A 53,341-nucleotide genomic window follows, 5' to 3' on the forward strand; every position below is an offset into this window, starting at 1 on the left:
TTGGTATCGACCTAGTAGCCCTATTGCTAGTTCAATGTCAAGTCTAGTACATACATATGCATACATTCGACTGCCTATTGCAGATGCATGTCAAATACTTTTCATCTGATTTTGTTCTAGTGCATTTTTTGGGACACTAATCTTTACTGAATTTATCCCCCTTAATAATAAGTGCTACTGAAGGTATACGATCCTTTATTTTGAGTTTATCCAAAACTTTTTAATGTAAGCCTTCTGAGATAGTCTTGATATTATTTGTTTTCTTTCTCTATGAATCTCTATTAACTCACTTTAACAATTGGCTTAGAGTGATTGGACACATCGTTATAAGTTGTTCAAGTTGCCAAGAAATAGTTCCTTTAGTATGGAAATAGGGCTCTGTTCCGGTCAAGCAAACTGAGGCTAGAAAACCGCAGTACGCTAACGAAGCCAATGACATAAGAGGTTTCACCCAAATATTTCATTTTAAAGTTTTGTGAAAGGAATTGTTTAGTCTCATGTATCAAACCTAAACTATTGCTTTTAAGCAAAATACCATCTACATATAGGACAAAAGAAATTAACTTTACTCCCACTAGACTTAGGGTATATACATTGATTAACAAGGTTCTTAATAAAACTTTGTGAGTTAATAACCTTGTGAAATTTTATATACCATTGATGGGAGTCCTGCTTTAGCCCCATAAATAGTTTTTATTAGTTTGCAAACCTTCCGACTGTTATCACAAAAACCTTTATGTTGTTTCATGTTATATTCCTCTTCAAGATCCCCATTTAGGAAAGTTTTCACATCCATTTAATATAGCTCTAGATCAAAATGAGCTACTAATGGCATGATCATCCTAAATGAATCTTTCTTAAATACTAGAAAAAATGTTTCATGATAATTAATACATTCATATTGAGTAAAAGTATTAGCTACAAGTCTAACTTTATATCGTTCAACATTACAAGAAGCATCCCTTTTATTAGTTTTGTAGACCCATTTACAGCATACGGCTACAACTCCTTTTGGTATGCCAACAATATCCTAAACTTCATTTTTAGCCATGTATTTCATTTCATCCTCTTTGACATTGAACTAGAATGTGGAATTATCTCCATTTATGGGTTGTGAAAGTAAGCTTGGATCATCCTTAAGTCCGACATCAAAATTTTACTCTTGAAGGTATACAACATATCACTAAGAATTGTTGGTCTCCTTACTCTAGAGGATCTTCTTAATCCTACTTCCTCTACATTGTACAAAGTCTGAATAGATTCATCCTGAACCTGTTATTCATAAGTTGGTTGTTCTAAAACTAATTGTCGATTAAGGTACCAAATTGATTTTTCCTAACTATAATCAAATGTCTTTCATCTGAAGGCCATTCAGTGAACTCTCGTTGTAACGCTTCGATAAATTAATTAACCACCATATATAGTATGCCTCACTATCTTACTTACTAAGACATAAGACCAATGGATCTTAGAACCCTCATCAAAGAGCTGAAAGCCTACAACAGAAGACTATAATACTTATAAGATAACCAATTTTACAATTCTATTAATGAGTAACAACCAAAGTATACCAAAAGCATCATAATATGACATGTCATAACTTAAGCAAAATTGAAAATAAAATATGACTCCTAAAGTTTGTGTGTAATCACAACCAAACATGCAACCAAAATATAAAATGCGGAAATGTAAAGAACACAGAAATTTTGGTTACGAACTGAAAACTCTTTGTATCAAAGAGAAAAACCATTCTATGGCAGCAAAACCCAGGAAATCTGCTAACAGAAGAAATAGTTAGTTACAAAGCAATCGTACTCACATAACCCAATGCAGTAGTCGTACCTTTAACTCGAACACATACCTATACGTTAACGCCTCTCAACCAGACCTCCTGTCTAAAGAGTCCTTCAGTGGATTCCTTTAACTTAGAGCTCCTCTCTAAGTTAGACTTTAAATGACTGATAACAACACAGCAAACATAAAACTCTAAGAGAGTTAGCACATATAACAATATCTGCCTAAGCACACTCTCTTAGCACAATTTGAATTCTACTATGAAATTCTTCAAATTACAACGCCTATGAGCCTCTTTAAATAGGCTTCAGAAATCCTAATTCTACTCAAACTCGGATTTGCATAGGCGGCGTCCAGAATTGGCTTCTAGGCTTCCAGACCTGCAACTGAAACTTCATAAAACTCTGAAGCGTCTGGACCTGGAAACCCTAGTGTTCGGACAATTGCATAAAGTAGTTCCATCGACCATAGTCACCGCATAATCGTTCAAACTCTTTGCTGATGGGAACTTACTGACTTAAGTGTCTGTTGGGCCCGTCCGGACGGCTTTTGGACCTTGAGCTACTGATTCACCGTCTGCAGTAGCGTTCGGACCTTCATAGGACTCTGGGTCTCTGAGCTGAGCGTCCGGACTCTGGCAGTTGGGCGTCAGGACAGTCTCTAGGGAAAAATGCCTTTCTAAGCTGTAAAATCTCCAAAATCTTTCCTTCAACAGGAGCTTGCCTTCTTAGTGATATTTTGTGCAGATACTTGTTCTGATCAGTCCTTTCCATAATGGAAAGTATATTCTGCAAATAATCTTTTGTAAGCTCTCTTATGGAAATCCCTGTTATGGAAGTCCTTGATATGGAAGCATTTTTGTCAACAGAATAAGAATCAATTAGGAACAATTAATTATGCAGAATATTTTCCACATCACAGATCTTGATTAATATTCTGCAATATTTTCACCACTCAGCTCTTTCCTTTTCTTGAAGAATATTCTGCAATATTTTTTCTTTCTTGGCTTTTTCGTTTTCTTGAGAAATACTCTGCAATATTCTTTCTTACTTAGCTCTTTCCTTTTTTGAATAAACTAAATAAGTTTTGACACCAAATTTGCCAATATTACAAACCCAACAAGAATCATCAAGTGTCTCGGTCTAGGACCGATCATTGAGTACAATTGTTAAATTTTACAAAACCAATCTTGGTAAATCATCGTTATAAATCATCAAAATAAATACGAAGTCTAAACTAGCTACGCCCCTCTCATGGCGGGGTGCAATTGGCAAGGACAAGGGTAGGCAACCTGTTGATAGTGTAGACAACTGTGAAAGTGGCTTCACCTCAAAAAGGAGTAAGAACCGAAGAGGAAAGGAGGAGGGCACGAACAGTGTCTAGAATGTGCCGAAGTTTATGTTCAGCTTTCCCGTTTTGCTGGCTTGGACATGATAAGTGAAGAATAGTGTCATAATGATTAAAGTTTCCTAAAATGGATGTTGACTATATTTTAAAGTATTATCAAAACGAAATGCTTCGATGCGTTTTGAAAACTGGGTCTCAATCATTTTGGCAAAATTTTGATAAATATCTAATAATTGAGAATGTGATTTCATTAAAAACATCCAGGAGTAACAAGAATAATCATCAACAAAAATCACAAAATAACGTGAGACACTTATACTGGAAATAAGGGAAGGCCCCCAAACATAAGAAAGAATTAAATCAAATGAAGCAAATGCAATAGACTCAATGTTATTAAAAAGAAAAGGCGATTGTTTTCCAATTTGATAAGAAATACAATCAAATGAACTGGTGGACATTGAACTTAACAAAACCTTAAACGCTAATACTTATACCCAAGACATAGATACATGACAAAGATGCGAATGCCAATGTGCAATAGATGATGGTAATGAAGAGGCAGTAGAAGAAACTCCATAGGTGGAAAGGTGTAAGGATGAAAGCTCAAGCATTCGCCCAACTCTACGCCCAGTCCTAAGGGTCTAACTCATCCGAGGATCCTACACATACACACTAGTGAAAAAAATCTTGAACAAAAAGTGAATGTGTATTGACAGTGCTTATGGTTTTAATAGTCATAGCAGAACCATCAGCTGTGTGAATTAATGAGGAATGTGGTGTAGGTGCAAATGTGGTAAATGAGGAGGCATATGGCACCATGTGATTGCAACATGCAGAATCGAAAAGCTAAGAAGAAGATTTACCTGACATGGCTGAGAGGACAAATTAAGGAAGATGCATTGCCGAAACTTGATAGGACCTGATTGACGATTGCCTTTAAGTCAGCTGTAGATAGGGTGAAAGTAGACCTTGGAGACTCGCCAGAGGTAGCAGTCAGAGATAGAGCACTCTCAATATTGGAATCCATTGCAGTGGGCACATTGTATTTTGTCTTGCGCCAACATTTGTCAATAGTGTGCCCCTCGACGTTTGCATTAGTGACATTAATTGTTGTTGCGAGTCTTAGAAGTAGGTTGAGGAGGACTTGACTTATCAAAGAGCTCTGGCTGAGAAGAAGAAGAACCAGCGGATGGGGTAGCCAATACCATATGAATGTGCTGAGAATGTCTCTTTGCAATTTAATCTCCTCTCAGACAAGTTCGAAGACGGCCTTGTCTAAGGTGGGAAGAGGAGAGCTAATAAGCGCCGAATGTTGCACATTCAAGTTCCTTAACTTGCATATGTTAATTCCTTAGCATTGTTATTTGTTTGATTTTGTGTTGTTTTATAGTTTTCAAGTTTTAAATAAACATGCAATTAATTCCATTAATTTTGGGCTTAAAGCACACTTTGAGAAGACCTAGAAGATATGATTAAACTTAACCAATCATAATAGAAGACCTATATGATGTAGTTAAGTTTAATCAAATCAAGGAAATGATTAAATCAGAAATTCTACAATAAGAGTCAAAATCGGATTGGATTCAAATTTATATTTTGCATACGTATCAGTATTTCGATCATAATTTTCTGTTCAAGAGTCGTATTGCAATGAAATTAGTGGTGTTGGAAAGCTAATAAAAACTGCAACAAATATGTCAGAAATAGGTTTTTCCTAATTTTGACGTTTTCTATGCCAAAATCGCCCCCACAATAAAAGACTGCAAATCCTGACTAATTTTGAATCATTTTCCTACTTGGATTGAGTTTTCAATCTTCTACTTGGATTAAGAGGCTAAGTTCCAATTTTTCTTGGATTCCTAGGGCTTCTAAGCCTCTCATAGTCTCTATAAATAAATCCCTAAGTTTCAAGAGAATGTGTGCTTAGCTTTAGACAGAAAATTCTTCTTGGAGGCTTGACAAGTTGAAGAGGCCAGAGAAGAACATGGCAGAAGGCCATCTCAGCATCACGATGAGCAGTTAAATTCGTAATAGGGTCTTGATGTAACCATTTTACAAGTAACAATGGTTCCATTGTATTTTAATTTGAAATTTTCTATATGCATGATGGTTGTATGACTGTGAGAATTGATCTTAATGTTTATATTCAATCATTATGAATTTCTTATCTTGTCTTAGAAAGTATTTTATATTGATTGAACTCAATTCTTTATATTTTCTGTGATTATGTAAATGATTGTTATACAACGGTTTTAATTGATATATGATCAAGACGGTTAGCTAGGTCATGCCTAAGGAAGACAGATTGTACTACACCCTAGTTTAGTGTAATTTAGGTAGACAATTCGTACCAACCAAAGATGGGTTATACTATTCCATTGTTGTGTATATCCTATTAAAGACGTAGCTAATCCATACCTAGGGAAGACGAGTTGTACCGCATCTTAGAAGTTAAGTGGACGGTTCGTGCCGACCGAAGATGGATTACACTTATTCTTTAGAGGTAATTTCTTGACTACTTGAGTGAGACGAACCATATATCATGCATAATATGAATTTTCCTTGTTAATTTATGATTGATCATTGTTATGCGGAGAGTGGTGAAATCAACCCCCTATTCTTTCTCCCATCACTACTCTCTTTACATTTATGTCTTTTACTTTTATGTATCTATTTTTAGGGGTGGGCGTCAGTTCGGTAGATGGTTAAGTTGGTAAAGTCGGTTCGGTTAAGTCAACTTTGTCGGTAGAGTCGGTAGGCGGTCGATGTCGATTCAATTGCAGTTTGGAAAGCGGTCGGTAAGCAGTAGTCTGATAATTTTCCCACAAAACGTTCGGTAGAAGGTTAAGTCAGTTCGGTTAAGTAGGTAAAGTCAGAAAAGTAAGTTCGATTAAGTCAACTTTGTCAGTAGAGTCGGTAGGCAGTCGATGTCGGTTCGATTGCGGTTGGGTAAGCGGTTGGTAGGCAGTAGTCTGATAATTTGCCCACCCCTATTTATTTTTAGAAAACAAAAATAAAATCAAACCTCTTTTAAATTAAGTTATATTTAATCTCGAAAAGCTTGACAGCAACACCTACTCAGTCCTTGAGGTTCGACACTCTCAATATGGCCCTATCTTATAAAGATTCGTACTATTGCAAGTGGTAATTTTATTATTGATATTTTTGTACGCAAAACGACCACATCAAGAACGATGCAAAAGTTGCCCATGAACAAACTCGAAATCATCAAGCAAGGCCATCAGAAATTGATAAAAGCAATGGTGATTTCTGCATTCAGCATACATCTGAGCATCGTTAGGATCCTTCCAAGCGGGACCAGAAAGAGCAATGTGGCCCCATAAGAATTGTATGTGAGCAAAGAAATCATTGATAGTTTGTCCTGGTTCTTGCTTCAGATGATAGAGATCAAACATAAGCTGTTACTCTCGAGAGCCATCAATAGAGGCATAGAGGGAAGCAAAAATATCCCAAGCACCCTTAGCTTCATCAAAACTGCCAAATAGTGCCGAAACAGATGGAATGGTGGTGTTACAAAACCATGTAAGAATTTGATGATGATTGCTGTCCAAATCAATGAGGCGAGTGCAGAAGGCTTCATTAGTTTCAGTAGCGCCTTGAATGGGCCTTTTGAGATCCCCAATCATATAAAGCCAGAGCTTGTAGCTTTTGAGAAAACTACGCATGGATTGGGCCCAAACAATGTAGTTTGTGCCATCCAATATAGCCTGAACATGATTAAGAATATCGTTTTGTTCCATCTAGAGATGTCAAATGCAAAAATAGACCAAAAATATGAAATTAGGACGAAAAAATGAGTAGGAAACACTTGGTCAACTCTGTCAGCGGTCAAAGTCAACTCTGGTATGGAATCAAAAGTCAAACGTTAACTGTGAATGCTGACGTGGCGCAAGGGTTGACGTGGAACTAGGGCTGATGTGGCAATATGGTTGGATGACACGTGTCAAAGCGTGGAATAGACTGTCGGCGTGTGGATGACACACGCTACATGGGTGGAGGCGTGTGGGGCAGCGAAGCAAAACGTTCCACTAGGGCGCGGAGGCGCATCCAAGCTCCGATGGCAGTGTTCTCGCAGAATTTGGAATCTCCAACGTTGGATCTGTCAATTGGTGCTAGTACGTAACAAGGTGATTGGACCACCGTAGTGGCGCAGACTGATTCTTTGGGCAGCGCGTGAGAGAGTGTGGTAACTTTGATGGACTTGGTCTCGGCTGCTCTCGACAAATCGGCTTCCAAGGATTCGATTAGTGCAGTCACTGGCTCGAAAGGAGGATTGGAAGAAGGGGACCAGAAGAAGGAAGAGCAACAGGAGACTGATGATGTAGTAATAGAGAGGATCTAGTACTTAAAAGTTCAGCTTCAATGTCATCAAAAGTGAAAGAATTGTTATGGGTAGCAAATGTATAGGAAGTGACAAACGAATTAAAGACCGTGTTGAGTCCATTGATGAGGTAGTACTAGAGAGGATCTTTTCTGAAAGAGTAGCATTAAGCTAGCTAACTCAATTCTGGATTAAGTTTGGTGGCGACCTTTCCTTTAGCATCAAATATACTCTAACACCACAATGCTCAAAAATCATGACTTCTCAATAAATGAAATTGAGAGAGGCATATTAAATAGTTGGTTTCCTCAAGTTTGATTCAGCCATTGAAGGAAAAATTGGGTGAGTTTGGGATTTTCCTATATCTCTCATACCATGAAAGATTTGATAAAAAAGTGTTTTTGGTTTTGGTTACCAAAACAAAGCATGTATCTTGTTGTATATAAACGTGTACAGGTAAAAGAGTTGGAGTTATACATGAGCAAATGGTAATAAAGGGGTGATGAAGAAAATACAACAGAAATATAGGGGCTATGAGAAAAATAAATGGGAAAGCAGTTTGAGTGAACTTTAGCTGCGGTCCAATATACTACAAGGTAGTTACACAAGTTAGCACTTCCCTAAACTTTTCTAATCTTCTAAAAAGAAGAAGGGAGAATGATAGCTATAGTCTGAGATGACATCAGCAATCTTTCTGTAGGTTGTTGACGTTGACCATCCTTATCTACTTATCTACGATAAAAATTGCAATCCCTTTAGTAATTCAGCAACAGTAACGGATAGTTTCGATTCTCGAAGATATTTTATTTGCAATTGAAGTGGTAACTTTAGAGGGCAAGTACTGTAGTTTACCCTATCTAAAATAAGACCAAAACGTGATTGGTGTGATTGCAGATTCTTGTCGGAGGAGAGGTAATCACCAGAGAGGTGGCAAAATAAGGTGGTGGGTGATATTGGTTGCACGGTTGTGATTTGACAGCAGCAGACCGACACAGTTATTGGTAAAAAAACAAATAAGTAAAGTTGTTACCACATTGTTGCGAGGTTTGGTGGTCTGTGCTTTCTCCTTATGGTTTTGTTGCGAGGCTGTGGTCTGTGCTTTTTCCTCACGGTTTTGTTGCGAGTCTATTATTCACATGCTCGATTGGCTGTCAAAACTGTGTTACTGCAAGCAGCAGTCTGACTTGCCTGTTTCTTTTTGTTTTCTTAGATTTTATCCGCTAAAGTTATAATTAAGTTTTGGAAAAATGATTACGGGGTTTATGCGGGTTACAGCATTCACCTCAGGTTAGCAAGACGCTAGGTGCACCGAGCGTGTATTTTTAAGTCCATACTTTTTAACGCGACAGTAAAAATAATCGGATGAATCATCTAAAATTGGATGTTACTTTCGAGAGTTTGTTTTCTTTTTTTTTCTCTTCTCATGCTGTCACTCTCTTCTCTCTAGCTATCATGAGCGATGAGCTTGACAGCCACAAGCAGTGTAAGTGCTTAACGACTGTCCTAGAAATAGGATGATATCGCAGTGAAATCTTATTTTTACAAGCTTTTATTTATTTAAATATTGATTTTCCCTATCTGTCACACGTCGTCTCGACTCTCACTTGTACAATAATAAAGGCCTAATAAATAGCATTACTTAACAAGGGAACTCATACAGGCTAGAGCAATGAGGAAAAACAGAATCTAGCAATTCTGGTGAGTAGCAGCTGATCAAAACAATAGCAGCAGATTGGAGTAAGTATTAAAAGCTGTCTCAGAGAGATAATTGAATGAGCAAACCCTTAGAATTTAGTGGTATTTGAGCCAAGTCATTGCTCATGTTATTTGATGGGTCCAAGCATATGAACTGGTATAAGCAGTACAACCACATGTAGAATTTAGGACCCCAAAGGATATCAAGATGCTTCCACTAAAACAGGCAAGCCTACAAATCCCAAACATGTTTCTTTAGGGGGAGAGGAAGAATAAAATATGTACCAAGAAAGCAAAAGACACCAATCCTCCTGTCACCCTATATCATGCATCAACAACTTTAGCAAAAAAAAGCTCCCCTAGCCCTGGAGGTATTGACCCACCAACGAGGACTTTATTGGCCAGTATTGAGATTTCAATCATCTGCGCAAAACAAAACAAAAAAGAAAAGAAAGGAAATTTGAACTTATAGAAGTGACAATGAAGAAATCAAATATTTTTACAAGAAGCAAAATTTAAAGGAAAACGAGAATTAATAGTGAAATGAAATAACCAGCAGGGACTCTAGAATTGGAAGCAAGATCAAGCCAGGAGTCTGTGTTCTTTGGTGGCCATTCTCCAAAAAATTGGTGCAGTGGCTTGTGGATTTCAGCTTTTTTCTCACTTTTAATTTCTCCTGGCGACTTGAAATCAGAACCCAGAACAAAGCAACGTTGTTCTTGTTGCTCTGTACTATCAGTAAGGCTTTGAAACTGTGTGCGGGAGTAACCTTTATGGGAACCCATTGTTAATCTCTGATATGAATCAGGCAGGCTCCTGGCAGTCCCTGAAGCTTCTGGGAGAAAAATTCTCTCATCCATTCCCTCCCTGGTTGCATGAAAATAACTATTTGCATGAAAGGTCACAAACCATTAAAGCAAAAACGGGTGAAATACAAACCTGTAATCTTTATCAGCCAGAGGATAAGATCCAGAGTCCAAAAACAGTTGATGGGTGGTGTTATTTTGAGGTAAAAAACCAGAAACAGGAGGTCTAGAAGAGGAGGGTGAGTAAAGGAAGGGATAAAGAGTGGTCTCATGGTAAGGATGACGATGGGGATGGGGATGGGTCTCAGACATCACAGAAGAAGAAAGTGGAGAGACAGAGAAAGAAGAGGTTGTGGAAAGGTTTGTGTTGATTGAAGAGATGGGTGGTGAAAGGTTTGTGGTAATTGTTGCTGCAGATGATGTAACTTCCACAGGCTTTCTTGAACGGTTTCTGCCTCTGTGCATGTGTCTCTCACAGTACTTGGAATCTGGGTATGCTTCCTTTGAGCACCTCCACTTCTTCCCGTCTGTTCTTCTACACCTCCCTGGCTCAGGGTCTACCTTTCTGCCAAATCCCATCTCAAAACATGCCCAGCCTACTGCAGCAAAATGTTTATTTGTTTGTCCCCCATAAAAAGAAATTAGTTTTATTAACATATTTAAAAAATTATTATCAGTAAGTATCCGACTATATATGAGATGTACTTTTCATTCTTACCGGGATGGTGAGGGAAGAGCCTCGAAGAAATTGAAGACTCCAAGCTTCTTTTGACACTGTAGAGGAGATCGGGTGGGATAGGTATACCTGAGATTATATATTTGAAGATAAGAGCTTGGTGTTCAAGCTCTTGCCACTGAGTTGGTGTGAAAGGATACCTATTTCTTGCACTTGCACTCATCATTTTTGAAATAGAACAAGAACAGGAATGAAGAAGAAGTTGGAAGATGTTTCAGAGACACGGAGAGAGAGGCTGTGTTGATAGTTTTGAAGGGTATTTTGGCAGAGTCATTGGTCGCAGAATCTTCTGTACATGGATGAAACTAATGGCTATGATGATACTGCTGCCACCTCTCTCTCCTGAGTCAGTCTGTTCTTATTATTACTGCACCTCTGTTGCTTCTGCCTTTGTTGCTGCTGTTGTCTCTGACATCTTTACAGAATACCATAAACAACTGTACAAAGAAACAAGAAAATTTAATTCAAATCTGGTTTTCTTCATGCACCTCTACTTTGGCTGTCTCTAAAGAAATGTGTTTGGTGCACAAAATAATTATATAACTTGTACACAACATGACACAATGAATGAAACTCGTGTAGTGAGTTTCACTCACATAGGTCCCACCTCGTGCGTCTTGTATTGTGTATAAGTAGTACAATTCTAATGTGTAACAAATCATAGTCCTAGGAAAGGGTGCCATGTGATTAGATTCACGTGGGTCCGGGACAACAATTATATGCTTGAATTACTAGTAATTTAAGTTCATTTATCTTAATTTAATTGGACAATTTAAAATTTATTTAAATAGATAAACTCCATACCAAACTTTCAAAATATCAGTTTAAATTATTATAAATCCAGACAAATAACTGTTGTGATTCTCATCAATTGTAGCGGATATAGTAATGTCTTCTGTGGTGTCATTCTACTTTGTGGGTGGATATTGAGGCCAGATATAGCAGATATAGACAATTAGACACGTCTCTTTGCACAATTTTTGTGCTAATAGAACTAGTGGATATTGAGGCCAGATATTAGCTTTCACCCCCCTTTGTAGTTCTGATGTGTGCTTTTATCTTTTACTTTTCTCCACAGAACCCCCACACAGGCACACACCATGACACCATCTCTGTAAAAAGGTGGTGATAGAGGATTCCAAGTTTCTTTAATCAAGAATAATACCAGACAAATATTGAGAGGAGGGTGAGACTATAAACCTAAAAGCCAAGTCAATCTTGAAATGAGTATTTTAATGAGTCTTTTGTGATATGACACATGGTATCTTTCATGTGTTTGTATATATGGAAAAGTATATATATGAAAAATGATTATTACACTCACATTGCACAATTCCAGCACTCACACTAGACACAAGGAAGTGGGACTCACACACTGGGTCCCACTTCCTTGTGTCTGGTGTGAGTGCTGAAGTTGTAGAGTTTGAGTGTAACAATCACTCATCTATATATATATATATATGTGTGTGTGTGTGTGTGTGTAACCTTCAAATTAACAATTTATGGTCAATGTCCTCTTAAATTATTAATTGAGTCAATGTCCATACAAATTATGAAAAATTATCAATATTCCCTAATAAAAAAATTACCCTTCATAAAAATAAAAAATATCCTAAAAATTCTATAAAAAAATTGAAAAACTTTTTTTTTTTGAAAACATTTTTGGAGATGGTCGAGCCAAATGGAGCTGGGGTGGCACTCGGCCACCCCTTTTGGCCAAATGACAGTGTCACTGATAATAGGGGGTATACATGCGGGATGATATTAACCGCCCATAACCACTATCCACACTTATCTGCTATCCACTATCCGCACATATGGATGCTGATGGCAAAACCCCATATCCACATGTGTGGATGTAGATAGCTGTTTTATATATAATGTATATTTTTTTAACTTATTTTTATATATATTATAGTTAATCTATTAAATACAACACAACGACATCAACATTCATTTATGAATGTGTTATATGTAGACATTTTATGTTTTTTATATTATGAATTATATATATTTTTTATGTTGGATTTGTAATTTATATATATTTTTTTTTCTAATATTTGTTGGCTTGATTGTTATGCTCATTGAATCATGGATAAAATAATAATAATAATAATAATAATAATAATAATAATAATAATAATAATAAGGGTTTTTCTTGTGAGTATTGATTACTATGAATATTTTGAGGTCATATCCACCATCCCCTTTTTTCTCGGTTCTACATATTGTCGATGTTGCATTATATTTTCAAAATAAGCCCAAAAGACTAAAATCTGTCAAAAATATTTTTAAAAGCATTTAAAATATGCTCATTACCTATTTGCGGATAGCAGATAATAATCGCTCTTAATAACTGCAATAACCGCACAAATGCGAATAGTAAAAAAAATTACGCGGATATCTAAAAGTGATGGAATAAGATCCTCTCCATTTCAAATTAAATGGATACTATATATTTTATAGTCAAAATTTAAAGTTGATGCATCTAATAGTGTACATGATTTCACATTATTTAAATTTTTAAAAGACATGCCAATATTGATTTTATATACACCGTTAAATGCACCAACTTTAAATCATGACCTTTTCATTTAAAATGAATAGTATCCATTTTGATACTGTGTAATACTATTGAGAGTGAGTGACATGACTAGGGTTGGTAAAACGGGTTATCATGTCAAGTTCGGGTCAACCCGTTTAGGCCAATCTGAACCCGACACGATTAGTTAATCAGGTTGAAACCCAAAAACCCGAACACGACACGGTTGACCCGTTGGGTTGCCCAACACGACACAATTAAGTTAACGGGTCATATCAGCCCGACCTGAGCCAACCCGATCTAACTGTTTTTTGGTGCTAAGGAAAATTCAAAACATTTTTGATTAAGATACATATAAAACAGTTTAGAAAAAAAAAATGAGAAAAAATAAATAGAAAAAGAAAGAAAGAAAGAAAAAGAAGAAAAATTGTATTTTTAAGTCTAGATCTAGATTTAAGGTTACCTTTGTAGCAAAATATACACAAAAGAGAGAGAATAGCTGAGGGATCATGGATATACTGAGAGAATGACAACTCTGAGTCTCTGACGAATGGAGACGGATGGAAGGACTATGTAGACTATGGAGTTGACAGACGGACGGACGGTGTGGAGACGACGGGCGAGTCAGCGACGGAGGTGCTAGAATGAATCACTAAATTTGTGAATGGGAAAGTTTGAAATTGAGAAGAGAAACTGGAAACGGCGCTTGGTTGGAGATGGAGACGATGGTTGGAGTAGACTGAGTAGTGGAGTGAAATGAATCTAGGGTTTTCTAACTTACTAACTAGTAACTTCAGTTTTTTTTTTTTTTTTTAATAAATAAACTGGTTAACGTCTGACCCGAAAACCAAACGGGTTGACCTGTCAACCTATTTATAAACGTGTTGCTAAATAGGTCAATTCGCCAACTCGTTTACCCTAAACCTTAATCCTATAACTTCATGTCGTGTTCATGTCGAATTCGCGGATCGTGTAAAAAATTGCCAACCCTAGACATGACCATCCATTAGTCTGTCTACGTTCGTGTCCTCATCAAAAAGAGCTTGGAATCCTTTGGTGGTATATTTTTGTCCAAACCGAAGCCATTTTTGGGTTGGTCTTCGACTTTGTTGCTCGCTTTGGAAACGACGTCCTTGGTGCCACGAAAATGAACAACTGCTGAGAAAACAACACGACCATTGCTATCTTTGAATGTTTGTCGGAACCCTCCATTCAGGCCTGCTTTGAACTATGAACTGGAGGTGGTGTTAAAGCGTGGTTTCATGACAAACGAAAATAAGCAATGATGAAGAAGAGGAAGACATAATAATCTATTCGATTTGCTTCTAATTTTATTTTTGATTTTTACTTTTAGTTTTTCCTTTTTCTTTTTTTTTTCCCAAATTTATAAGGGTATTTTATTTTATTAAAGAAAACTAAAGTCATTTTTGTATTTTTGCTAACCTTGGAAGATATTAACATTTTTTTTTTTTTTTTATAATTTGGAGGGGACATTAACTTAATCAATAGTTTGAAGAGAAACATTGATAATGACGTTATAGTTTGATGGGTATATCTACTTTTTCCTTGTATATATATATATTTTAAATTATGTTTACTTCTTGAATTGATATTCGATTCGCAGTTAATTATTCCATTAAATTTTAAAAAGTGACAATCAACCTTCTTAAATTACTGAACACTTTCAGTTTATTCCCTCCATTGGCATTTTTTTTTTTTTTTAATTTAGACAAAATGTGTAACGTGACCCACTAATGACTAAGATTTTCTATTATAGTCTTATCAGATGTATGAAAATATAATTGTGTCCCTTATATTAAAAGAATTAAAGAAAAAGCCTCCATCGTGGGTCTCTTTTTTTTTTTTTTTTCTTTTTTTTTTCTTTTTTTTTCTTTTTTTTTTTCTGTTTTTTCTTTTTCTTTTTCTTTTTCTTTTGAACTTTTTATCTAATGTACAAGTACAATAAACAATTTTGGTCACGCGTGGATCATGTAACGCATTTCCGTCCAAGTTAACAAAAAACGCTAATAGAGGAGAAAACTGAAAGTATTGAATAGTTTGGGGGTCGATTATCACTTTTAAAGTTTGGTATGATGATTGCAAATTGGGTGTTAGTTAGAGTAAGTTTAGTTTTTTCTAATTTTGTCTACCTAACCCTAACATTCCAGAGACTTCACCACTTAGTCCATAGTCACTCCAGCCTCACTTGTCAGACAAAAAAAAAACTTGGATTCTCTCATATCTCATCATCAGAGTGTTTTTTTGTCCAAGTTAATAGAAAATGCTAACAGAGGACAAAACTAAAAGTATTGAATAATTTGGGGGTCGATTATCACTTTTTAAAGTTTGGTATGGTGATTACAAATTGGGTATTAGTTAAAAGGAGTAAGTGTAGTTTTTTCTGATTTTGTGTAGCTACCTAACCCTAACATTATAGAGACCTCATCCCTTAGTCCATAGTCACTCCTCACTCACCAGACAACAAGAAAACATTGGATTTCTCTCATCTCTCATTGTCACAGCATTTTCTATCCAAGTTAACAGAAAACACTAATAGAGGATGAACTTGAAAGTATTGTATATTTTGGGGGTCTTCACTTTTTAATGGTTGGTGTTGTGATTAATTGCAAATCAGGTGTTAGTTCGAAGGGGGTAAGTATATAGTTTTTCTTAATTTCTTTTATACCTAACCCTAACATGGCGATGACTTCACCCCTTAGTCCACTGTCACTCCTCACTCGTCGGACAAAAAAAAAAAATTGGATTACTCTCATATCTCATCGTCACAGCCTTTCCACAACGGCGTTGCCCTTCTTTCATCGTTTCCCATTGTGAGTTTTCTCTCAATTTCTCACCGTTTCTCGCCGTCATGGATTATTTTCTCTCACTTTCTAGCTGAGGGTTTTGATTATTTGTCATCATGTTATTCTCCTCCCCCTCCCTTAAGGGCCTTTTATAGTTTCTAAGTATTAATGCATGTATCTATTCAAGAGTCCTTGATTTGTATTAAATGTTTTTGTATTGGAAAATGTAAACTTACTTTAATTACCTATGCTTGGAGGGTTGTTACAGGTTAGTCTATTTAAAGCGCATGTCATGAATGGAAAAGTATAAATTAGAATCAGCTATTGGCTTTTGAGAAGAAATAGTTCTAACTGTTAACTTTTATCCTTCGGTGGATTTCAAGAAGTTGTGAGTTTCTTATTTTGTATCTTTTTGGTGGGTTCCTTAGAGTGGTGAGCATTTCTAAGTTTTATGTCCCTTGTTGGACTCCTTTGGGTGATGATATTCTATATCCCAATGGTATTCTTCATTGGGATGGTGAGCTTATTTATCCCTTCTGAGTGTGTGCTTGTATTACCTCCTTATTCACTCAAAAAAAAAAAAAAAAAATCCCATATCAATTTATTCATAGCTTTGGTTGTCATGGTGAATCATCGTCATCGTGGGCCAAATGTTGAATCAGCTTCATCTCATAAAAGAAACCTTTGTGATGTCGAAGTAGCTGAATTAAGAAAATAAGTACACAAAATACAGTAGTGTCTTGAACTCTATTAACCTTTTGAACGTGATGGTTCTCATCATGGTTCGGAGGATAAATCTTCTCTTGATGACAGTGTAAAGACTAATCCTTTTTATCATGCTCGAAGTCAAACAACTACTTAAGGGGTTTTTCCTTGTCATTATGCTCGACGAGACTATGGGTTCCAACAATAAATTAGATGTGAAAGTTGATATTCCTGAGTTTGAAGGAAGAATGCAACCGAATGAATTTGTTGTGTTGTTAATACATTTGTGAGGTTTGTATCTTACATTGGTAAAGTATAAAGAAAGTGAGTAGTAAATATACCTAAGTGGACCCAAGCCTATTAACTTAGCCTTTTGGACTAGAAGTGGTGTCCTAATATGTATATGAACTTATTATTGTTTGACTATTTAGATATTTATCTCCCTAATAATTGGAATCACAGCCATGTTAGTCTTCCATTGTTGCTAATATGAGTGTCTTGGTTTGACTCTAGTAAAAGAATTTGGCTCCAGTCTTGGAGTACGCATGATGCTCTTATGTAAAAGAACTAACATACGAGGGGGAGTTTGGTCAATGTCGAAAAGACTCAAAAGTGATGGGGAGATTTGATGTAAGTGTACTTGTGAGGTTTGTATCCGACATTGATAGAGTATAAAGAAAGTTAATTTCTAATATACCTAAGTAGACCCAATCCCATTAGCTTAGGCTTTCGGGCTAGAAGTGATGTCCTACTATGTACATTAACTTACTCTTGTTTGACTCTCTAGATATTTCTCTCCCTAACATCTTATTTGGCTATACTTTTCCTAAGTTTGAACGATCTTACAAGTTCCTAAATTTTCATGATGTCAAGGTCTTTGCTTTCTTCAATAGCAGTGACCTTAGATCTAAACCTTCCGGGTAAAGACCTCATAACGTTCATAACAATCCTATTTTCATGAATTTTTTCGCTGAGGTTGAAACTGGAGTTCACAATATCATTCAATTTAGCAAATAGCTCATCAAAAGTTCAATCGTTTTTCATTATAATCTCCTCAAACCTAGAGTTCAACATTTGAAGTTTTGAATTTTTAACAATTCTAGTACCTTCATGAGTTATCTCTAGAATGTCTCAGGCATCCTTAGTAGTTTGACACATAGATATTCTCTTGAACTCTTCTTGTGAAATAACTATAAAGATAACATGTAACCCATTACTATTCCAATTTCAGGCATTCAATTCATTCTTAGACCTCGTGTCAATATTAGTAGTGGGTTTTGTCTAATCCTTTTCAACAGACAGCCAAATACATTCATCCAAGGAGTTGAGGAATAATCTCATGCCTACCTTTCAGTAGGCATAGTTGTTGCCATAAAAAATAAGGGGGACAAATAAATATTGAGATTGAGCAAGAGCCATGACAATTGTGGTCAAGGATCACACTCAGAAAATTAATCCAAATAAGTAAATTAACGCTCTGATACCAATTGAAAAATACAGTTTTAGACTCCAAGTTGTAAATGATTAGATTAAAAAATTATCAACTTTAAAGCCAAACACCATTGATATCAATCACAAAATCAAAGCAAACATAAAAGTAATCAACCCATAGATTTTGGGAATGAAGTTAAAACATTCTGAAGAACTCTTCAAAAGTTAAAACACTTTGGGGGGCCCGCCAACCCCAAAAGCATCAGTTATAGAATATTTATGTTAGAACTAGTCAACTTACAAAACATTTTATAAACCTTGACTTAGTTTGCTACCCTAGAAAACAACATGTTTGTCTCCCATTGCAGTGCCTCAAGAACCTCTGGCCTTCTTCTATAAGGATCACCTTCTCAAAAAAACCTTGTTTGCTACAACCCAAAACTCTAGTTGTTGAAGGTTTTTCTATTGTTTGATTGATAAAAAAAATTTTAAAAAAAAAACGAAGAAGAAGAAGAAAGAAAGAGGAATTAAACTTTTTGAGGTCAAAGGTGTTTAAAAATGAAAATCATGGCTTATAAAGGCTTATAGAGATGGAAGAAAATCAAACAGGCTTATAAAGCTTTTAAGCTTAGTTAGCTAGGTTTAAAACTGTTTGTCATAGTCTCATTCGAATGAGATCTATGGTTTCATAACTTTCTCGAGAGACGATTGAACAGGCTTCAAACGATAGTTCAAGCAAGGCATTATGAGATCCTTTTGTTTGAACAAACTTCGATGGAGACTATGATCGAGGCTTATTGGAAGTGCCTTTAAAACTACATTTGAACCAAATGCAACCGTGGCTACAATTGACGTATTATGGAACTTTGTAAAATTTGATGCACATTCTCTTCTCGTTCGAACTAGAATCATTTCCTTCGGACATGATCTTCAATCTCTTAATTCCAGCACTGAATTTCCACTGACTCAACCCTAAACTTAAGCCTTACAACACAACTTATTTTGACACTGAATTTGTCAACTCTAAAACTTAAGACTTAGAGGGGTGAGCGTTTCTAAGTCCTATATCCCTTGTTGAACTCCTTTTTGTGGTGATATTTTATATCTCATCGATGTTGTCCACTTGGGAGGTAAGCTTGTTTGTCCCTTGTAAGTGTGTACTTGTGGTACCTCCTTGTTCGCTCAAAAGAAATTTAGTATCAGTGCTGGAGGTGTAATATGACACTTTGATGGCACACTTGACACTTAACTCGAAGCTTTAGAGCGAGGAGCAATCTAAATCATAAGATGCTTGAAGTAGGATTTAACTGAGCATTAGTAATCTTAATTGTATGATTTAATCAAAGTGAGAGTAATCGTTACTAGCTATAGTAAATGTGATCCAATTGTCATAATTAAATAATCGCTAATAACAGGAATGATCAAATGTTCAAGATTAAATGACCGTTAGTAATAAGCACAAATGAATGGTCAAAATTAAATAACAGTTATATTTTTGTTAATTTCAAAATTAAATGGGTTGATGAACAAACAAGAAGTTGTACGTTGGAGGTGACTGTCTAAAAATCTTATTCGATTCTTCTGCTATCTCTCTCTCTTTCTCTCTAGCTAGTTTACTATTTTCTATATACTAATATTCTTTGCAAAATACAACAATCTAAATCAGAAACATAATTGTTGTTAATATATATATAATTAGTTTGCATTCTATATGTTTGTGTACTCTCTATCTTAACTTGAGGACAAATGGTATCTGTCAGATGGCACATGGTAATTGCTTTGGAGCATTGACAAGACAGCTTTGTTAACATGAATAAAAGAGAAATTTGTTTCATCAAGTTATAATGATCTTAATTATTTACCTCATGAAATTTTACCCTTGAGAGAAAAGGAAAGGGACATTTGCCGGAAGTGCTTTTTGGCCGGAGTTCACTGAGGATGTCAGAACAGTTGCAAGTGAGAGACTGTTGGGTAAAGGTAGGTTTGGATTTGTTTGATAGCAATTGAAAGAACTTTTCTTCCTTTAAAGTTGGCAGGAGGTGTCAGGGAAGTGCATTCTGAGGTGAGGGTTGTTTCCCACTCTGCAACTCTGCCCCATTAACACATGCCCAGATGCCCTGCTTTTTCTTTGTTGTGCCTCAGTTATCTTTCTCAATTACAGAAATTAACCCAGAATCTCCTGAATTATCTTTCCTTTAAGCACAAACGCTTCTTTCCATATTAGTCATACTAGTATTTCCTTGTGAACAATTTCTTGGCAGAGTGGGTGCAGCAACTGTCGACTGAGAAGGCTGAGATGGTATCGACTGGAGCAGTGGGTCAGTCAGTGACATACTTATGTGTAGGAGCTGCCATTTGTGATCCAGTATCAAATTTGGAACAATTATTATTTAACTTATTTAATTAAATAGATCAAATCTCTCGACTTTAACTTTTTAATTTTGTATTGAATTCATGTTTGATTTACGGGTCATGAAAAAAATTTAATGTTATTAAGTTGCGTGTCAAGTTTAAGTCGTGTCGAAACATACATATAAGACTATATAGGTCAACGCTAACCCTACTTATTTAATTAAATGGGTTAGATTCTTTAACCCTAACTCTAACTCTTTAATTTTGTGTTAATTTCGTGCCAGCTTCATAAGTCGTGTCAATAAGTGTTAAATGTGCTTTTAATCCTTTGAGAACTTACACACTACTTTCTTAATTATTTATTTATTGTGTATTTAGGATTAACTTTTAAACGTTGTATCTTCATAGATTGACATCTGTCGCTTCTTGTTAATTAGCATGTTGCAGTTTTCTAGGTGCTCTGTTTTTTACAGAAAAATGCCAAATAATTTATTACTGTTTTATTGACTTGTAAATAGTTACATGAGATCTAGAAAGTGCCTTATTTTCGATGATAAGAAAAAAGAAAAAAAAAAAAAAAAAAAAAAAAAAAAAAAAAAAGAAGAAGAAGAAGTTAATAACAAGTTTTTGTATTTAACTTCATTTATCATCCACGTGTCACATTAGTACTAATCATATTGTGATATGTGTTACTTACAATAATAAATAAATATATATATATATATATTAAAGAAAAAAAATGCAAGCCACCCCCTCTTACTGCAATCCACCCCCTCTTACTACCCTTGGGTGGCCGAACTACTTTTAATGGTTATGGGGTGGTTCGGCGACTCCCTCTGAGTAAATTTGAGGGTAATTTGACCATCCGACCAGGCCAACCAAAGGGGCATCACCTCCATTGTTTTTTCTTTTGTTTTTTGTTTTTGTTATATATATAAAATTAAAAATAATAATATAACAAAAAGACGTGGCTTTACTGTTTAAAAATATAATTGTAATATATGTCGTTTTGTTTAATACCAAGACAAGGTTCAGGAAAGCGTAGATGGGTCAATGGGCATGGATATTGGATTACCCATTAATTAAGTGACTTGCTAGAAGACTTGGCATGAGCCCAAGGGCATCTCAAGTTAACAGTTGAAAGTCTGCTTGTTGGGCTTGTACTCTCTGAAATTCTCTTCCCATTTGTCTTTTTTTTTTTTTTTTATCAGTTTGGGTATTTTACTCATGATGGTATTTCTCCAGCAATAATTAACATTCAGCCATCAGGGTGGTGTCCATTGCATTTGATCTTTTAGTATACTTATATTTCTTCATAATTGTAATTACAATCAGGGTACCCGATGATTTCTATTTAAACTAACCGCCGATTATTCGGTTATTTAAAATCGGTTATTAATCGAATAACCAGTTTTCATACATTGTTGATTTTTTTTTTTAATCCAATATTCAATGCTAAATAACAAATACTACTGGACGTGCATAATTTCATTCACCATTCATTCATCTCAATGAACTGACAATCAAGTCCAAAAAAAATCAAATAAACAAACAACATTATAAACCCAAAATCAATCTAAAACCAGTTTCTGCTTTTAGGAATTACAAAACATTACAAATCAAAAACATAAAAAACAAAAAATCAGTCTAAATGTTAAAAAACATAAAATTTTTATAAATTCAAAAGTGGATATTGATGTCAACGGATCTACGGCACACCATGAAGCTAAATCAGCACCCCCTACAAAAACAAATTATGAAATCAATTAGAAACATAGTAGTTCACTACTTCAAAAGTCGCCCAAGGGAACTGCATGTAAATTGTTCAAGCAGTACAATTAATGGGTATCGTTTTTGGTGACTGAAAACAGACCAAGAATGCCTTTTCATTCAATCTCTGTAGAACCAAAAAAGGACATTGATTGATTTAGTCACTTTCTTGCCCAAGTATGCAAGTTTTTAGTGTAATTATAGTGGAAGCTAGAAAGAGTTGCAAGCAAAGCCTAGACTCCAACAAAAATTGGTGCATTTAAGTAGCTAGAATTAATGACTGATATAACGAACCTACCATTAACACTCAAAAAATCGAGGATCCCAAGTCAACTACATCATCGTAAGGAGAAATTGACGTGAGAAAAGAATTAGGTTTTAATTTTTTTTTATTTACATTTTTTTATTTTTAATATATATATATATATAAACCGGTTACCCGGTTATTAACCAGTTTTCTAAAACCCTATAACCGGTAACCGCAACTGGGATATCCGGTTATCCGGTTACGATTATTTTCAGTTTTCCGGTTAGCGGTTATTGGCGGTTATTAGCAATTAGCGGTTAATAACCGCCCCGGTTGTACACCTCTACTTAGCAGGGCGCAACAACCAGGGCAGTTGCGGTTACTTAAAAATGATAACAATCTTTTTTTTTTTTTTTATAAATACTAATCTAAGGGTTGGTTGAAATTGACATGTTATCATTGTGGGATAATATGTGATAAAAATGTAGTTTCTAGCATTATTATTATTCTTATCATTATTATTATTATTATTATTATTATTATTATTTTCTTGCAAATGAAGATTGGCAGTCCTATTCCAACCCTTGATAGTTCTTAAACCTTTTTTGGCTACAAGATTAATTGTGTGGACCTCCCGAGGTCAAACTCGATCGGGCTGCTAATAATGGGCGATAGCATACAATATGCAAGGCACCGGTATTGCATTATAGGTCTCTAGGGACAGCACAAACCCCACCAAGAAGAGGTTAAAATCATGAGTAAATCATATGGGATTGAACTATGACATAATTCTCTTGCTATAACATATACTATATATATTTATATTGAATTCATGATCATTTGTTAAAGGAAAAATTGTAATTGTACACTTATGTATGTGACTTATATCTTAACATCTAAGTTACACTTGTATATTTTTCACTTATAAAATATGTGTTATTTTATAGCTATCTATCTAGATGTCGATGCCAAAGAGGATGATGGTTCTTTTGGAGCATTTAATTTGTATGATTTTCCAGAAATTGGATCTCGTTCAGCTTAAGGCTATGTGGCATGCGGATGGGGAAACCCAAAATAGCATGATTCAGATTAAAATATCAAGGCTAGGTCATAACTCTTTTGATGTTATTTTCATGACTACTAATATTAAGTTGAAATGTTTAAGTGATTTCGAGACTGGTCTTTTGACCCTAACATTTGGTGACTATCTATGCTATGATGCTTTAATTTCACTTAGGGCTGGCAATTTTGACACGACCCGACAATACGACACGAAATTAGCGGGTTTAGGTCTACCTTAAATGGGTTTGGGTCATAAACGGGTCGACCCATTTATTTTGGTTTGGCGGGTCATGTCACGAGTCACTCGTGAGTGACCCGCCAAACATGGTTATGTTTTTATTTATTTTTAATTTTTATTTTTAAAGGAAATGGGATTAGCCGATTAGGTAGAGAAAAGAAAACCCTTTAATAATTTAAATTCTTTTTCCTTCAACACAGCTCTTTCTTCTTCCTCCCGCTCGACGCTCTCTCTCTGCTCTCCGCTCGCTGCCGACATCGCAACCGTTCTCCCCCTCTCTGCTGCGCCACCAACGTCGCTCTACCGTTCTCTCTCTCTTCAGCCAATGTCGCATCCGGTACCGGTAATCTCCTATTTATAACCTTCCAAATCTAATCTGTTAATCTCTATTTCTCTCATTTGTTGCTATTGGTGATTTTTTTTTTTTTTGGTTCACCAATGTGTGGGAAATTTCATGTTAATATATTCTAAAATTTAATTTAGAAGTGATTTAATAGAAATGTAAAATTAAAAATAAAAATAAAAAAAGATTCAAATTTTATGCATTACTTCATCTGTTTCATTTGCAGTGTCTTTGCTAATGCTATTTTTATATTTTTCAAAAACCAGATTATACGAATAGTTGTGATTAATTTTTCAAAGAAAAGCTCACACATAATTAGTTAGTTGATATTTGATGCTTTGTTGATGAAAGTTGCAAATTTGGTGATCAGATTATGAAAGTTGCAAATTTGGTAATCAGATTATGAAAGTTGCAAATTTGGTAATCAGATTACAAGGAATTGAGAAATGAGAATTTTCAATCCGTTACAGGAAGTTGTGATGTGCATTTACAAGAAGTTGTTGGTTTTTTGTAAGGATATTTGGCATCAAGTGTAATTCATTTCTAGCTCTTTTTGTTATACTGGATTTGGCAGAGTGATGGAACTTTTATGTCGTATCTTCTGTCTATATGTGTTTATTGTTCTTATTATATATTGATGTCATAAACTAATTATGTGCTATACTTCTTCATTCTTTAAGAGTGCAAAATTTCTTTTGTAGGATTAGAAGAAATTATGTTCAGATTTAGGTATAAGAAATTAGCTGTAGAAATTATAACTTACTAACGATTATGTGTGTAGGTGATTAACGAAGATTTGGTTGTATTCCATGGCGATGTGGTTGAAATAGATACAATGGAAGATCCTTCTATTCATACGAATCCGATGACTAAAAAAAATGTCTAGAAGAAGCGTAGGAAAACCTCAACAGTTTGGACCCATTTTGATAAACTTTCTTTTACAGATCCAAATGACACGAGGATATGGGCAAAATACAAGTTTTGTGATCATAAATATATAGCTAACAGTTCACATGGAACTGGAAATCTACAGAAGCATATGAAGGTTTATGGAAGAAAAAATGATCATGATATTCAACAAATGCTCCTATCTAGAGATCAAGGAACTCTGCCAGTAAGTGCCTCAAAATTTTGTCCTGAAAAATATAGAGAATTGTTGGTTGGTACGATTATTAAGCATGACTTGCCTTTTTCATATGTTGAAATGTTGAATATGATGGTGTAAGAGAAATGCATAGATACTTGCGTAGTGATGTACCATTAATTAGTAGAAATACTGCTAAGGCTGATTTGATTAAGATGCATATGTTGAAGAAACAAAATGTTAAGTCTTTGTTAAATGATTGTTCTGGGAGGATTAGTTTGACATTTGATTTGTGGACTTCTTTGACAACCGATGGGTATATTTGCCTCACTGCACATTTTATTGATAAAAATTGGGTATTATCTAAAAGGGTGTTAAGCTTTTCATTCATGCCCCCACCACATAATGGTGCATCTTTGACTGAAAAGATATATAGTTTGCTAGAAGAGTGGGGGATTGATAAAAATGTTTTCTTTATAACATTAGATAATGCTTCTGCGAATGATTTGTATGTTGTGAATCTCAAACCAAAATTAAACATGAAGAAAGCCCTTCCTTGTGAAGATGAGTTGTTTCATATGCGTTATTGTGTCCATATTCTTAATTTGATAGTGCAAGATGGATTGAAAGAGATCCTTGATGCTATCCAAAATATTCGAGATAGTGTCAAGTATTTTAGAGGATTACAAATAAAAAAACAAAATTTCTTCAGGCTATCAATCAAATGTCATTGGACAGTAACAAGGGATTAAGACAAGATGTGCCAACTAGATAGAATTTGACATATCTTATGCTTGAGAGTGTAATTCATTATAGGCATGCTTTTGCTTATTTGGAGATGACTAATTAAAACTATACATTTTGTCCTAATGCGCTTGAGTGGGAAAAGGTGAATGATATCAATAATTTCTTGGATTGCTCTTATCGTGCTACATATGTTTTTTTTGGTACCAAATATCCCACAACCAATCTATACTTTCCCTTAGTTGCATTGATTTATGTGAACTTGAAGCAAGAACTTGTGAGCGAAGATGGGTATAGGAGATTAATGGCAAGTCAAATGATCTCTAAATTTGAGAAATATTGGTCAAAACTCAATTTAATGTTAGTCATTGCAGTTGTCTTAGATCCTCATTACAAGCTGTGCCTTGTAAAGTACTACTATACTAAGATTTATGGAACTGAATCTCAATAGTATGAGAATGTGACGAAAATGTTAACCAAACTTTTTATGGAGTATAGTGCTCCTACGACTTCAAGCTCCACAGTTGTTAGCCCCAAGAAGGCAAAGATTGGAAAAATGTGAATAATATCACAAGTCTCTTAGCTTGTTAATAACTTAGTGTATATACTCATAACCACTTACTAATTTTATGTTTATATTATCTCTTTTCATGTAGGATTTTCTAGCATTTGATGGAGTCGATGCTGATGCAAAAAAGACTCAATTAGAATTTTATTTGGATGAACCTAAGTATTTGGATAAGAATACGGCATTTGACATCCTTTTATTTTGGAAAAGAAATGAATTTCGCTATCCTGAAGTAGCTGTCATTAGGGCTGGCAATTTTTGACACGACCCGCGAACCCGACACGAAATTAAAGGGTTAAGGTTAACCTTAAAAGGGTTTGGGTCATAAAAGGGTTGACATGTTAGACCCGTTTAATAAAATGGTCATTACAAGGTCAACCTGCTTGACCCGTGGGTTAACACGTTTGACCCGTATACTTAGACATTTTTTTTCAACATTCAAAATTAAATATACGCAATCATGTAACCTCTCTCTTTCTCTCACTGTATAAAGAGTAAAAACTAAACTAAAAAAAAAATCTTACAAAAAACAAAACTACTCTTTTTCTTTTATTGAGTTAGAACTTGAACAAAAAAGGCAAAGACTAAAAAAAATTAGCGGAGTTTTTCTTTCTTTCCAGTTTTCGAACTTAGAAGTTGAACCAAAACAAGTAAACAATAAAACAACTCAATATTTTATACTTCAACTGTGAAATAATATGATTATTCAAATAATATGATTTTTTTTTAGTTTAAATTTGTGTTTTTATTTTATTTTTATAGACTTTATTAATAAACGGGTCAAACGAGTCAGGTCATGTCAACCTGTTAGGGTTTAAGAATTTGACCCGTTTATCTAAACGGGTCGTGTCAGGGTTGACCCTTAACGTGTTGGCTGGTCAAACAGGTCGGGTCAACCCGTTTTGACAGCCCTAGCTGTCATGGCTCATGATATTTTGAGTATTCATATTTCTACTGTTGCTTTAGAATCCACTTTTAGTATTGGTGGACGTGTGATTGATCAGTATAGGAGTTCACTCAAGCCTGATATTGTTGAGGCATTGGTTTGCACTACAGATTAGTTATATGGAGAGTAAGGTAATATTAGTTATTTGCATATTTAATTTCTTCATTTACTTGTATTTTTTTTATCTTACTTTAATGACATTAATTTCTTTTATCTTTTGATATTGAACAAACTTTAATGAAGGTAGATAACGAAGAAGATGATGTTTTTACATTAGATAGTATCAGTTCCTGTGACATTCCAAGTTCATCTAGAAAATGAGCATATTTGTGGGTCATTCAAGAGTGGACGATATGGGACAAAAATGGGAACCCAATTTGTATTTGTAAATTTGTAATGATGATGTAGTTTTTTTTTTTTTTTTTTTTTGTTATTTGATTAAACAATTAAGCATATTAAGTGATTTGGTGCTAACCTACTAAGAGTTTAATTTCTATAGATGAATTGCTAAAACTACTATTATTTCATTTAAATTAAAAAACAAAAAAAAAAATCACTTTTAAACTAAAAGGGTTGGTAAGAACGGGTTTCATAGGTCGTGTCAAGTGACCCGTGAAAATTACTGCGTCATGTTGTGTCTAGGGCTTCAACCCGTTAACATAAACAGTTCGTATTTGGGTCTACCTTAAACGGGTCGAGGGTCACGGGTCCCCACGGGTTGACCCGCAGACCCATTTTGCCAACCCCTAGTTTCACTCTGATTGTTATGTGATTGTGGGTTTTAATTGTTATCTTTATGTTATAAGTAAAAGTCTTCCGCTCCAAATTTTCTTTTTGGGAAGGATGAAATCCATATGATCTTATTCTTCTTAGAAGAAGATTGGGAGGTGAACCATAAAGTTAATTACCAGTTAGTTAATTTCATTGGGGCGTTACACATATTGGGAAGAAGAGTTGTCCACATAGAGTGGATGGTTTATAGAAAGATACTCATGGGTGCTAAGTCCCACATTGACTACTCACTAAGTAAAATTAGGTTTTATAAATAATTCTAGGGAAGCTCCAAATTGACTAATCATTTTGGGGTAACGGCGCAGATGTGGCTTGTGTTTTTCACTAGGTTATTAAAAATAGTATTTTTCTTATGATGACGCGATTGATTAACATGGCAATATGTAATGCAATATAGATATAAGTACGTGATAAATTATGATCATACCATCATAGCTCAACACCATATGGTCTATTCGTGTCCTTACCCATTCCCGATAGGATTTGCGCATTCTCACAAAAACCTCTGGACAACACTGGTGACCCGATGTGCACAAACTAGCAGTCATCATAAAACAGCCCGACCAGGTCTTAACCCTGGTGGCTCACGTTGCTAACAATGTCGTATGGTCTTGACCACCATGCATACATGGTTGCGTTGGTCACTCAGCTGGCATCTTGGATCCAATGGCAACAACATAAAATAAACTGGACCATAAGGCATTGCCCATAAAATAGAAGCCCATGAAACAAGGTCATGTCATACGATGCAACTTATCTAATCTTTCGTTTACATGCATGCATTATAAAATACTTACACGAAGTCATCATATCTCATAACTCAATTATCTCGTATGCACAAAAGGAGGAGTTCACATGTTCACAAAGTATCGTTCGTGTAAGTAAAAGTCATGCATGTTTTCTTTTATATCAACATAGCATGCTAAAAACAATGCCAAATAGATAACAGTATCCATGTGAGATTCACTCAATTTAGTTGTGGGAAAAGTCCTTAACACCAACCTCAAACTTCCCAAGATGTTTCTCTACAAAACCCTAGTGTTAGCAACTCTCCAGGACCAACAACACTAACCTAGGACCTAAGAACTAACAAAACAGGGTGTTGGGATTGATCTTGCTAAGGGAGGATCAAACCTATCTAGGGGATGATCAATCCTAGCCTGGTCAAGATCAATCTTAACAGCCTGGAATCGATCCTAGGTTAAGGATCATTGATCCTGGGCTGGCAGGAACGCTTCCTAAAGCATCCAAAATATTCCCAAATCCTAAAACAACTCTACCAAACCCTAGGATGAGTCCTACGGTCTCTATAAATTCTAAGGTCTCAAACCAAACAACATCTACGATCTAAAATGATCAACACAACCTCAACAACTTTATACAGTCTCTTAAACGAACCAACCAACACTACCAACGATCAAACATCTGCGAAAACACACAATAGAATACTAACCAAGGGCGAAAAGGCAATCAAACAATAGAGAACGCAACAACTGATTATCATACTAACCTTGCAGGGCTTAGAAACTCTCAAAAACACTCTCAAACTGAAGAAACAACAACTCTCTCTTCACCATGGTCCTCCGACAACCTCTTTGTACCTTGGAATTTGAGCAACAATGTTTGGTGAAGGTTAAGGACGAATATATAGATGTTACGTCCACACAGGGCTTCAAAAAACAATAAAATTGCATTTTGACGCGAAAGGATCAATCCTTAGGGTTTTTGGCCCCTAAGGATCGATCCTCTGGGGTTGAGAATCAATCATTTGTAGAGAGGATTGATCCTTTCCTGTAGAGGATTGATCCTTCAGGTTAGAAACAGACATGGAGGTCCTTTCGGGCCTAGAAACTCAACTCAACCCTTCTAAACTTGATTCCAACTAACTATAGGGTTCAAAATACTCCATCTCTTGACTAGGGTTAGGTTTGAAATATTACAGTAAATAATTTAAAGCACTTAAAGATCTTGGGGTTTGTAAACTTTTATTACTATTTTAAAATAATTGAAATGTATCTAGGCGGAGTGTTACATGCTAGTATTTTCTCCCCCTTTCTAGAATCAGGGTACTAAGTGTATAATCTCACTTAACCGTCAAATTTTGTGAAGAGTATCCCCTTACTAAACCACAGGTTTTGCTATTCTTTTGTCCCCATTTCTAGCATCAAGGTGCTAAGTGTATAATCTCATTTAACCGTTGGATTTTCTTAATCGTATCCCCCTCACTTAACCCCACTTAAATAATGGGTTAATTATTTCACATGTTCACAACATTCTCTGTTAAACCACATTTTACCTTACAAACCTCATTCCTTTTGAAAAGCATTTTCTATCAAAACTCATTTTTCAATAAACTCATGTAAATCACATGGTAATATAAATTAATATTTATAGATATATTCAAATTTTCAAAGCTCAATATCACCATTAAAATCATGCATCATGTAAAGCAATTTAGTGCTAGGTGAGTAAGTTTATACTTGCAACTTGGGCTTATCAACGAGTTTAAACCTCTAGGCGCATGCTCAAACTTGTTTGCATTAAATTATAACTAAACATTAGACTTTTATTTGCTAAAATACTCTATGTTTTAGGATACATCACTCTAACAAAGACCAGTTTGTTCGATCAAAGTCCCTAAACCCTAGTTTCTACGTTTTTCCCTAAGTTCGTCCTATCCAGAGCGATTTTGTTCAATCAAAATCTTCTGCCATATCAGTTTTCTAAGTCAAATCTTATCCAAACTTTATTTTTCTCTTTACCAATCTCTTTTTCTAACTCATGCCACCCTAAGAAACCGATTGCATGTATATTCCATTAATCTTTAACGTTTAAGAAATCTCACTTTTATCAATAACCCTAGTTTTACCTTTTTCCACATTTTGTTTATACCTTCAACAAAATTTCGTCATTATGACGACTATCAGCACACCACACAACTTTAACATATTCTCATTTTGATATAACTTCAATACGTCTAATAAAAATCTCATTATATCTTTTCTAAGACAATAGTTTATCTTAAAATCTTAATTGTTTCTATATACTCTATTTAGTCCTAATACAACAATAACAATTACAAACCATTAAAACAACTATAATATACAGAGTTTAGTCATAAAAGCTCACCCTTGGAGCTATTCTTCGAGAACCTTGTATGTATATCCTTCGTATACCAAACACTTAAGATTTTAACTTCCAAACACACAAAACCACCATCATAGCAAACGAGACTCAAATTTTTGTTTGACTTTGGGCCTTTAAATAGAAATTTTTATTGATTACTGCTTAGTTCGTTAGAACAAACTTGCTTTTAGTGCATGTCATTCACGTCCCCACCTAACCCTCCACGTCGAATGACATGTGGTGATGTGATTTTCGTTCGATCAAACTTATTCTCATTTGAACAAGTTTGTGTTTATTCGATTCATTGCAAGTTTCCACCTATTGACATGGGGAGATGCTCTGTTCGTTCGATCGAATGAACATGTTTCCCCTTACTGACACGTGGAGATGTTCTATTCATTTGATTGAACTTATTCTCGATCAAATGAATTTGTGTTTCTTTCTAACGCGTGTAACGTTTTGTTTCATTCGAACACTATTCTTTTCGTTCGAACGAAACCCCTATGTTTCAAAGTTTTTAAGTTTTTATATTGCTTTTAATCTTTGTCTCTTTATTATAACCCATATGGGATTCGCCGTGTATAACCTACATGTTATTTTAATCATTGTATTCCGTTACTTTATCTTTATTTTGATCTTAATGGGAAATTTATACATATAATCATTATTTTCTTAGCAATTAAAATATGCATTTCAATTTCTTGGGCACAATAAATCATCTTCTAGCTCTAATGGTTTTTTTTTTTTTTTTTTTTCTTTTCTTCTTTCATTTTGCTTAACGTTGTACATACTTCTCTCAACTTACCATAAGAATAGGTTATATAAGTTGCCTGATAAAATAATTTATTGTTTAATTTATATAAGTTGCCTGAGATAAAATAATTTATTGTTTAATTAATTCCACCAGAAAAAATCCTTGATTCGGCATGATGGAGAACAGTCGAGCCTAATAATAGAACCTGAATTAAAAAACAGGAAAAGGACAAAAGCAGGCTAATTTTAGAGACTCTCGAAAGGGCACAAAGAGGTGCCAAAAAAAGGATTTGTTTTATTTTATAATAATAGTGAAACAGAGTATGCCGTCTCTTGACAACCCGAAGTAAACCCATCAACATCCTCAATTTTCAAAAGAAGATCCGACATAGAAAAGAGGAAGCTAACAATTGGTAGCACCTCAAAAACTACATGCAAAGGCCATCACATCTTCCAAACAAACAGCGCACCAACTGTTTGAGAAAATGCTCTTTTTTGTCGCTTTCCAAAAGGCATCACTGCCCACTTCCTTATTCCTCCTCCTCCTCCTCCTCCTCCTCTTGGTCAATGACCATAATAGAAAAAACCAAAACCATCTTCTACTGAATAATCAATCACAATGACCATCGGAGAAGCTGGCCAAAACCCCACCGCAGATCACATCCTGGACTGGATAGAAGATTGTTTTCCGTTCCTTCCGTTCTTGGAGTGCGATGGGTATCAATGGTGGGAACAAACCCAGGATCAGATTGACTCCCCTCTAGCCTCTCTCAACTCCACTGTCACTGCCACCAGCTCCACACCCACTGATCCCACCATTCTCAATCATCCCTCGCCGCCCGATTCGTCCAAGAAACGAAAATCCGACGACGACCCACTCCCCAAACCCTCCCAAAAACCACATAATCCGCGGAAGGGTCAGGGCCGTCGGATCAGCCAGCCCAACGACGGCGACGCTGCAGTTGAGGAAGTTGCGGCGGCAGCTAAGAAATCAGCTGGAAACAAGAAAGGTGCTAGCAAGGCCGCAGGAAATAACTCTGCTAACGGCAACAAGGAAGGGAGGTGGGCTGAGCAGTTGCTCAACCCCTGCGCCTCCGCCATCACCTACGGCCAACTGTCCCGCGTGCAACACTTTCTCTACGTTCTCAACGAGCTCAACTCCCCCAGCGGCGACGCCAACCACCGCCTCGCCTTTCACGGCCTCCGAGCGCTGACACTCCACCTATCCACCACCTCCACCTCCTCCTCCTCCTCAGCGGGGCATACCTTCGCTTCCACGGATTCACGATTCTTCCAACGATCACTGCTCAAATTTTATGAGGTCAGTCCCTGGTTCGCCTTCCCCAACAACATTGCGAACGCTTCGATCCTCCAAATTCTTGCCGAAGAGCCTGGCCGCTCGCGCAATCTTCATATCCTTGATATTGGCGTCTCTCATGGCGTGCAGTGGCCGACCCTGCTCGAGGCCTTGACTCGCCGGCCGGGAGGGCCGCCGCCACTAGTCCGCATCACGGTCATCGCCGCCACCGTTGAAAAGGATCCAAACAAAGAGACCCCATTTTCCATAGGACCGCCAGGAGACAACTTCTCCTCTCGGCTTCTCTGTTTCGCCAAGTCCATGAACGTGAATTTGCAGATCAACCTGCTCGATAATCATCCATTGCAGAGTCTAAACGAGCAAGTCATAAAAACAGCCCCAGACGAAACCTTAATAGTTTGCGCCCAATTTAGGCTTCACCACCTGAATCACAACTCCCCCGATGAGAGAACAGAGTTCTTGAGATCACTGAGAAGAATGGAGCCAAAGGGGGTGATTCTAAGCGAAAATAACATGGAATGTAGCTGCAACAGTTGTGGGGATTTTGCGACCGGGTTCTCTCGGAGAGTGGAGTACTTGTGGAGGTTTTTGGACTCAACGAGCGCGGCTTTCAAGGGGAGAGAGTGTGAAGAGAGGAGGCTGATGGAAGTAGAGGCAGCGAAGGCATTGACGAACAGGGGAGACATGAATGAAGGGAAAGAGAAGTGGTGTGAAAGAATGAGAGGCGTGGGGTTCGTAGGAGAGGTGTTTGGAGAGGATGCAATTGATGGTGCTCGAGCTCTGTTGAGGAAGTATGATAGTAATTGGGAGATGAGAATTGAAGAGAAGGATGGTTTTGTGGGACTATGGTGGAAAGGGCAGCCAGTTTCTTTTTCTTCTTTGTGGAAGTTGGGTGTGAAAACTTAAAAAAGGTCTCTCTGTTTCACTTTTGCTCATTAGCTCTGCAAAAAATTGACCATGGCGTCAAAGTGTGGCTCCAAATATTTGGTGGCATTGTGTTCTTTTCTTCTTTGTTTTCAAGGCATAAGCTCCATTTTTTTTTTGTTTGCCATTTAAGCTTGTGCTTTACCTTTCATTTGTGAAAAAATGCTCAATTTCTAAATGGATTATGGTGGAAAGGACTGCCAAATACCGGGGAGACATGTTTCCTGTACATTTCTCATGCATGAGTTGTTGACAACCCCCATTAGTTGTCTAAAGGACGATTGACACCTCATCACTGGTTTCAAGAGTGACCGACTACTCCCAAAAAGTCTTTTGGAATTAGTCCGACTACCCGACCACCCCAACCCCAATAAGTTGTTTTGGGGGTGGTTGACCACCCTCATCAGTTATTTTGAAGGTGATTGACCACCCAAAACTGTTTTAGGATAATTCGGCCACCCCATAAGATGGTTCCGGCACCCTCTAAGGTTTTCACACATGATGTGGCAAAGATGTATTTAAATTTTAACCTTTCACTAACGAGGAATGACCAGGATTTATAAAAATACATGCCCCTATAATTCCTAGGAGATCTTAATCCCAAAACCCATCCTTTAGATTTCTAGTCACTTGTCAACACGTTGCAGAGAAAGGGTAAAGAAATTATAATTTACACAATTTACAATTCTCAACCTATTATAGAATTCTAACAAGTAACATCCCAGTAACTAAAAAGCAAAGCAATATGCATCACTTCGCTAGATATATTCACATCAGATTTCCCTGTAAACTTATTTCCACCAATAAGATTTTACCATTACCTCCTTATACCCCTAAAGCCTGGAACAGGGAGAGAACAACAATTACACGCCACTCTGACAAATATAGAGACTTTTCCCACATAAGCAAATTCCTCAGTCACAGTGTGCTAATTCAAGAAACAGTAACTCTTTTCCTCATGTATCATATATCCGCAACGAATGCCGTATTTCCTGCCTACAGACAGGACACTTGGGTGTGGATTCTCGTTCAACTGAGATGGCGCAGCGTTGGCAACACACCATATGCCCACATGGAATGAATGCAGATCGCCTTCTCCTCATCAGACAGATCACACACAACTCTCCATCTGGAACATCTCCCATCTCCTCCTCCTCTGCTGCAACCTGAGAGTGCATGTCATCACTTGCGGCCTGTCTTGGTTGCTGAAGCTGTCTTTGTTGCCTCCACTCTTTCCATCTATTCCAATTCCTGAAGAGCATTATATATTTATATATTGGAAACGTATCAGTTCTGATAACAATCAGATCAATGCTTTCTTTCTATACTTATCCTTGTTTCTCTCACGAGGGAGTGAGGCATCCAAATGAATAAGCCAATGCTGTACGTAACTCACAGCATTTTGATTGAGGGATATGAAATTTAGATAGCTATTATACCTCACAACAGCATAGCCAAGTACACCAATTGACAGTGAACCGAGAGCGATACAACTCCACAGAAGTACTTTGCTCCTGAAGGTAAGATCTACAATCATCTGATCCTTGCTCATGTCAGACCTGCGAGAGACCATCATGACACCAATTATTCCACTTAAAGCAGTGCCTCAAAGCACAGATATAAAAATGCCCATATATCACTTGGCTAGCTGTGCAAGTAATATACATTTAGCCCTCCTACAGCAAGACATGAGAGTTTGAATGTTAACAAACTCGACTAATTAATAATGAAAAGATGCAGCCAATCTATAGCAACACAAACTTGAAACTTTAAAAAAGAAAGGTAGTAAATAGACCAAATCCCAAGTGGTACACGAGCACTAAGAGATGGAAGCACAAATATAATGGTGTCCACCCAACTGATTCATTGACATTTTCACAGACCACCCAATCATCACTGAACACAATTAAATTGAAGGGTAACAGTATTCGGATCGGTTAACTTTAGCAGAAATCCTAGCTGAAGCAGGAAACACCGCTTCAAATTCACCACATGGAATTTACCAACTACAAAACCTAGAATGAATTCACTTACAAAAAGTAGGGAAGATCCTTGCATGACTTGATCTCAGGAATTCCATTTTTAAAACTGAACATACCAACAGCAGTGATATCTTTTCCTGATGGAAGGATTTTCTCTTCGTCAAGCAAGCCAACCTTTGAAAAAGGAACATGTAAGCGTGTAAAACATTTGAAATAGAAAATGAGCATATAAGAAGAGCCCAAAAAAATGGAACTGCAGAATTAAGGACCACAAGCGGCCTTCCAATTCAAGATAGAAACAAATTTTTCATGGACACATTAACAAAGACAAGATTTAATTTCCCAAACTCACGGGATATTCATGACCAAAAAGTGCCTGAAGGAAGGTATATGGAGAAGCACTAATGGGCTGCAGTTGATGATAAACTGTTGTGAGAGGGAGGGGATGTCTTGAGCCATCCATGTTCACAACAACAAAATCAGAATGTTGCCACCCAAAACCTTCAAAATTAGAATGTTGCCCCCCATAACCATCAACAAGAACAAAAGGAACCTGTAAAAGAAAACAAATGAAAGAGACAAGTCTTCATTATCTCAAACACAAAAGCTGCCATGCAAAAGGCCCTAAATTCCATTCAACCTACCATAATGAAGCAAATACCTTTCCAAATAGGTACACATATCAGAAAAGGCCATGAGAGGCTGTTCCAGGTCCTAATATTTGGAAATTACAAGAAACTATCAGGTAGAAACACACCTGTCCAAAACAAAAACTCTAGTGCACATAAAAACCTCATCTGAGGCTAGTGGGCTTTTTCAAACCACTACATTGGCCAGTCAAGCCTTCTTGATTTTCTTAGGCTAGCTCTCATCCTCTAAAAAAAAGCCTGTCGATCCTCTCGAGTGTTTGGTGACATCCTATCAGATAACCTACCTGACAACACTCTTCTCGGGTATGGGTTGCATCCACTGTGGTCAGAGGTGAGTCAAACACTCAGCTAGCTGCTCATGTGATGCAAGCTGCCACCAAGGCTCCTCCAAAGCCTCAAGGCGGAGGTGGCTTCGATGCAGGGATGTGCAATTCTATGATAGATTGTTTACCAAACAATTTGGTTGGCAGCCCAAGCAGGATGACCTTACTTTTGATTCCATTCCTGAGGTAGAGGCCACTTGGTTAGAGAGACCATTTGAGGAGAGTGGAAGTGGTGAGAGTTATGATCAGTGATAAAGCACTGGGTCTTGATGGGTTTACTATGGCTTTCTTCCAAGCTTGCTGGGATGTGATTAAAGAAGATATTATGAGGGTGTTCCATAATTTTCATGCTAGAAGCAAGTTTGAAAAAAACCTTAATGCCACTTTCATTGCTCTCATCCCAAAGAAACCCAGGGTTGTTGATGTCAAAGATTTTTGACCTATTAGTCTAGTGAGAGGAGCTTACAAGATTATTGCCAAAGTCCTAGCTAATAGGTTGAAAAGGGCTCTAGAGAAGATCATTCCGAAGCCCCATAATGCGTTTGTCAGAGGTAGGGACATCCTAGACTCCATTCTTATAGCTAACAAATGCTTGAATAGTAGGATTAGATCAGACGAGCCAAGTATGCTTTGCGAATTAGACATTGAAAAGGCGTACAATCATGTCAATTGAGAGTTCTTATTGGGGCGAACTGGCATTCTTGGAGCGCATTATATTTCTTTGGTGCGCTTTTTTGTTTTGACGAATGACACTCCTTCCAGATTTTTCAGTAGCTCCCGTAGTCTAAGACAATGAGATCCTTTGACTCTTTTACCATTTGTCATTGACATGGAGGCCTTTAGTAAATACCATCTGTGAATGTAGATCGGGGCCCTCTTTTGGACTTTTCCGTGGGGTCTAGGAACATTGGAGCGCTACACATCTCCCACCTCCTGTTTGCATACGACACCTTGATATTTTGTAGGGCAAATCTAGACAAGCTATGCTATTTTTGTGCTTTATTCTTATCCTTCGAAGCTGTATCCAGTGTGAAAATCAATTTGGCCAAGTCATAATTGGTTCTTGTGGGCAATGTCAATAATGTAGATGGAGTGGCCATTATTCTTGGCTGCGGGGTTTTACATATGAAGCATCTTGGCCTCCCCCATTGGGAGCTTCTTTTAAGGCCAAATGTATTTGGGATGGTGTTATTAAGAAGATTGAGCGCCATTTGGCTGGCTGGAAGAGGATGGACTTGTTTGAGGGTGGAAGGATTAGACAAATCAAGAGTATCCTATCCAATTTGCCTAAGTATTTCATGTCTCTTTTTTCTATACATGTTGGCGTTGCCAATCGCATAGAGTAGTTACAGCGGGACTTCTTATGGGGTAAGCTAGGTGAAGAGTTCAAATTTCACTGGGTAAACAGGTCCAAGGTTTTCTCTGATTTGTGAGGGAGAATTGGGGGTCCAAAACTTGCTTTGTTCAACCGTACTCTTTTGAGAAAGTGGCTTTGGCGCTATTTGCATAAGAGAGAGGCTTTGTGGAGAGTCGTAGTGGATTCTAAATATGGGAGCTTGTGGGTTTGGTTGTGTTCAAATGAGGTCCATGGGTTGTATGCTTTGTTCAACCGTACTCTTTTGAGAAAGTGGCTTTGGCGCTATGTGCATAAGAGAGAGGCTTTGTGGAGAGTCGTAGTGGATTCTAAATATGGCAGCTTGTGGTTTGGTTGTGTTCAAATGAGGTCCATGGGTTGTATGGGTGGGGTTGTAAAAAAAATCAGGAAGGGTTGGAAGGAATTCTCTAGCCATGCCAAATTTGAGGCGGGAGATGGATCTAGAATTAGATTATGGCATGACATCTGGTGCGGAGATCAAGCCCTTAAGGAAGCTTTCCTGAATTAGTATGTATTGCTTGCGTTAAGGATGCTTTCGTGGCAGATTACTTGGAGTTATCTGGTGATTTTCATAAGTGGAATGTAAGCTTTATCAGAACAGCTCACAATTGGGAGGTGGATGCATTTGCTTCATTCTTTAACTTCTTATAATCCCTTAGATTGAGGCAGGAAGGGGAAGACAAGCTTCGTTCGGCCCCTTCCAATAGAAGGATGTTTACTACTAGATCTTTATATAACGTCCTTGTACCCTCATCCTAGCACTCCCTTTCCTTGGAAGTGTATTTAGCAAAATAAGGTCCCCTTGACAACGACCTATTTTGCTTGGATAGCAGCCCTAGGGAAGATCTTCCACATGGATAAACTAAGAAAACGATGTCATTGTGGTTGACTAATGTTGTATGTGTAAGAGGAGTAGAGAGTCTGTGGATCATCGTCTACTCCATTGAGAGATTGCCAGTGCCTCATTTTCAGTCGTATTGGGTTAGTTTGGGTTATGCCTAGTATAGTAGATCTTCTCGCTTGTTGGAGAGGGTTGTGCAGTAGTCCTCAGAGTGTAGCAGCTTGGAAGATAGTTTTGTGTTGCCTTTTGTGGTATCTTTGGATGGAAATAAATTATAGAAGTTTTGAAGACCGCGAGAAAATGGTGGTGGAACTAAAGTCTTTCTTTCTCAAAACTCTTTTCGACTGCACAGCTTCTATAGATTTTAATGTGCTTAACTTTCATGATTTTCTTAATCTTCTTTCTCTTTTTAGTTAGGTGTTTTTCTTGTATACATCTTGTGTACTTGGATTACGCCTTTTGCACTTTTCTTTGATATCTCGTTCACTTACAAAAAAAAGAAAAATACACTACATCTCATCAACTTTAAATACAAGAAATTGGTTTTTGGAACTAGAAAACCTTATGAAAAATCACACAGCTTATGTTATATTCAGAACTAAAAGCATACTTTTGTAACATGAGTATTGTGTGACCAGTAAATTAACAGTTGGTCTTTATGCATGTCAAATTTTCCTGAGCAAAGATATATAACATTTATTTTTTGAGCATGTCTATAGTAAACAAACAAATGAAATAGTTCACCATATATCCATGTGAACTAAAGAAGATGTGTTATGAATTTACTGTTCTTAATGAGGTTGATTCTTGCTCTCTCCAAGATCTTGCAAATATAGCGCGTAGATCAGAAGTCCAGCCAAAAAAGCCCTTCCATTCGTTGTAGATGCACTGCATAACATATATATCACAAAATCAATACACGCATAAACCATGTTCGTCAACCAAGTTTGTTCAGTGGTCAACGGTCATAACATAATTGGTTAGTGGGGGAAAACCAGGCCGGGATTCAAAAGAATTAGGCGAAGTGTTTGTTCCTGAACAACAGAAGTGGAAAGAAACTAAGGAGGAGAGGGATTTTGGATCATCTCCCAAATAACTAAAGAGCAAGAGTCAAAGAAAATGCATCAATTCAAATCGAGATTTATTCAATACCCTATTTATGTTAAAATATGTTAAATCACAAAAATAAAGGTGAAAAGTAAGAAATCAATCTTGTATCAGACTGCTCGTCTTTTTGTAGTCGGATTCCCAAGTTTTTGGAATGCTCTAAATTCCACTTGAGCATCCAAATCTAGGTCAATACCTGCAAAAACATCTCTGACCACGAGGAAGAAAAAGTCTAATTGGACATACGCTTGAGGCCTCTCAGAGTTGAACCACATTTCAGTCTGATTAGTCGGATGTTGTTGAGCCAAATACCAATTGCCAAATACACAAAACAAATTTGTTGAGGCGGCAATACAAGTGCGACTTAGGTTAGTCCAGCTTAGTAACACCGCCAAATAGCCATCACACCCAATCCAAAGTCATAAGCTGGGGTCACAGAATCCACCACACCAGCTGAATTCGCCCCACGGGAGTGACTTTCTTCAATTCACTAAGCGGTATAGATTAAGTAGTGCCTTGTCTTCCAAGGGCTGGTGCTTTCCCTTTGCTGTATCTCATTAAGTATAAGTGATTTTGGGCACTGAATTTGCCCTATTTGTCAAGGGCTTAGTGCTCTCCTTCCCTCCTAGACGAGAAGGGTAGGTTTGCAACCCAACAAGTAACGGCTTTCTAAAGCTCAAACGAGTTAAGAGTCAAACTAGGATTCAATCATTCCTCCCTGGCTGGTGGGAACTGTTGGACCATTGGCTTCTTAGTCAGATTGTTCATATGGGTATTCTGAAAAACCAACAGAGTGAAGGTCTTACTACAGCAATCAAAAGTCGGTTCAAGGCAAGGATCAAAGTTCTTCCTTGAGGCTGACTTCCTGACTTAGCCTTTCTTTCATTTAAGACAAATAAAGAGTCTGCCCAAATAGAGTAGTAATTTCTTAGTCTTTCATAGGCGCAATCAGTTAATCAATTGGGGAATGGGGGCTTCCGCCCATGTTAACTTTAGCTCTTCTTCTTCTGCTTCTTTGCTTTGAGCGAATCCCCTGTAACAAATTCTTTGGATTCGACACTCCCCACTGCCCACACTCAGCTAATGTTAGTGTAACAACGAGATGGAATGGACACAAAAACCAATTGAAAATTGCAAAGCTATACTCCTTTAAGTGATCGAGAAGTTCGTTTCTGTCAATCTAAAATGTAAGTAAAATAGTTTGTTTGCTGAGCAGTTCTTCATTTTTCAAAATTGACAAGCAAAAACTACAGAAATGATAACTTCATGATCTCAGTAGCATTCTTTCTTTTCTTTTCGCCACTATTTGCAGCAAAACAGAAATGGCAATAATCCTTTTATTCAATCTCTCCAATATGTTACTTTCCTCTGCTTTCTCAAAAACCAAACAGATCATTAAATTAAGAAAAATAAGAAATAATTAAAAAAAAAAAAAAATCGGAACCAGCACAATTGACAAACTTCAAAAATTTAATCAGTAATTTCCATTCAGTATCCAAGGAAAATAACAGGTTTCCAGTTTTACGCTTCTACAACACCGCTTAAGTAGAAAATCTTAGCTCCTAAAAGAAGAAAATTCTTATGAATTGCAGTGTTTCCCTTCCTATTCCCACACTTTCTCGGCAAGCAAACACAGAATCAAGTAAAATTTCACAAACAGAAGCGCGAATAAACAACAATTGATCAGCAACAAAACAGAGCTTCTAGATTCTCTTTTAGCAGTTACAATAAGAAACGCACCGTTTGAGTCCTTTGAACAATAACGGCTTTGTCTCCGGACTCCTGTGAGACCAAGACATTGGTCTTGAAGCTCTTCCAGTTGGGATCGACGGCGGATTTGGCCACGACAGTGCCGCGGACGACGACGATCATATGATCGGAAGGCTGTGAAAGGCCGGATGAGGAGTCCTCGACGGTCAGGATTGAGCGGAGGTCGGACACTTCGAGGGATGGGGCCCTGCGGATTTTGCCGAGAGCGGATGACGTGGCTGTGAACTTGAGAACAGAGCGGACGGCGGCGTAGGCCAAGGCCACGCCCAAAACGGCACCATCTAAGGAGAACGCAAGTTGGGACAGGAGGGACACGAGGGCTTGCTCGTGCGAAGACATTGTTAGTTGTTAGGGGAGACTACATTCGATCGGCGCACGTGGAGAAATTTTGCAGGGAAGAGGATCAGGCTGAATTTACTTGAATTGGGAAATTGGGGGAGGGAGTGTTTGGTCGATTCGGTTGATAACGCTGGGTTTTGAGTCTTTGACGTAGTTTACTTGTTTTGTGAACTGGCTCTTTTATGGGGAGTGCAGTGTCGCCCAAGAAAATAAAAATAAAAATGGATAACTTCGCAAAAGGGTATCGAATTATAGGCCGTTTTGACGGAAGAACACTAAACTTCAAAAACTGTCGAACCTGGGTATTCAATTATCCTAAACCCTCACTTTAGGGTATTCCGTCTGGTTCAAGCGTTAAAACCAGACAAAATTGCAATCACGTGACATACACGTGACTTTTTCGGCTGTTTCTACCCGTTTTGCCCTCAATCATCAGTTCTGTATGCATTCTATTGCTCATATGGGCAAAACAGGTAGAAACGGACGAAAAAGTCACGTGCATGTCACGTGATTGCAATTCCGTCTGGTTTTAACGCTTGAACTAGACGGAATACCCTAAAGTGAGGGTTTAGAATAATTGAATATCCGGGTTCGACAGTTTTTGAAGTTTAGTGTCCTTCCGTCAAAACGACCTATAATTCGATACCCTTTTGTGAAGTTATCCCAAATAAAAATAACAAAAATAATAATTTTTTTAATATCTCTTTTATTATATTAAGGTATTCGTATCTGCATAATGCGATTATTATCTACATCCGCACAGTTATTGTGGTTATTGATGCATTTATTATTCGTTATCCGCATATAAAGTAATGGCCGTTTGAATTAATATTCAAATCTATATTCAAACTTAAATAATACAGTTATTACTATATGAAAATTTGGAGGAGGGCATGAAAAGAGTAGTTATGATTATTGTTAAATTATTTATTTCAAAAAAGTTTAAATTAATAGAAAAAATGTATATTTAATTAATATTTTAATAAAATATTTAATTAAAATTGAAAGTAAATAACAGAGATAAATTTAATCATTTAATCAATACTTTAATAATTATAAAGGTGAGTCTCCCATCCCTAGTTTGATGATGATTTTGCAAGGCTAGGATCACCGTGTTACGTACTAGATACGGGGCAAAGAATTAGGAAAAAAAAAAAGTTCACAAGTAATTATGTGTGTTTGTTATTTGGTTATTATGTATCTCTGTTCTTTAGTTATATTATTTATCTATTTAAGTCTAACGTTAAGTATCGAGTAAGGGATATTGTTTATCCCAAGTGTTGGGATAGTAGTAGAAGTCATTGAGAGATCATACCTATCTCTATATAGTTTTTATATTTTTTTTTTTTATTTTTGATCTTTTGGTATTGTAAGACTCATTTGATGAATAAAGCAAGTAATAATTAATTATTTTAACTTTAGTAATTGTTTTGGGAGGTTTAGAATTTATCAAGATGGCTTAATAATAGAGAGTGTTTTGGTATTAAAATGATAGTTCAATGTGACCAAATGTCAAGAGTGTCAGTTCATAAAACCATGTTAAAAATGCATGGTAGTTCCTAAAAGGAATAGAATTCTCTCCATTTCAAGTGAAATTGATACTATCTATTTTATGGTCATGATTTAAATTTAGTACATCTAACAGTATATGTAAAGTTAATGTTGATATATCTTTTAAAAAATTTAATAATGTAAAATTATGTATAACGTTAAATGCATCAACTTTAAATCTTGACCATAAAATAAATAGTATCTATTTCATTTGAAATTAAGAAGATCTTATTCCTTCGTAGAGACAAAAAGTAATTACCCCAATATTTTACGTGACAACAAACGAAACTGAATAATGCTATTTGTACATCAACTACTTGTACACCCAATACATTTTGATTAAGGTCTCATGAAAAATGATTTTCGCACAATATAAATATGCACAATATTTAGACATATTGATAGACTCATAAATCCCATCTATACATCTTATTGTGTAAATATTATGCACATTTATGTTGTAAAATTAACCCATCCCATATCGAGTATGTACCACACATAGCTATTTCCCACAATAATTATGCACAGCTAGCAATTACTTTTGGTCCCGTATGAACGCACACAAAAAGAGAGAAATATACCTTACTTCCTACAATCCCCTTTCTTTAATTACCATCTTTTTCACCTTTCCACGAATTTGATCCCTAGTTTAATTTCTTCACTTTTTTCCTTTTTCCACTTTTTGGACGGCTGCCGATGACGTTTGCCATCCGATAACAAGCTTTCCAGTTGGATTCCTTCTCCAATTCCGCCATCTCCCCCCTATATATATATATATATATTTCCGGCAAGGCAATCCATCTTCAGTTTCGCCAATGGCTACGTATAGCTATACAAGCCAGTACTCATCTCAAAGATCAGTAGCCATGGTGCTTGCTCTAGCGTCTGCAATAGTGCTGTCGCCGTTATACGCGAGGCGGAAAAGCGATGCGCGCTATTACGAGACAAAGTGGAGCTCTGGGCTTGTTCTGCCCATGGTTCTTGCCGGGCTCATAATTGCCATTAGAACAACCTCATCGTGTTCGTCCATGTCTGCGCATGGAGGAGGTAGAGCTTCCATAATTCCGTCGCCGGACCCTTCTTGGGTGCTTAGAATTGGAAGCTCGTCTTGGGGGCTCGCCGGGGTTTTGGTGATGCTCATGCTTGTGCTGTCGTGGCAAGAATCTGTCCAGGACTTTTTCTGGAGATAGAGAGAAGCGCTCCACCTATGTCTGCTGACTTATTTCGTTTTTTTTTTTTTTTTTTTAATTATTATTATATATGAAATAATTTCGTTTTTTTTTTTCTCTCTGTTTTATGAGAAACAAGAAAAATACTGGTTCGTTACTTTTTCGTTCAAATTAGTAACAAATTTTATGCCACATAAGCACGCCGTGATTAATGTTACAAGAAGCCAGAATCTTCATTTTTACATCCCTGCGAATCTACTCAACAATTTGTTCCTCCGTTCTAGGGGTATTGCCATGGATCAAAGCATTCCTCTGTCTCCAAATATTGTAGACAGAGGCTCTTAGAGCAAGTTTACATAGAATAGTCCACAGGATTCGGCTTCAGTGCAGTTAAAAAAAAGAACAGCATATCTACTGTAAAAAAACAGACGGTGTAGATTGTATGGTAGAAATTTTAAAATAGATTATGTCGTCTTTTTAAAAAATTAACAGATTCTTTTAAACGGTGCTAACGTCTGATTCTAAAGACTACCATCCTATTCCTCAGCGGACCCAATTCTGCAAACCACTTCTCATGCCTTTCGAAACACTACGTTGGGTTTCTTCAAAGTCGCACATGGCAACAAGGTCCTTTGAAATCTCATCCTTGTGGATGTTCTTAATCTCATCACGTATCTTTCCAGCTATTTTGTGGTTCATGCATTCAAGGAAGCATCCCGGCAGACGTTTGTCAAAAAAGCTCCACTATACCCCCTCTGTTCGGCAAGCCACTTCGTCAATATCTACATCAGAGATCATTCTTTACCTCAGGTCTTAGCTAAAGCATCCACTATCTTCTTCCTTATCTTTTCTTCCCGTCATTACTTTATTTTTCCTAGGCCTCCATTGTTAGGCAGATAAAAGACTAGGAGATGGCAATGCAGTGGACCATGATCTACCAGCTAACAAGCCGCTTGCGAGTGCTCCTATAATCTGCTCTATCCAATCGCCTTCTCTTTGAATATTATGCTTCAATTATCACGTATGACCATGCCAATCACTACTTGGTAACTTGAGTTCCATATGAAAGTTCTAGCTAACGAGTGACTTCTTATTTATCTCCCCATTTTCCCATAACTCTAGACATGTACTCATATTAATCACCCACTACGTCGACGCAGCTACCCATGATATACTGAAAGTTACCCATGTTCTTGCCACCTCACCCATCCTCAATTCTACCCACGTTGCTCAACTTCCCTGTCCATTAACGTTCCTCTGTTCACCCCTGTTTTTCCCAACAAAAACAGAGGCCACTTGCTACACGTTTCCTTCGTGTTCTGATGCTACGGCTCCTTGGTTAATTGTGAAAAATATGACACTGAATATAGTTTTTCCAGGATAAATTTGACTATGGCTATTCCATTGAATATTTGGAAGTTACAGAGATCGAAACAAAAGCAATAAAAGACATACATGAGACTAAGCTAACAATGTATGACTACAAGATAATTACAAGTGATAAGTCATACAGAAGATAAATCTAATCTATCGTGATTAGATGAAACACTATCAGTAGTAAGAAGTCCACAAAGCAGAGTCTCTGATAGAAGCAGTTGGCATTGTATTTGAATGATGTTTGACAGGAACAGTTGAGTTATCTTGATAACACTCTGGACGTCGTTCTTTATCCATATATGATGTGTTGACATTCTGATCACACTTGGTAGACTTATTTGATAGTTGATACACTAACAAATTGTTCAAAGTATTTCTAATTGGGTTTCCTGGCCCTTCGACTTTGAACTGTATCATGTTCACTGTAGTTGGAGTGAGAATACCTCATTAACATTTTGTGTCAAACCAGGCATTGAATATAGAAGCAAAAAATAGAATCTAAAGCTTATTTCCAAGTGTTTCTGCCTCGCATTTGATAAATTAGAATAATTTCATCAAGTTCCATCACCTGCAATTGACGTTTGCTGTCTTGGTCCTCGAGAGAGATGCCACTTACACTGCTTTTTTTCCCTGATAAGAGCCGTTAGCTTCAATGGTTTGCATATTATTACTAGTATCACCTGCTATGCGCCCAACAATTGATTTCAAGCTTTGGAATGATAACGATGTATGCAAGAAAGCTAATGATTGTGCATGTTTGTTACTTTTTTTTTTTTTTTTTTTTAGATCATGTTTGTTACTTTTGCAATGTGGGGGAATAAGCAGTGGCGGTCTGGTCTGGCAGAGATATTGGTCCATGTGCGACTTTGAAGAAGGTCCAACGTAGGGTTTCCGTTAAACGAATCTGTTGGTTTCTTTTAAGGGACGCCGTCATCTATTTTAAAAATTTTACCATTCAATCTACACCGTCTGTTTTTTTACAGCAGATATGCTGTTCTTGTTTTAACAGCACTGAAGCCAGATCCTAGTCCACAATACTTCCCCTTTAAGGGAAACTGAACTCCATTGCACTACATCAACCCAATTATGCAGAGGCTCACTAACACAGCAAGCAGTGAGAACCCTCAATCAAATTCTTCGGCTGAAGCTGCAAGAGAATAAAAGATGGTCTCTATTCTCTATACAACCAAAGCAAAAAGGGCAGAGTAAACTGCCACCATAACCCCAAGAACACATCCTCTCTTTGGTGGGAAGGGCATCCCGAAAAACAAGCCATAGAATAAAAGAACGACGAGGAATGGCTTTTGAAAACCATACTGATTTTCACCAAGAAATAGTTGGCATTTTCTCCCCAAGGAACTCCCAGGTCTCAGAGCAGGAATAGACCCCTTTCTTAGACTTCCAAATGGCCATATCAGTACCCCTCCAATACTCACTTCAGGGAGCCGGCTCTGGATGGCAACGAGCTTGTCAGATCTAGATCCATTCCAGAACCACTCTCCATCACGAATGATGGAAGAGACTTTTGCTTCCAAATTACTACCAGCATCATAAACCGCCCGAAACCCATAAACATCAAGTAAACATCCATCCGGGTGCCATGAATCAAACCAAAGAAACACCTTACTCCCATCACCAATCTTAAACTTTAGAAATTGCTTGGCAAGATTTCTAAGTTTTAGAATTTTTCTCCAACTACAAGGGCAGGGCCGGGGAGGTGAAACCGACAAAAAGCTCCTTCCCTTAAGCCAATTGTTCAGCACCCAAGCCACCCATAGAGAACCTGCTTGAGCAAATAAATTTCATATGTGGTTAAGCATGGCAGCTTTATTCCACACATCCAGCCTTCGAAGACCAAGCCCCTCTTCCTTCTTAGGGACGCAAACTTTGTCCCAAGCCACCTTAGCTCAGGCTTTAGAATCCTGTCCACACCAAAGAAATCTGTTCAGCTTTTGTTCAATCATAAGGATGATTTTCTTAGGAAGAAGGAACACCCTTGACCAATACACTTCCAGGCTAAATAATAGGTAATTTCTAATGGAATAGAGAATTACGAGAGAATTGAAGAAGAAATAGATACCAATATTACTGATAACATCCACTTGAGGTAGGAAACACATTTACACACCAAATGATCAAAATACTTATCTGCCTACTACTGAAGTATGATTGCTCTTAAATAGATGAACTACTAATTAGAAGATAACCATAACTTAGAAGATAACCATAGAGTAGTACTGCTAAAGACTATCTCTATGTATTAGAGATAGTCTTAGTCTTCTATTAAAACTCTTTATTCTTATTCCTTCCTCCTGGAACTACTTCTCCTGGTATTTAGGATTGAACCCCCTATTCTTACGAGTGAAGTGTCTATCAATTGCCGCCCCTTGAACACGATCCTTGTCCTCAAGGTCAATGTCTGGAAATTGTTGGCGGAGAACGGCCACTTCCTTCCACGTGGCATCTTCTGGAGTAACGGATTTCCATTGCACCAGGGCCTCTGGAACATACTTGGCTCCTTGCTTAACCCAGCGGTAGTCACGAATAAGGAGAGGAGTGAGCTGGGGAGTATGATCCACTGCAAAGGGGGGAAGGTCTGGAAGCACGCTGGAGGTGTCGCCCACCTTTGGTTTGAGGAGGGAGACATGGAACACTGGATGAACCCTTGCAGTGTCCGGTAGAGCTAACTTGTAGGCTACAGTTCCTATACACTCCAAAATTTGATAAGGCCCAAAGAAACGGCTGGCTAATTTCTGGTGAGCACGACGAAAGAAAGTGCCTTGGCGATAGGGTTGGAGCCAGAGAAATACCCAATTACCAAACTCATAGGTGCAATCGCGATGCTTTTTGTCGGCCATTTGTTTCATACGATTACTTGCTTGGTGGAGATTATGTTTGAGTTGAAGAAGAAGTTCATCCCGGGACAGCAAAGCTCGGTCAACCTCATCAACCACCGATGATCCCGCTAGATAATTCATTACCGTCGATGGTGGCCTGCCATACAAAGCCTGAAACGGTGTTATGCCCAATAAAGAATGGAAGGATGAGTTATGCCAGAATTCCGCCCATGGGAGATGGTTCTCCCACTACCGTGGGTGTCGGCTGCACAAGCAATGAAGATATTGCTCAAGGCAGCTATTCACCACCTCAGTTTGACCGTCCGACTGAGGATGGTATGCTGAGCTCATCTTTAGGTGAGTACCCTGCAAGCGAAATAATTCTTTCCAAAAGGTACTCACAAAAGTTGGATCGCGATCACTTACTATGGATTTGGGAATACCATGGAGACGAATAATCTATTGCACAAAGATCTCAGCAATTTTTCTTGACTGTATAAGGGTGAGACAAGGCCACAAAGTGGGCATATTTGGTGAATCGATCGACCACTACCATCACTGTGGTCTTGTCGGCTGAGGAAGGCAACCCATCCACAAAGTCTAAGGATATGTCCTCTCAGTCTTGAGTGGGAATTGGCAAGGGCTGTAAGAGTCCTGCAGGAGCTCGTGCCTCCGATTTGTTTCTTTAGCAGTTATCGCAGGCTGCCACATGTCGCCGAACGTCGTCCTGCATGCCCTCCCAAAAAAAAAAAGATTGTACCAGTCGTCGGTGAGTGCGAAAAAAGCCGAAATGGCTGCCAAGCTTGGAGTTGTGCACTTTATGGAGAAGAGTTGTTCGCGTGGCAGAGGTGGGTGGGATTACGATCCTCTATTTGTATAAGAGGATGCTGTCCTGGATCTTTAAATGAGGGTGTTGGTCTGGATGCTCCACCAGCTTTCCACGTAAATCCAGCAAGTAAAGATCATGAATATTTGCTTGTCGTAGTTCAGCCCATAAGTGGAAAAGAGGTCCACTCACAGCCATGGAACCTGTGTGGTCAAAAGATTCTAATGTGGCCAATTCTGAAGAAGGATGTCGAGAGAGACCATCAGCTGCAGTTAGTGCGGCCCAACCTATATAGAATTTCATAATCATACCCTAGTAGTTTTGAGACCCATCGCTGCTGTTCTGGAGTCACCATCCGTTGTTCCAAGAAAAAATGAAGGCTCTTGTGATCAGTCCAAATCTGAAAATGGCGACCCAAGAGGTAAGGACGCCAGAGGCGAATGGCTTCAATGATGGCGAGCATTTCCTTCGAATAAACCGACCACCCCTACTTCCTAGGGCCAATGGCTTTGCTCATGTAAGCCAAGGGAAGACCATTCTGAGATAATACGGCCCCCCAATGCCCTTGTCCGAGGCATATGATTCAATAACAAAAACAGCAAAAAAATTTGGGAAGCCTAAAACCGGAGTAGAAGACATAGCTATTTTTAGATCTTGAAAGGCTGTATTGGCTTCGGGGCTCCATTCGAATTGACCCTTATTGAGTAGATGAGTGAGGTTTTTAGCAATTAGCCCGTAATGCTTTACAAATTTGCGATAATAGCATGTGCCCAAGAAAGCCACGCAACTCCGTAATAGTCTTCGGAATGGGTCAGGTGAACATAACTTCAATTTTGCTGGAATCCACTTTTACGCCATCTCGAGTAATAATGTGGCCCAAATGGTTTACCTCAGATTGGCCAAAAACGCACTTGCTTAGCTTTACCACAAAGTGATGGTGGTCTAGGATCTCCAGTGTTTGACGTAGATGGATCAAATGGACTTCCCAACTAGGGCTGTAGACAAGGATAGCGTCAAAAAACACAAGAATAAATTGACGTAAATGAACCCAGAAAATATCATTCATTGCAGCTTGAAATGTAAATGGCGCGTTACACAAACCGAATGGCATGACCAAATACTCATAATGGCCACTATGTGTGCGGAATGCAGTTTTGTGAATGTCGTCGGGTTGGACCCGAATTTGATGATACCCGGCACAAAGATCGAGCTTGGTAAAATATTGCGACCCATGGTGCTCATTCAACATGTTGTCCACCGTTGGGATTGGGAAGCGATCTTTCACTATTGCTGCGTTCAAAGCACGATAATTTGTGCAAAAATACCACGTGCCATCCTTTTTTTTCACAAGTAAAATAGAGGAAGAAAATGGGCTGGTAATAGGCTTAATCAGTCCCAAAATTAGCATTTCTGTTACCTGCCTTTCGATTTCAGCCTTTTGAAAGTGGGCATACCTTTAGGGCCTGGCATTGATGGGCCCTAATCCGTCCTTGATGGGGACCCGATGATCATAGGCTCGTGATGGGGGTAAGGCCTTAGGTTCCTCCATAACGCCTGAAAAATCCAGAAGAATATCATGGATAGCCTCTGGAATGGGGCAGTCTGGTTGTGATTGGGCTGGCCGCACTGCAACAGCAAATGTTTCTCCTCCAGCAGCCACTTCATGACCCATCAAGGCATTACTCACAGCCCGGCCTGGGCAATCCTGACCCCATGATTTCAAAGTTGTGACCTTCTCGTGTGATGGTCATGGATAGCTTACTCCAATCACAAATGACCGGTCCCAGCTTCGCTAACCATTGAATTCCCAATACGACATCCAGTCCGTTCAACGGAAGAGAAAAGAAAGTGGCTGTGATTTCCAGGTCTTGAATTAGTAATCCTACCACATCATGGCGCTCTCGACAAGCTAGTTTTTCTCCGATGGCAACCGTTACCCAAAAGACTTCAATGGGTTGCACCGATAAGCCCAAGCCGCGACTCAACTTCTGCTTGATGAAGTTGTGCGTGGATCCACTATCAATCAGCATTGTAACTCGATAGTGCCCTATCCGTCCCGTGACTCACATGGTTCGTGGGCTAGTGTACCCTGCCAATGCATACAAGGAAATTTAGGGCTCTTCGTCGTTATTGGTGTCAGCCTCGGCCTCAATGGTTGCAGGCACACCCAGTCCTTCATCATCATCAGTGGGTTCTACCTCCAAAATCATCAGCTGCTTAGCGGCACAACGATGGCCAGGGGTGAATCTCTCGTTACAGCTAAAACATAGCCCTTTTTCACGGCGCCTCTGCATCTCGTCCCAGGGGAGTTCACTGTCGAAGGTACCGACTTAGGAGTGACTTGAGTGCTGGTGTTGGAACTTGAATAGGATTTCTGCTGGGAACGAGATGATTCTCCACGGTTCAACATTTTGGAGCGATTCAACTGATCTTCTTGCATTCTGGTAAAATGAATCGTGTCTCGTAAGGAACAGGGTTTGAACATTTTGACTAGGTTTGCAATTTTAGCCTTCAATCCCCCCAGAAACGTGCCAATGAGGGTCTTCTGGGGCCATCCTTCAACGTGGTTTGCTAGCCTCTCGAACTCTGCTTGATACTCCTGAACGGTACCCTTCTGAGTAATTCTGAACAACGCTTCATCAAAATCCTCATAAGTAGTAGGTCCAAAACATGCCAACAACTCGGGTATGAAGAGTTCCCAAGTGATAGGCGTGGCATCGACCTA

At 37.7% G+C, this 53,341-nt stretch overlaps 3 protein-coding genes across 4 annotated transcripts; 1 reads left to right on the forward strand and 2 right to left on the reverse strand.

Moving 5' to 3' along the window:
* Positions 1–9,191: 9,191 nt before the first annotated feature.
* LOC133864554 (growth-regulating factor 5) lies at positions 9,192–11,127 on the reverse strand. 2 transcript variants are annotated; one of them, XM_062300925.1, is made up of 4 exons: positions 10,703–11,127; positions 10,118–10,583; positions 9,732–10,045; positions 9,192–9,601 (listed from the first exon to the last, which is right to left on the reverse strand). In XM_062300925.1, exons 1-4 carry the CDS (start codon positions 10,884–10,886, stop codon positions 9,594–9,596), a joined length of 972 nt encoding a protein of 323 aa, XP_062156909.1. In that variant the 5' UTR covers positions 10,887–11,127; the 3' UTR covers positions 9,192–9,593. The 2 variants fall into 2 exon arrangements, with proteins under 2 accessions (XP_062156909.1, XP_062156910.1); XM_062300926.1 differs by having other exon boundaries at positions 10,118–10,580; positions 10,703–11,126.
* A 21,503-nt stretch (positions 11,128–32,630) lies between these two features.
* Positions 32,631–34,596, forward strand: LOC133864838 (protein NODULATION SIGNALING PATHWAY 1). The gene has a single exon (XM_062301263.1). The coding sequence runs from the start codon at positions 32,847–32,849 to the stop codon at positions 34,449–34,451; it is 1,605 nt and encodes a 534-aa protein (XP_062157247.1). The 5' UTR covers positions 32,631–32,846; the 3' UTR covers positions 34,452–34,596.
* A 514-nt stretch (positions 34,597–35,110) lies between these two features.
* Positions 35,111–43,018, reverse strand: LOC133864839 (E3 ubiquitin-protein ligase SPL2). The gene is made up of 6 exons (XM_062301264.1): positions 42,488–43,018; positions 40,427–40,528; positions 36,804–37,004; positions 36,504–36,625; positions 35,909–36,028; positions 35,111–35,720 (listed from the first exon to the last, which is right to left on the reverse strand). The coding sequence occupies exons 1-6, from the start codon at positions 42,854–42,856 to the stop codon at positions 35,426–35,428; spliced, it is 1,209 nt and encodes a 402-aa protein (XP_062157248.1). The 5' UTR covers positions 42,857–43,018; the 3' UTR covers positions 35,111–35,425.
* Positions 43,019–53,341: the final 10,323 nt, after the last annotated feature.

Source organism: Alnus glutinosa, chromosome 3, assembly GCF_958979055.1.
Source record: "Alnus glutinosa chromosome 3, dhAlnGlut1.1, whole genome shotgun sequence".
Lineage (NCBI taxonomy): Eukaryota > Viridiplantae > Streptophyta > Magnoliopsida > Fagales > Betulaceae > Alnus > Alnus glutinosa.

Bases quoted from the DNA above. Each gene is read 5' to 3' on its own strand.
- LOC133864838 (XM_062301263.1), top strand. From the start codon at position 32,847: ATGACCATCGGAGAAGCTGGCCAAAACCCCACCGCAGATCACATCCTG.
- LOC133864554 (XM_062300925.1), bottom strand. From the start codon at position 10,886: ATGATGAGTGCAAGTGCAAGAAATAGGTATCCTTTCACACCAACTCAG. The intron at 10,584-10,702 runs GTAAGAATGAAA...ATTTTGCTGCAG, and splicing joins GCTCTTCCCTCACCATCCCG to TAGGCTGGGCATGTTTTGAG. The intron at 10,046-10,117 runs GTTTGTATTTCA...TCATGCAACCAG, and splicing joins CTGGCTGATAAAGATTACAG to GGAGGGAATGGATGAGAGAA.
- LOC133864839 (XM_062301264.1), bottom strand. From the start codon at position 42,856: ATGTCTTCGCACGAGCAAGCCCTCGTGTCCCTCCTGTCCCAACTTGCG. The intron at 36,029-36,503 runs GTAAGTGAATTC...GGTCTCTCGCAG, and splicing joins AAGGATCTTCCCTACTTTTT to GTCTGACATGAGCAAGGATC. The intron at 35,721-35,908 runs GTATAATAGCTA...AATGCTCTTCAG, and splicing joins CTTGGCTATGCTGTTGTGAG to GAATTGGAATAGATGGAAAG.